The following is a 63,667-nucleotide window of genomic DNA, read 5'->3' on the forward strand; positions in this document are numbered from 1 at the left end:
GCAGAGGGTCACTCTGGTCCACCTTGTGAGACGTGTGACTGAAGGTGACAGATAAGAGCAGAGCACTCTTTTAATCCGTAAGACAGGACCCTGAGAAAACTTCACAGGAATCAGTTCTTCACTACATTGCTGCTCCTTGCGTTCACAGGGCAGCAGAAATGCTCGGGCCCAGGTGAGAACGCCCGCGGAAGGGGCTGCCAGACACCGCTCCGGCTGATGCTCCGCAAGGACGCGCATCGTGTTCTGCCGGCGCTGCTCAGAGGGAACACTGAACATCCGCACGGAAAACCTGCACTGGGCTCGAGCAGCGTCTGTGTCGTGGGAACCAAGAGCCACGTCTCATCGCCGACCTCGTGTGTTCACACGACTGACCCAGTGATCGATACAGACTTATCTGCATTACAAGCACAGCTGAGCAAGGCCATGGGTGCTGCTTAAGAACCTTTTTAAAATGACCTTTCAGACAATAAAGACTGATTTCTCTCAATTTGTATTACATAAAAGCTAAAGAATTATTTAATTTCTATTAAGAAAGATGCCTAATTTTCTTTTGGCTATTAAAAATTGTATTAACCTCCAAAAATAAGAGAGTAACACACTTTTTCCTGTTAGGCTGATGTGAAGAAAATTCCTCTCTCATCCTGGTACTGTCAAACAGGATGAACATTTACAGAGAATGAGAGTGGGGAGTGATGAAAAAGTCAACAGGTTTTGCAGTCAGTTTGTATAAATTAAGATAAACGTGATATTGAAGCAAACCCAAACGTTTCTAACGTTCTGTAGAATCTCCTGCTGCTGTACAATAAGATATACTCTCAGACTATGACAACATTAGTCCGTGTCTTTGTAAGGCACAGACTTTTTCCTACCATTATCTTGCATAGGTACCACATTTATATATAGCCAGGTAACTGCTCACCTAAGGTGTATTTCAAAACATACCGTATCCTGCTTGGGAACTTGTGCCGAAATGGAAAGTAGTTGTTCTGTATCCAGGAATTTTGAGATAACTGTAAAACAAAAGTAAACAGATCAGAAATTGAATGGAAATTGTAACAAAATCTATTTTTTTTAATGAACACAATTACTTGGTGAAACTTTTGCTCATCTTTTTCATTCATTCTATCTTCACAAATTATTTACCAGGGGAAAAACAGGTTAAAAATTGCTGCTATCTAAATTATGTTGTCATAACTATACAGACTGTACCGAAGCATGCAGTGATTATTTTACAGGTGGACATATATCAATTCAGCAATATTCTTTGAGTCTGATTGAATCACACGTCTCTTGTGATAAAGATCAAGATTACACGATCCAGCTCCAGGTGCACTGACTCACACTCTGCTATTGTGTTTTGTTGAGTTTGTCTGGACCACTATGAAACAACAGGAAAAAATATCCATACACAACAAGTATAACATCAGTGGTGCCTTTATTTGTCTTTAATGTATACATAATGCACACTCGAATACTTCCAACTAGTCATAGAGGTAGAGACAAACTCCAATTCTTTGAAAAAGGTATTGGCTGACTTCTACCCATTTTATCTGAGAAACTCACTTTTCTTAGCAAAATCCTTGAGAAACATATCACTATCATAATAAAGATTATTTCCACTATGTGTCACCTGACAAATCGTTACAATTCAAACATACTGAGTCACATTGCATACTTCCACAGATTAGAAAAAAAAGTGTTTTAAAATAAATTTAATACGATGCATTAAAAATAAACTACCTAGTTGAATACACTCAGAAAACCAAAGAGTAAATATCAAATGAGGTTTCCAGGTAAGACTATCCTACAGATTTGAGGCGCGCTTTAGGGACACCCAGCGCCTCTGTTCACTGTATATTATATGAACTACAGCAGTTGAGACCCTGGGATGTGTAACATGCAAAAGCCATGAACATTAAAGTAATATTTATAAATCACAAGCATGTTATTTGGCTCCTCTATTGACTGAAAGTGACAGGAGTGAAGCATCTGAACGTGGTCTGTCCCACATTCATTCTTCACCACTCTGCAGCTGTTCTAGCAGGAGCTTCACACAGGTTTTCCCCATTTAAGAGCTTAGATGCCAAAATATCCCAATAAGAACCATAATGCTTCTTTACGTCTAGAATTGTCTTAAATATACGTCCTTCTATACCTGTTTCAGAGACTGCAACACTGCTTTGTGTATTAGCACGTAACATACGCCACTAAAGCTGTTTCAATTAACCGACTAGACAGAGTTTTCCTCTGGAATTTAACCCACGCATTAGAACCCCTGCAGACCAGAGCCCGGCTCCACCGGGCCACAGCTCCTCAGGGTCCGCCGCAGCCTGGCGGTTCCTCACGTCCCAGCGGCGCCGCCCCGGCCGCTGGTTCTGAGCCGCATGGCTGCAGCCCCGGACACGGCCCTGGGACCGCCCGCGGCACAGACCCCAGCCCAGCGCCACGGGCGGGACCGCGGGCGCGAGTCCAGCGCTGCTGCTGCCTGAACCCCAGGGCCTGCAGCCAACTGCCCACGCGCACCCAGGTCCGGGGCTGGCGTTGGACCTTCTTCTCCGCTCTGACGAACCCAAGAGTATGGCCAGAACAACAAAACCGAACGCAATGTCCTTCTTCCACCTTCCTTCCTTTCCTACGGTCACAAACCATACGGCTGACCTCGCCAAACAAGCTGTCTCAACAAAACCGAACAGAAACACCTTTGGAATGAAGCACATACCTGGGCATGACCATGTTCTCAGAAGGTAAGAGAATGGGTGTCGATTCCCCCCCAGAAAGCGAGTCGTGTCCATACCATTTACATCAGTTCTGACAACTGGGGGCTCAGGGGCTGCTTCCCGGGTGAGGGGGCACCGTTCCCGAGGGCTCGGCCCCACCGCCCGGTAATACCGCCCGGTAATACTGCCTGGCCACACTGCCCAGTAATACCACCCGGTAATACCGCCCGGTAATACCGCCTGGCCACACTGCCCAGTAATACCACCCGGTAATACCGCCCGGTAATACCGCCTGGTAATACCGCCCAGTAATACTGCCCGGTAATACCGCCTGGCCACACTGCCCAGTAAATACTGCCCGGTAATACCGCCTGGCCACACTGCCCAGTAATACCACCCGGCAACACCGCCCGGCATCTCAGCGCCGCTGCCACGGGAACAAAACACCCCACGAGGAGCGACCGAGGGCTCAGCCGCAGCTCCACTCTGGTTTTGAACGTTCCCCAGCACAGGCTGATGTCCCCACTGTAACACACAGAGGTGAGGGGGAACCTCCCCCTCCCACATTCAAAACTCCATTTAGAATATAAAGAGATTTTACCAAGAACGTATCAAATATTGACACAATCGGATCAGACAGCACATGTATACCACACTGTAACCTGAAATGGGACTTTCAAAGCTGCTGCTGTGCTGTCCCGTTGCTGACGCTGTGTGAGCTGACACAGGCAGGCGGCAGAACAACCAGAGGCCACAGGTGCAACACAAAGAGCAAATGTATTGTTGCTCACTGCTGCCGGGGGATTCCCAAACACACCTCAGCTCACACCAGTGCGGCCGCAGGCTGCGGAATTCGGGAGCGTTCAGAGACTGGGGCAGTTCCCTTGGGGTGCAGCCTCCGTATCAACATCTTGCCATAACTGGTCATTTTGTTTTCCTGGACATCCAGGTTTAGAAAACCAATGTTTCCACAGTGCTTCTCATCACCTTCGGTTAGGAAAGCCAGACCTTCCGTTACCTTTTCTAAGCACAAACAATTATATTTTAATACACACCAAAGCCATTTGTGTCAAAGCTATAACAACATCTTTAGGCCACGACATCTGATAGAGTGCACACACTGAAACTATGGAATTATACAGAGAAAGCACAGCCCTGACATTTACAAGTGTTCAGATGCTTTTATGCCAAGGGTGTTTTTGCAGGTTATATTCACCTTGTGTGAACAAGTGACAATGACTCACAAGCTTTGCTTTGGAGATACATCTCATCAAATACCAGCCCTGCCCGAAGCCATTCAGACAAAAGCCGCGGGCCCATGTGGGCTGTGCGTGTGTGTGCTCGGGGAGCCAAAGGGAGATCAGACACCCCAGGAGCCACCCTGCAGCCCTGGCCGCGCCAACTGCGAGTCTCTGGTCACTTCCCATGGGTTCTTCACCCTTTCCATTTCACAGGGAAGCTGTCAGGTACTCAGCGAGGAAACACGGACGTCCCCGGCAGCGAGTCACTGTGATGACAGCCTCTGGGTTCAGCCGTGTTTAAAAAAGCAGGAAGGAAACAGAGCTGGAGTCTTCATAAGGAGAAAGTGCAACTGAGCGTCAGCTACTGCATCCTCCTGAACTTCTCAATGTGCTTCCAAACTGGCAATTATGCAAACAGTTCAATTATGACAGTGCCAGAAATTATCAAAACAATGCAAATAGTGTTATCAGAAAGGTCCAGTCAATTGGTTCCCATTTTTTCCCCATAATTGCCCAGCAAAATGTCAAGACAATCTGAATCTACCCTTCAGCTTCCTCACCAGGGCCCGATTGCTGGAGCAGAGGTCAGTGGTGCTGTGCTGGTTCCACAGGAGACCCTGTCTCGATCCGTGTTTGTAGACAAGGACGCCGCAGAAATGGGTTGGAACAGACGGGTGTCAGGCCGGAGGAGACAGTCGGGCTCTGTGTAGTGCCCGTAAGTGTGGGATCCCGTGGAGCCAGCGGAGGTGCTCGGTGCCCAGTTGGAATATCTTGACACTGTTAAAAACTGTCAGATGGCTGCTCTGTCTAGTTTGTAATTTCTGTAAATGCAGTAATGCTGAGGGGTTTGGGGTTTGATAAAGAAGACACGACCGCCTGCTCTCCTCACCTTGCATTTGGTGCGGGTAGCTGACGCAGAGCCGTGCCCTGCGGCAGGATGAGTGCGGGCAGTCACACAGAGCCGTGCCCTGCGGCAGGACGAGTGCGGGCAGTCACATAGAGCCGTGCCCTGCGGCAGGACGAGTGCGGGCAGTCACACAGAGCCGTGCCCTGCGGCAGGACGAGTGCGGGCAGTCACACAGAGCCGTGCCCTGCGGCAGGACGAGTCCGGGCAGTCACACAGAGCCGTGCCCTGCGGCAGGACGAGTGCAGGCAGTCACACAGAGCCGTGTCCTGCGGCAGGACGAGTCCGGGCAGTCACACAGAGCCGTGCCCTGCGGCAGGATGAGTGCGGGCAGTCACACAGAGCCGTGTCCTGCGGCAGGATGAGTGCGGGCAGGCACGCAGAGCCGTGCCCTGCGGCAGGACGAGTGCGGGCAGTCACGCAGAGCCGTGTCCTGCGGCAGGATGAGTGCAGGCAGGCACACAGAGCCGTGCCCTGCGGCAGGATGAGTGCGGGCAGTCACGCAGAGCCGTGTCCTGCGGCAGGATGAGTGCGGGCAGTCACGCAGAGCCGTGTCCTGCGGCAGGATGAGTGCGGGCAGTCACGCAGAGCCGTGCCCTGCGGCAGGACGAGTGCGGGCAGTCACGCAGAGCCGTGCCCTGCGGCAGGATGAGTGCGGGCAGTCACGCAGAGCCGTGCCCTGCGGCAGGACGAGTGCAGGCAGTCACACAAAGCCGTGCCCTGCGGCAGGACGAGTGCAGGCAGTCACACAGAGCCGTGCCCTGCGGCAGGACGAGTGCAGGCAGTCACACAGAGCCGTGCCCTGCGGCAGGATGAGTGCAGGCAGTCACACAGAGCCGTGCCCTGCGGCAGGATGAGTGCAGGCAGTCACACAGAGCCGTGCCCTGCGGCAGGATGAGTGCGGGCAGTCACACAGAGCCGTGCCCTGCGGCAGGATGAGTGCAGGCAGTCACACAGAGCCGTGCCCTGCGGCAGGATGAGTGCAGGCAGGCACACAGAGCCGTGCCCTGCGGCAGGATGAGTGCGGGCAGTCACACAGAGCCGTGCCCTGCGGCAGGATGAGTGCAGGCAGGCACACAGAGCCGTGCCCTGCGGCAGGATGAGTGCAGGCAGTCACACAGAGCCGTGCCCTGCGGCAGGATGAGTGCGGGCAGTCACACAGAGCCGTGCCCTGCGGCAGGATGAGTGCGGGCAGTCACACAGAGCCGTGCCCTGCGGCAGGATGAGTGCGGGCAGTCACACAGAGCCGTGCCCTGCGGCAGGATGAGTCCGGGCAGTCACACAGCGCCGTGCCCTCCTCCAGGGCCTGAAACGCTCGGTACACCAGGGAGTCCGCAGGCTCCTCCTTGGTCCAGTCCTGCAAGTCACAGAGACACGGGCGCAGAGTTGTCAGCAGACATGGACACGGGACGGCCCTCCTGCCTCCCCCGGGACAGGCTCTGCTGCCAGGCCTGGGCAGACACTGCCCTGTCACCCTACGGGTCCCCAAAGGCACCGCAGGAGGGACCTTGCTCCACAGCCACCCTGCACCCCAGGGCCCCCCAGCTCAGCACACAGCTCCAGGAGCTCGCATGAAGCCCAGAGACCATCGCCCCTCTGGGGAAAGCGCAGCCCAAAGCTCCCCCGTGCGACTGCCCTGCTACAGGCACTCAGCAGCAGGGGCTGTGTCACCTCCTGCTTCGAGGACAGCTCAAAGCTGCCAGCATCACCCTCAGCCTGGATGGCAGAGCTGACCTCAGCGACACTGCACCAGGACGAGCTTGAGCTGCATCTCCTGAGGGCAAAGAGAGCAAAGCACCCCTTGAACTGCAGGGCTGAGAGGTGGGAGAGGAGTATGGGCAGGGGGACACACAGGGGTTTGCATCTGGGTGTTGAGGACAAACCCTTCCTTGGGGGATCTTTAGAAAGAGTTTGTCCATCTTGGTACACCTCGGCCCCAAGGGGCTGGAATGAGGGCACCCAGGCGTCCCTGTCCCTGCACGGCTCGTGCTCCTACCCTCTGTGTGACTCTGGAGAGCCGCAGCATGGTGCCCATGATCTCTCTATCCACGTGGGCGAGCAGCTGCTCCCTGGGGGCACGCAGAGCGATGCCGCCGTACACGCACATCAGAGCAGCACGAGTGGCCCGAGGTCCCTCTGTGCCCTGCGGCGGCTGTGCCTGTGACAACAGAGATGTCCCCAGACGTCAGCCCCGGTCCTGCCCGCACCCTCACCAGCTCCTTCCTTCCCTGGGCACCTCCCGGCAGCTCCTCGAGCTGTGAGCTCCGGGGCCGGAGCTGTTCCCGTCCTGCAGCCGGGGCTCTGGGGCTCTGGCACGGGATGGGGAGCAGGGAGCAGCCAGCATCGCACACACTGCTGGCGGATTTACCGCTGCCCTTCCCAACACAGCTCAGGGGCCCCAATGCCGGGACACCCCTCTGAAACACAGGTCTTGGGCAGCTCTTACAAGAGGGCTGATATAAACACAGCTGCCACAGTTTGGCTACAGAAGGTGTAGAAGGGAAAATAAGGTCAACAAAAGGAAAGCCAAAGAGCGAAACCCTGGATCCTTTACCTTCCAGCCCGTGGAAGTCTCATAAAACCTGTCTCTGGTGAAAGCGGTCACTGTGTCCTAGACCAGGTTGAAGTGGGTCTCAGCAGCACGGGACACCACAGAAATCATCCTCTGCATCCACAGGGAAATGGGGAGTGGGCTTCAGCCCGGGCACTCAGCTGTGGCCAGTGACAATGGCCAGGCAGGACGATGCAATAAGGGGGAAACAGCAGCGATGGGCACATCAGGGAGGTCTGGAGCAGGGCCAGGACCAGCCCTCCCTCTGCCCCAGGAACAGGTAGAGGATGCTCAGGACATGAGCATCACCTCACCTGGGCCTCAGAGAGCTCCACAGAGTCTGTGTCCTGGAGGAACCTCAGCACCTGCCCTTGGACATGGCTGAGGTCCCGGAACCTGCCAGCGCTGTCCCGAGAGCCTTGTAGAGGAAAAGCTGAAAGAGAAGAGGCTGAGCCCGAGATGCGGCCACAGCCCGACCTGTCAGGAGAGGGCCGGCCCAGGACTGACCCGATTTCCCCAGGGGCAGGCGGGACTGCCCGCAGCGCCAGGCCGGGCAGCACAGGGGAAGCGCAGCTTGGGGGTGAAGCAGTGAAAACTGCCGGTGTGGGCAGAGTCCCGGTGTGGGGCAGGAGACAAACCTCCCAGGAGCCGGGGGCAGAGCTGCCCAGCTGCCGGCTCAGCTGCCGGCTCAGGCCCACGCTCCAGGTCTCGTCCTCAATGGGCTCCAGGGACACTTACAGGAACTGGGGGGAAGAGCAGAGGAAGCGGGTGTCCCCCTGCCCTTGGCCAGGGCCCTTCCCACACCCACGTGTCCTGGGATGCTGCTGGGGAGAGCTGCTGCAATGGCAGCGTCTGCCCTGCCAAGCCCAGCCCTCTTTTCACCAGCTCCCCACAACCCTGTCTGCTCCCTCTGCTCCCCGTCCGTTTGTGACACCCCGAGGATGCTGCACCTTAAGCACGTGCTGCTCCCACTCTGCAGAGTCCAGGGAGCTCTCGGCTCTTCCTAGAAAGCAAGAGGAAGCAAAAGCTCTGCTGCTGCTCAAGCTCACACCAAAGAAGAGCCCGGTGGTCTCCTCTGCGGTCAGACCTCCCGAAAGTCCCAGGCCATCAGGCCGGAAAGGGCCCACAAGCGCCTGTGCCAAAGCCCTCGCAATGCCACAGACACAGGAGGGAACCCAGGGGCATTTGTCAGAGCCACTGCATTCATGCTGGGGAAGGACACTCTGACCATCGCCGATCCCCACTGTGTGACCACTGGGAAGCTGCATTTTCCTGCCCTCCCTCCCCTCCAGCCTCTCCCCCTACGCATACTTTATCCGCCAGGTGCTGCAGCAGGAGGGGGTCTCGGTGGCCCACGCTGTCCCCAAGGCCCCGCGGGTCCAGCCCTGCAGGGCCTGCAGCAGCTGCAAGGCAGCGACTGCGCGGCCGCTGCTGGTGCGAGGAGCCGCCGCCAGCCCCTGGGCGAGGGCAGCAGAGACGGGTCACCCTGCCGGCAGAGCCACCCACGCCCGCCCCGAGGCAGGACCGGGATCCCCGCGGGGCTCGGGCGAGCTCGGGAGCGATGCCAGAAAAGCTCTTTCTTTCCCCAGGGCCCCGCTACTCACCAGCGGTCGAGCCAGCCTGCCTGCAGACCCCGGGATCCGGCCGCAGCGAGCGCTCCGCAGGCTCCCGGCCCTCACCCCCCGTTAACACGGGGTATCCACCGGGACACGGACGCGCCTGCGGACACAGCAATTGACGATTGAAGGGCCCGGCGCGTTCTGATTGGTGGCTTTCCACGCCGCTGCGGCGTCTCATTGGCTGCTCCTCCCCGAGCAGGAGCTCCCCAGAGCTGCGCGCACAGAGCACGCGTGGGGTCTGAAAGAGCCTTTTCCACAGACGTCTCAGGCATTGAGCTTGGCGTGGTGCACGCGGCCTCCTGACCCTCGGGGGTGACCAACCAGACCCCCACCTCCGGGACGGTCCACGCACGCTGCCCAGTCTCTGCTCCCCCTGCAGCCCCCACTGCCCTCCCGCCCCTGCAAAACCAGCCCAACTGCCTTCTGCTTTTTGCCCCAAGACAGCTCCCTTAGTGCCCATTTCTGAGCCTAGAACCCAGCTGCCGAGCCTGTTCTCCAGTCCCCAAAATGCAGGATTTGGCCTCTGTTTCTGAGCCCAAAGCGACACAACTCAGCCTGTTTCCGAGCCCCCAAATTCAGCCGCAGGAGCGTGTTTTTCAAGCCTCGGGAAGGGAAAGCTTCGTCTCCATTTGTGGCCCCAAACAGCTGCTTTCTGGCCCGTTTGCAGCGCCCGTGTGTGATGCTGAGGGACGGGGGAGCTCAGCCCCCCGCAGCCCTGCAGCCCCACCCGCCCGCTGCCGCAGGAGCCCCCCGGACCGGCCCCGCCCGACCCGCAGCGACAGCGGCAGGAGCTGCCCGGCCGCAGCGAGGGGCAGCGGGGACGGGGTGGGGCTGCTCCTGCTCCCCCCGCCCGGACACGAGCTCGGCCCCGGCGCTGCTTAAGAAACTCTACGTTTAAAAGCCAAGGGGCTGTTTTTAAAGAGTCTGTTAGTTTACCGATTTAACGGGATGAGAAGTAGAAAGGTGCACGGGAAGGTTGGGTGGGACGTGCGGGGGTGCCCTGCAGCGGGGCATTCACCTGGGACAAGGCGCAGCACAGCGGAGAACGCGCTCCGGAGAATCGGCCCACGGCAGAGACTCCCCAGCGATGCCCCCGCGCGTCCTGCGGAGCGAGAGAGAGAGAGAGAGAGAGAAGGAGCCGCGGAGGGGCTCTGTCTGCTTCGGGTAGAGAGCAACGAACCGCCGCCGCCATCCCTGTCAGGCCTTTTCTCCCGCAACAGAGAAACAACGAAACAGAAAAACCACCAGTTCTGTTTTTCACCATTACAAGGTCCCCCGGGGGGGTGCACCGTTCCCGGAGGCACTGCAATACCGGGACGATGCGCGGAGCGGAGGGAGCAAGCTCCGGATCCAACTCCCAGGCCCAAAAATCCGTTTAATATAAAGTCCTCTCATCGAGGACGTATCAGATATTAAACTGATAAGAACAGATACTACACTTGATCTTAGCCAAAAGGCCGAGAAGCGATACTCGCCCGCCCGCGCCGCCACGCCCCGCCCGCGCCCCACACGCTCTCACCTCACGGTCACGCTCCTCGCGCCCGCACCCGCCTCCCGCCTCTTTCCCCGCTCCGCTCCGCTCCCCTCGCCCCCTCCCTCCCGCGGGCTCCGCGGCCGCTCACCCCCCGAGCCCCGGACACCCCCGCGCCGGGGCCTCCCGGCGGCCCGCGCGAGCCCTCGGCTGCGCTATTTGCGTAGCCACGCCTCCATTCGCTTTCGCCCCGCCCCTCGTTCCCTGCGCCCCGCCCCTTCTCGTTCCTCTCCGCCCGCTGCTCGGCGCCACGCGCATCGCAATTCGCGTTCTCCCTGCCCAACCGCCTCCCTGCCCAGCCCCACACGATTCGCATCTTCGGCACGACCGTTCCTGCTGTTCGATTCCGCTCGGCCTCACTCATTTCTGCAGCGTTTCTGCGTCCAGTTCGAGTTCGTCCTTTTTCTTGCCGGTAATGTTTCTCATTCCCGGCGGTCCGTTCGACCGCCGATCTTCTGATTTGCATGTCCCCGCCCTCAGTGGCCCCACGGAGCCTGGCCACAGAGCGCCACTGCGCATGCGCGGCTTCGGCGGGGCAGCGCCGCGGACCCGCCAGCGGGCGGCAGCAGCGCGCACCCGCCGGGACGCGCTTGGGGCTTCTTCCCACCCTCGGCTTTGGGGGGCGGCTGCGGGGGCTGTTTGTTCCCCCCGGCCCGTTGCAGACCCAGATCCAGGGTGCTGGGGCTACTCCTGCGCTCTGGCGGAGGCTCCGCGCTGTGTGCGCGGCCCCGCATGACGAGTCCCCATTTCGCAGGATCACAGAGGGGCTGGGGTTGGAAGGGACCTCCAGAGATCACCTAGTCTGACCCACCTAGAGCAGATTGCACAGGAGCGGGACGTTTGGGGGGAACCGGCCCCAAATCGCAGTGAGAAAAGCGGGAAAAGGAGACGTGGCAGCTTTTCAAATGCTTTGATATCTTTTTTTGCTTTTTTCTTCAGAAGCATATTGAGCCAGGTAGAGTTGGTAAATCCTTTCTATAAACAGGGTGTCTTTGCATTTAAAAACCTTATACACCACTGATGCCTCTTCATACATCTGTAGATGTATTTAGGGGATATATTGGTGCTCTTTCTGCCACACTGGCCCTCCTCAGGATGGACCCGAGCGGGGCTGCGCAGCCAAGGCAGGGTGGGCGAGTGCCTGCAGGGTGCTGACCCAAGCGGGGCTGCGCAGCCAAGGCGGGGTGGGCGAGTGCCCGCAGGGTGCTGACCCGAGCGGGGCTGCGCAGCCAAGGCAGGATGGGCGAGTGTCCGCAGGGTGCTGACCTGAGCGGGGCTGCGCAGCCAAGGCGGGTTGGGCGAGTGCCCACAGGGTGCTGACCCGAGCGGGGCTGCGCAGCCAAGGCAGGGTGGGCGAGTGCCCGCAGGGTGCTGACCCGAGCGGGGCTGCGCAGCCAAGGCGGGGTGGGCGAGTGCCCGCAGGCACCGTGATGCCACCAAAGAGCCTGCAGGGACCCAAAGGCAGGCAGGGTAATAGCGGAGGAACTGGAAGGAAACGGGTTTCTGAGGGAACCGGGTGGGAGTAAAAAGCTCATGAGAGGTCCAGAGGCAAATGGATGTGTCCTGAGGAGAGCAAATCCAAAGTGAAGACCAGCAGCAGCAACATAAAGGTAAATTGGGATTTAATTCTGATCGTGTACTTAAAAGAGTCTCTCAGGCCTATGAATGACTGGTCCTTTTCAGGAAGAACACACGTTTTTACTTCAAATACTGAAGACTGCACTGAACAGAAAGTGGATTGAGTCCCAGGACCACCTGCCATCCACACACGAAACAACACATCGATTCCCATCGTGTCCCATTCATTAGATTTCAACGGGCACCCAGGTGCTCAAAAGTTAATTACACCGACAGCACGTATTACTGAAAATTTAGTTAAACAAATAAAGGGCTATTTTCAACGTGCCTATAAAATTAGAACAAAGAAACAGAAGTGGAACACTTGACCCTAAAGAAAGTAACAGGCAGCTCTTAATTTATCATAGACTAAAGTTGATTCTTTCACTTGAAACATTTGTAGCTATCAACAGACCAATTCCGGAACAGGGCATGCTCTGTTAACTGCGATTTTCCATCAGCTGCTCTGCACTGGCAGCACATTTGCCTTTTCTCCAGGTCTGGTGTGGAATATCTGTAGTGTCCTTGAACTCACACACATTTCTCCCCAACGTCCCAGCCCCATACGTGCGATTACCTGAGCAGCACGTGGAATCGACCGCGCAGGAGTTTCTTCACCTGACGCAGGATGCGGCACCGGCAAAAGAGGAGGCAAATTGGGAGCTGATTTTGGCTCTGCCTGCTGCGCGCCCCAGTCCGGGCTTTCGACAACGCTGTAAATGAATTGCTGGCAAAAAATTGAGTATTAGGATTAAACACCATAGTTGTACATTGTATAAATGCTGCTCTCGGCAGCGGACACAGAAGAGCTGCGCGCACAGAGCACGCGTGGGGTCTGAAAGAGCCTTTTCCAGAGACGTCTCAGACACTGAGCTTGGCGTGGTGCACGCGGCCTCCTGACCCTCGGGGGTGACCAACCAGACCCCCACCTCCGGGACGGTCCACGCACGCTGCCCAGTCCCTGCTCCCCCTGCAGCCCCCACTGCCCTCCCGCCCCTGCAAAACCAGCCCAACTGCCTTCTGCTTTTTGCCCCAAGACAGCTGCCTTAGTGCCCATTTCTGAGCCTAGAACCCAGCTGCTGAGCCTGTTCTCCAGTCCCCAAAATGCAGGATTTGGCCTCTATTTCTGAGCCCAAAGCGACGCAACTCAGCCTGTTTCCGAGCCCCCAAATTCAGCCGCAGGAGCGTGTTTTTCAAGCCTCGGGAAGGGAAAGCTTCGTCTCCATTTGTGGCCCCAAACAGCTGCTTTCTGGCCCATTTGCAGCGCCCGTGTGTGATGCTGAGGGACGGGGGGAGCTCAGCCCCCCGCAGCCCTGCAGCCCCACCCGCCCGCTGCCGCAGGAGCCCCCCGGACCGGCCCCGCCCGACCCGCAGCGACAGCGGCAGGAGCTGCCCGGCCGCAGCGAGGGGCAGCGGGGACGGGATGGGGCTGCTCCTGCTCCCCCCGCCCGGACACGAGCTCGGCTCTAGAAGCCCCGACAACCCCGGGGCGGCGCTCGTCCCCGCGCCGCTCCCGCCGCGCCACTCCCGCCCCAGGGGCCGGCTCGCTGCCCCACTCGCTCGCCGCTCCGCTGGGCTCGGCCCGCACCCGCCGCGCCCCGCACCCGCCGCGCCCCGCACCCGCCGCGCCGCCATGCTGCTCCTGGCACGGCGCACGCGCCGGACGCCCACGGCGCTGCGCGTGTCGAGAAGAGACTCGTGTGCGTGTCCAGAAGAGACTCGTGTGCGCGGCACCAGTTTCCAGTGTAACGCAAAGTGTCCCAGAGCCGCACAGCGACATCGGGTCCGGCCACACGCAGGGCAGCCGGCGCGCGCCGGTCGGCTGTTCCCGCCGCCCCTCCCCACGCTGCCCCAGCACCCCCCTTCTCGGGGCGGACCTGAACGACGCCTGCGCAGCCGGCCAAGCGCGGCCGGGGCGGAAGAGCGGACCTGAGTGAGGACTGCCGCTCCCCTCGGAGGCCGAGCCCCCCAACCTCCGCCGCTCCTCGCTGCGGTCCAGTCGACGTGGAGAAAGGCGGAGTTGGGGGGCGGGTTTGCAGTTATTCGGGTAAATCATCGGCGGGTGTTTGCGACAACGGGGCTCCGAAGGCTCTTCTTTTAATCACCAGCTCGTTATACCGAAAGGACACCAGTGCGGGCACAGTCCCCCCCAAATACAGCTCAGCGCAAGCCGGGGCTGCGGAGCGGGGGGGCTGTCGGAGCTTTAATCCTCTGGTTTCGGGGGCGCTTTTTCCGTTTGGGGCATTTTCCCCGGCGCGCTGGGAAGCGGCAATTTTGCACCTCAGCGCAGTGCCCGCAGGTTAGAAAACCCCAAACTGCAGAGGAGTTGATTAATGAAAGGGCTCCGTGACACTGCTTGGAGCTAAAGGTGCTGAAAAAAAAAACCAGAACAACCGAAAAAACAGCCACGGCCACCCTCCCCTCCCCCTTTTTTAATTTGGACTTTCCGCCTTTTAAGTGAAATTAAAAATATTGGTGTTTTCAGCAGTGCAGGTGGGGAGGAAACGGCTCCAAAAACATCCCTAGAACCACCCGCATTTAACCCAAATTTGCCTGGGAGGGAGGGGGGAGAATAAATGCATTCCAGTGTCACTAGGCTGTCCAGTTCCCTCTCCCACCAGCCTTTTCCCCTCTTGCCCCCGTTTGCTGGGATAAAATGTCATCATTTAATTTCTTCCATTTCATTGCTTCCCGCGCTCTGAAAAGAGGCTTTTTCTCCCCAAACCAAAGCTGAGCAGGATGCTTCTCCCCTACCTAAACTCCCACCCTGCTACCACCCACCCCCGCCCCACCCCCAAAAAACCACAACAGGTGCGTCCGAGCGTTTATTTTAGCTGAAAATTGGCTTTGAAAATTAAGCTTTGAAAATTGCCTGTAGGGGCGGCCGGCAGCGTGGAAGTGACTCCGGCACTTCTAACTGTTAGACTGTATTTGAAGGAACTGGAGAACTCATCGCTTAGGAGAATATTAAGGTAGCGACCTTTAAAGAACATCCAGCCTCGTAACCGTCGAATCTTTGTACTCGGCAATCATACCCTATTCTTAAATTGGCATAGATTTACGACATAGTCTTTTAAAACAGGTAACTGAGAGGCAACTGAGAAACATGAGAACGTAACTCAGCATTGCTTAAACAGATCGCTTGTGTTGGTAACGACGATGCCATTTTTCTGTCACTCTAAGGCATGTCTGAGCAACTGGCCAGGGGCGGACCCGTGGAGGGGCACCCCCGGTCCGGCCCGGCGCTGCTTAAGAAACGGTACATTGAAAAGCCGAGTCTGTTAGTTTGCAGATTGTACGGGATGAGAAGTAGAAAGGCGCACGGGGGGGTTGGGTGGGACGTGCGGGGGTGCCCTGCAGCGGGGCATTCACCTGGGACAAGGCGCAGCCCAGCGGAGCCGCGGAGGGGCTCTGTCTGCTTCGGGTAGAGAGCAACGAACCGCCGCCGCCATCCCTGTCAGGCCTTTTCTCCCGCAACAGAGAAACAACGAAACAGAAAAACCACCAGTTCTGTTTTTCACCATTACAAGGTCCCCCGGGGGGGTGCACCGTTCCCGGAGGCACTGCAATACCGGGACGATGCGCGGAGCGGAGGGAGCAAGCTCCGGATCCAACTCCCAGGCCCAAAAATCCGTTTAATATAAAGTCCTCTCATCGAGGACGTATCAGATATTAAACTGATAAGAACAGATACTACACTTGATCTTAGCCAAAAGGCCGAGAAGCGATACTCGCCCGCCCGCGCCGCCACGCCCCGCCCGCGCCCCACACGCTCTCACCTCACGGTCACGCTCCTCGCGCCCGCACCCGCCTCCCGCCTCTTTCCCCGCTCCGCTCCGCTCCCCTCGCCCCCTCCCTCCCGCGGGCTCCGCGGCCGCTCACCCCCCGAGCCCCGGACACCCCCGCGCCGGGGCCTCCCGGCGGCCCGCGCGAGCCCTCGGCTGCGCTATTTGCGTAGCCACGCCTCCATTCGCTTTCGCCCCGCCCCTCGTTCCCTGCGCCCCGCCCCTTCTCGTTCCTCTCCGCCCGCTGCTCGGCGCCACGCGCATCGCAATTCGCGTTCTGCCCGCCCACCCGCCTCCCTGCCCAGCCCCACACGATTCGCATCTTCGGCACGACTGTTCCTGCTGTTCCATTCCGCTCGGCCTCACTAATTTCTGCAGCGTTTCTGTGTCCAGTTCGAGTTCTTCCTTTTTCTTGCCGGTAATGTTTCTCATTCCCGGCGGTCCGTTCGACCGCCGATCTTCTGATTTGCATGTCCCCGCCCACAGTGGCCCCACGGAGCCTGGTCACAGACCGCCACTGCGCATGCGCGGCTTCGGCGGGGCAGCGCCGCGGACCCGCCAGCGGGCGGCAGCAGCGCGCACCCGCCGGGACGCGCTTGGGGCTTCTTCCCACCCTCGGCTTTGGGGGGCGGCTGCGGGGGCTGTTTGTTCCCCCCGGCCCGTTGCAGACCCAGATCCAGGGTGCTGGGGCTACTCCTGCGCTCTGGCGGAGGCTCCGCGCTGTGTGCGCGGCCCCGCATGACGAGTCCCCCTTTGGGGCTGATTCACCCGTAATGGGGGTGAGAAAAGTGGGAGAAGGGGAAGTGGCAGCTTTTGTAAGGGTTTTTATATCTTCTTTTCTTAGAATTATATTAAGTCAGCTTGATTTTTAAAATAATTTCCTTTAAGAGCGTTTCTTTGCATTTAAAAACTTTTATGTTAACAACATTTATTCTTATGTATCTTACTATATCTATATATTTATTTAGGGAATATATTTGTTGTCTATATATTACAGAGTCCTACTTTAATATATATCTCTTTAGACATCTACACATTCACTTAGATATTTATTTAGACTGAGATATCTGTTTACACTTATAGAGAAGATATATATACATAAGTATATATAGTTATATATAAATATAGATTAGAACTGATAATTAGGAGCAAGGTTTGGAGCTGCTGCCCCAGCGCAACACCCAGGGCTGACACCCAGGTGCACCAAACCCCACTAATACTGGGCCCAGCCGCAGCTCACCCGCAAGTCCTGGTGTCAGCAGACGGTCGGGCTGTGGGACGCCGGGAATCCCCCCAGGAGCCAAACCTTTTGAGTCTCTCTGTTGCGTTTTGGGGCCGCACGGCTTCACTAGGGGCTGGCACCGCTGGGCCGTGGAGGTTTGTCTGGTGCCTGCTGGGTGCAGCCCAGAATTCGTGTTCCATGAAGTTCATTTCAGTCTCAGCCCTGAACGAGGGGCTCGGGCTGCGGGCCAGTGGTTGGAGCAGCTTCGGGTACCCGCCTGTCCCAGCCCCACGTCCCAGCCCCACGTCCCAGCCCCACGTCCCCCAGCACCTCGAGATTGTGCCAATGGGCAAGTGGATTTCAACAGTGCCGGCAGCAAGACCAAAATCACCTTCCCCAGCTGCCCCCCCAGGGAACGGCTCCGGCTGTTGCTGCGGGTGGGCGAGGGGCCAGCTCTGCTCACCCTGTGTCCCTAAATGGCCCAAACCTCACCCCGAACCCCCCAAAACCAGACTCTTCCACCAAAGCCCCACTCAGACACCAGCCCTAACCCTCCCACTGCAGCCCCGTTTGCTTTCCCTTTTATTTTTTAGCAAAATTAATCAAATTTCATCCTCTTGTTCCTCACCAGGTTTTCACAGACTGAAAATTCCCCTTCAATGCCATTTTTTGCAGCTCTGCCTTGAAATGGGAAAAGCCCAAAGGAATATCTTGTTTTCCACCACAGCTTCGCAGTGCTCATCCCAGGTCCCTTTTCCAAAGCAAAACTCGGCTTGAATGCACATTTTTTCACACATTTAATTATTATTCTTTAAAGAGGAAAAAAAATTGAGAGAAAATTCCACACAGACCCAGAGCAGAGCAGGACTTTGAATGCTGGGGAGAGGGGCTGCACTCAAGGGCTATTTTTTTGGCCAATTTAATGGTTTTTTGCTCATTTTTTCCCATCCCCATCACACCGCGTTTCTCCACAAGAAAATACTTCTGATGGGAGAACAGGTAGATTTGTTTCACTGGCTGTTTATCAATAGAAACAAGACCTGGAAAAACAGGGAGAACACCCCCCCCCCCCCCCCCCCCCCAAACCAAACAACAACAACAACAACAAATTCAAAACCACTCAATTTGAGGGAAAAAAGGGGGGGGGGGGGGGGCTTTGCTGCTGCTGGTGGGCATCTTGTAGGAAGGTTTTGCAAGTCACTGCTTAGGATTTGCGGAGAAAGTGGGGGAAAATGGGAGAAAACCACTTCTTGCGCCTACTGGGATTGCTTGGGCTGGGACCCCCATGGTTTTGCGATCGATGCCGGGGTGCAAATGGGGAGATGGGCCACAGGTGGGATTTTCTACCCCATTTCACCACCTACAAGTGACCAAAGGGAAACAAATAAAACCAGCATGTCGAGGCAGCAGAAGGTTGTTATTAGTGTTAACCCACACAATAAAGCACCGTTGCCAGGCAGGTCTCTGTCTCTTACAGCCCAAGCCCCGCTGGCTCTGCTGCCAGACTTGCTTCCTCTTGTCCACAAAGACTTTTGGCATCAGCCCGAGGAAAAGGAGAAACCACCAGCAAAAGCAACAGAAAGGGCAGCTGCTCTCATCTTCAGGGCCCTAATTTTAAACAAAGTCCCTGACAAGCCCGCAGATCGCCACTAAACCCAAATCACAGCCTGGCTTGGTTGTGGAACGAGTCATTTTCCCGCTTGACTCACAGTGAGGTGGATCATGAGCGAAGTCACCCTCAAAACTCAAGAGCTCATTACAGCACGAGGTCCCGTGAGTCTCCCAAGTGTAAATCGAAGTGCTTCTTCACAGCACCCTGCTTCAACAAAGAAGTTCCTAATGTTCTGTTTCTTCTGCTTTTCCTCTGAAAAAGCTTGATAAAGGTTTAATTTGAAAGTCCAGGAAAAAAAATACAACCTCAACAACAAAAACACCTTCCTGCATAGCTCAGCAGGCCCGGAGCCAGCTCTCTAGAGCTGGGGTGGAAATTCAGTCTCTTCTCATTTGAAGGCACCGTATGAGATTCACATCAGAGGTTTGGACGGTGGATCGCTTAGCATGGAGGGCGCAGAGCCTCCATTCCTCCAACAGAGCCAGCAGATGCGCCTCGCACCCGTCCCGCAGAGCCAGCACGGCTGCCCCGTGGACCCGAAAGCCCTTCAGGGTGTCGGAGAACAGCTGCACCAGCCCGTGACAGAAGGCTGCAGGAAGTAATTTAAGAGGCTTTTTCCGCGAGCAACGGAGCTTCTTCCACAGCCCTGGTGAGCGGGGACAACGCAGGCGCGTCCTGGGAGGACTCAGCACCACAGGAGGAGCCTTTTCAGAGCGTCTCCTACCGGCCACCCGCTCCACCCGCGCCATCTCGCTGCTGTTCCCGCCAACCTCGCGCCTCGCCTCCTTTAAACACCTAGGGCGCTCTGATTGGCTGCTTCCCCCCCACCGCCGCGTCCTATTGGCTGCTCCTCCCCACACAGCCCCCACTAATGTTCTCAGCACCGGACCTGAGTGAGGACTGCGCAGCCGGCCAAATGGGTGCGAGCCCGCGGAGTGCGGACCTGAGTGAGGACTGCGGTTCCCCCCAGAGACCGGCCCCCCAGCCTCCCCCGCTGCTCGCTCTGGCCCATTTGAAGAGGAGAACGGCGGGGTTGGCGGTGGGTTTGCAGTTATTCGGGTAAATAATTGGAGGGTGTTTGTGGGCTCCGAAGGTTCTTTTTTAATCACCAGCTTGTTATACCAAAAGGACACCAATGTGGGCGTATTTTGCCCCAAAGTACAGCTCCAGCGCAAATGGGGTCCGTTGGGGGAGAGGGGGCGGTGTCGTAGCTTTTAATCCTCTGGTTTGGGGGAGGTTTGTCCCATTTGGGGCATTTTCCCCAGTGTGCTGGGAAACGGGGATTTTCCACCTCAACGCAGTGCCTGCAAGGGGGAAAAAATCCCTCCCAGTGTCACCAGTCTGCCCAGTTCCCTCCCCCAACAGACCTTTCCCTCTTTTTATCCCAGTTTGCTGGGATAAAGTTTCATAATTTCACTTCTTCCATTTCATAACTTCCCTCACAAATAGGCAGGTTAGATGAATAATTAAACCAGTGAAGTTCCACACCCGATGACACAGAGATGCCAAATTTATACAAATTTATACATCTACAGAAAGAAAATTTCTCACGTACGAGGATCAGATAATTTTCCCTACAAAATACAGGAACTGCTTCCCAAACTGCTCATTTCGTTTCCAAAACAAGAAACCCCTCCATAAATAAGGACTGCATTTGCAAAAATCCTTTCTAGCATCTGCCTTTCAAATGTCACAAACATTCCCATACACACACACCCCTTCCTAACTTGGACCGCTTGCCGCCCTCTTGGAAAGAAAACCCAGCTATATGGACCACAAATGCTTGAGTAGATACTGGCACCTAATTTTCAAGGAGGACCCTGTCTTAAGTCATGCCTTTCCTTCAGCACATCTTATTAGGTAGCTGAGGCTGTTTCCCTATTAATATAGTGGCTGCTATAAATCATATTCTTATCATCCAAACTGCCGTTGTGATTCTGCTGAACTGACGCCAAAAGTAACACAGCCCGTCAGGGTCCGGCCTCACAACCCCGGGAACGGGAACGGCCCCGGGAGTCCCGCAGAGCTGCCCTTGTGACTCCGCTGTCTCATCACCATGGACACCACAAACACCACGCTCCTCCGCACCACAGCCCGGATCACAGCCTGATCACAGCCTGGGTCACAGCCCAGATCACAGCCTGGGTCACAGCCCGGCTACAGCAAACGCCATCCTGACCACAGACCGGCTCTGGCAAATGCCACCCTGACCACAGCCCGGCTCTGGCAAACGCTGCCTTCACCACAGCCCGGCTACAGCAAACGCCACCCCCACAGCAGCCCAGCTCCAGCAAACGCCATCCTGACCACAGCCCGGCTCCGGCAAACGCCATCCTGACCACAGCCCAGCTCCAGCAAAAGCCACCCTGACCACAGCCTGGCTCCGGCAAACGCCACCCTGACCACAGCCCAGCTCCAGCAAACGCCATCCTGACCACAGCCCGGCTCCGGCAAACGCCATCCTGACCACAGCCCGGCTCTGGCAAACGCCACCCTGACCACAGCCCGGCTCTGGCAAACGCTGCCTTCACCACAGCCCGGCTCCGGCAAACGCCACCCTGACCACAGCCCGGCTCTGGCAAACGCTGCCTTCACCACAGCCCGGCTACAGCAAACGCCACCCCCACAGCAGCCCAGCTCCAGCAAACGCCACCCTGACCACAGTCTGGCTCCGGCAAACGCCACCCTGACCACAGCCCAGCTCCAGCAAACGCCAGCCTGACCACAGCCCGGCTCCAGCAAACGCCATCCTGACCACAGCCCGGCTCCGGCAAACGCCATCCTGACCACAGCCTGGCTACAGCAAACGCCATCCTGACCACAGCCCGGCTCCGGCAAACACCACCGCGTCAGCCGGGAACAGCGAGGCAGAAGCAGCTCTTTGGAACGTCTGTGAAGACCACAGGAGCCAGAAAGGTCAGAGCTTGTTTTGGATTTGGTTTTGTTTTAAGAACACCACATTTCGTATAGTACCAGCTTTAGCAAGGCCTGGTTTTCCCAACTCTGCATTTGCCTTTCCTCCAAAACTACACAATTACTGCTAACACAGTTCTCGTGCCCGTCTGTCATGGCGCCCGCGTAGCTCTGCACAGCCGTAGATCTGCATGGCTGTAGCTCTGTGCGGCTGTAGCTCTGCATGGGTGTAGCTCTGCACGGCTGTAGCTCTGCGCGGCTGTAGCTCTGCGCGGCTGTAGCTCTGCACGGCTGTAGCTCGGCATGGCTGTAGCTCTGCGCGGCTGTAGCTCTGCATGGGTGTAGCTCGGCATGGCTGTAGCTCTGCGCGGCTGTAGCTCTGTGCGGCTGTAGCTCTGCGCGACTGTAGCTCTGCGCGGCTGTCTCCCAGAGCACCGCTGCACGGGTTTCTGTGCAGATTCTTGTCTCCTCGCACCCACCCCACTGGTGAAGCAGCTACCACACTCCCAGCTTGGAATCTGTTCTGCGATTACTACGACAGGCGATTTTAGTATATTTATTCTAGTTTGTTCACCTATCTACTTGAATTCAGAATATTTTCTTTAAAAAGGGTCACCAGTTGTATTAGGATACAGTACATTTTAGTTATAAATGTTCGTTAAAACCGTTAGACTTATCAAACTTCTCTCCAGTTTTAAATCCCCGATTGCACTGTTTCTCTTTTGAATAAGTAGTTTAGAAATTCAGCATTCAAATTCACTCCTTTAGTTTCTGATTATGTCTACAAGAATCGGTAATACGGGTGCACTTTCCTTCCTTCAGAATCTGTTGTGGACTTTGTGCCTCTTATGTTGCAGGTGTCTCAGCAGTTTTAAAACATAATGTTGCATGTTAAAACATCTTGAATCCTCTTCTGAAATGACTTCTTTAAAAAACAGTAAAATCTCAATATAGGATTGTAGGCATAATGTGGATAGATCCAAGGGAATCCTCTGTGACCAGCTTTCCAGCCAGGTGCCTACACCTGGAGAGAAGCCTCTCATTCTGCCTTAATTAGCTGTTCTTATTAAAGCACTGTTATCTCTGCAGCAAGAGAGGACCCAGAGAGAACAGCTTCTAACAGCACAGGAAACCCAGAGGTCGGCTTGGATGCCGATGTGCTCCCATAGAGCCATGACATCTTTGTCACCACGGAGTAAAACACTTTGCCTCAATCTGCCAAAACACCAAAGCAAATTTCAGGTCTCTCACCTTCAACAAAACCAACACATAGCACAGATGAACCATCCCAGACCACTGATCTCAGACAGGAAACCCGGGTGGTCTCAGCAGACGTGTCGCTGTGCACCCGCAGTGCTTGGTATGTGTCCCCCACCCGCAGTGCTTGGTGCATGTCCCCCACCCGCAGTGCTCAGTACATCCCCCACTCGCAGTGCTTGGTATGTGTCCCCCACCCGCAGTGCTCGGTACATCCCCCACCCGCAGTGCTCGGTGCGTGTCCCCCACCCGCAGTGCTCGGTACATCCCCCACCCGCAGTGCTCAGTGCGTGTCCCCCACTCGCAGTGCTCAGTACATCCCCCACCCTCAGTGCTTGGCGCGTGTCCCCCACTCGCAGTGCTCGGTACATCCCCCACCCGCAGTGCTGAGTACATCCCCCACCTGCAGTGCTTGGCGCGTGTCCCCCACCCGCAGTGCTCGGTACATCCCCCACCCGCAGTGCTCAGTACATCCCCCACCCGCAGTGCTTGGCGCGTGTCCCCCACCCGCAGTGCTCAGTACATCCCTCACCCGCAGTGCTCGGTGCGTGTCCCCCACCCGCAGTGCTCGGTACGTCCCCCACCCGCAGTGCTCGGTACATCCCCCACCCGCAGTGCTCGGTGCGTGTCCCCCACCCGCAGTGCTCGGTACGTCCCCCACCCGCAGTGCTCGGTGCGTGTCCCCCACCCGCAGTGCTCGGTGCGTGTCCCACACCCGCAGTGCTCGGTACATCCCCCACCCGCAGTGCTTGGCGCGTGTCCCCCACCCGCAGTGCTCAGTACATCCCCCACCCGCAGTGCTCGGTACATCCCACACCCGCAGTGCTCGGTGCGTGTCCCCCACCCGCAGTGCTCGGTACATCCCACACCCGCAGTGCTCGGTGCGTGTCCCCCACCCGCAGTGCTCGGTACATCCCTCACCCGCAGTGCTCGGTACGTACCCCACCCGCAGTGCTCGGTACGTGTCCCCCACCCGCAGTGCTCGGTACATCCCCCACCCGCAGTGCTCGGTACATCCCCCACCCGCAGTGCTTGGTACGTGTCCCCCACCCGCAGTGCTCGGTACGTGTCCCCCACCCGCAGTGCTCGGTACATCCCCCACCCGCAGTGCTCGGTACGTCCCCCACCCACAGTGCTCGGTGCGTGTCCCCCACCCGCAGTGCTCGGTGCGTGTCCCCCACCCGCAGTGCTCGGTACATCCCCCACCCGCAGTGCTCGGTACGTGTCCCCCACCCGCAGTGCTCGGTGCATGTCCCACACCCGCAGTGCTCGGTACGTGTCCCACACGCGCAGTGCTCGGTGCGTGTCCCCCACCCGCAGTGCTCGGTGCGTGTCCCACACCCGCAGTGCTCGGTACGTCCCCCACCCGCAGTGCTCGGTGCGTGTCCCACACCCGCAGTGCTCGGTACGTGTCCCCCACCCGCAGTGCTCGGTACGTGTCCCCCACCCGCAGTGCTCGGTACGTCCCCCACCCGCCGTCTCCGGAGGAGGAATCGCGGTTCTGGGCAACCGGGAGGATCACACCCGCGTGGCGCTTTCCTTATGCCATCAGATCCAGGGCACACATTCCACGGCCACATCGAAGGGGATGTCTCTTCAGCCATTATCCCCTTTATCGTCATTCTTTCACTTTACCTGTGTTCTTAAATATTTAGTTTCCTGTGTCATATCTCAAGTGACACTGTAGTTAGGATTATGTCCAAGAAGATACCGGTTTCTGTTTCCTCAGGCAGTGGAAGGACACAAAGGTGCTCACTGCACAAAGTAAATCCCTCGACTGATCGCTGAAGCCCTGGGTTAAAGGTGGCTGCCATGTTTCCTTTTCTGCTCCTGTTTTGTAGGACCACGCTGACGTACCTTTCTCACTCCAGGAAAAGGATGCAGCTGTTTCTTCAAATATGAATACAAATACAGGAATCTAACCCTGATGGATGGGGCGTAAGGTATACTGCTAATACTTCCTACAGCTTCCAGTGCGGCATGATGGCTCAGCACTCGCATTGTAGAATGTTCCAGGCGTGTCTCCATTAGCACTTCCATGCTTACCTGCTTCATGGACAAGATCTACGGCCTACGGAGAGACAGTTCACAATGCACAGCCACAATAATTCACCAGTGGCACTTGACTACATACTCTGAGCTACAGAAACGAGGTTATGTGACAAAAGAGAAATATTAAAAATGTGTGTATTTTTAGATTAGCAGAACTACTTCTCAGGTAACTAGGAAAGTAAAAAAGCAGATACACATATGTACACATGTGCTTCAACTCAAGACTTGGGCCTGACATGGGAAGTTTTAGGTCAAACGTTGGGCTGCCAGAATAAGCAGCTGAAAGCATAAGAACATAAGAGGGCACGATGGGGGAAAAAAGTAACGGTCACACGTGTCACACAGATGCTCACTTAGAATTTGTGGGTTTTAATTCTGTTACAGTTTGGCAGAGCTTGACACGTCCAGTGTGGAATATGGCAGCCAAGACCAAGTCGATGAAACAAGACACGAGTGCTGGGAAAAATAAGCAAGGAGTAACAACCAAGAATGGAGATGTATCCCAAGAAATAAGTGACATGGAAGCACTTGTCAATGAGCGGAAATTGTACCTGCAGAGGGAATACAAGACTCTCACTGACCATGTGAACGCATACATGGGAACAGTGGAGCACTTCCTGCAGGAGAATAAATTCCTAGAAAAGGAGGCCAAACAGAATGAGGAAGAGAGCAACGCTTATCTCTCCTACATAACAAAACACAGCCAAAAGTGCCAGAACATGATAATAACATTAAATGATCAGAATCACACTGATCTGTCTCAAGTCCAGAAGGAGAAAGAGGAGCTAATCTCACAGTATATGGAAAAAGAGAAGGAGGTGAGGAGCCGTCTGGCGAATGTGGAGACAAAGTACTCTGTTATGAGCAAGGAGGTTGAAGACCTGCAGCCTTTCAAAGCTCCATCTCTTCAGCTGGAACAGAGGAAAAGGATTAAAGAGCTGGAGAAGGAACTGTTGGTCACAAAGGTACGGTATGCGGATCAAATGCACACAATCAAGAGCAGATTTCTGAAGGCCAAGGCTGACTGCGAGATGGACTTTCAACAGAAGATGCAGTTTCTCACCAACAGAGCAGAAGAAGCAGCAATGCTGTCTCTAATTCAGCATATCCAACAGGTGAAAGCAGAGAATTGCCGTCTGCGCCAGGAGCTGCTCAGCCTCATCCAGTATTCAACAATCCTCAAGGAAACCAAAGTTCAGCTGCTAGACCAGCAGGAGCAGCTGCTCCGGGAGCAGCAGTACCTGGAGGACGTGGCGCAGGCGCGGCGCTGGCTGCACGGGGCGCACGGCGCGGACGGCGCCTCCCGCCGCCCCCGCCTCCCCCGCAGCTCCTGCAGCCCCCGCCGCTCCTCCAGGTGCGCCCGGTAACCCGAAAACCGCGTCTCCACCCCTCGCTCCTGCCAACAGACCAGTAGCTGTGACGGCGCTGTCAGCTGCTGCCGTCAGTCAGGGACCAGTGCACACAAGTGAATGTTCTGTCCGCGGTGAGGGGATTGACTCACACAGCTCACGCTCAGTGTGCAGCCCAGGCAGAGATCTTAAAAGTAACCTCGGCTTTATTACATCTGTATTAGGACATCTGAAACTGCAATCTCTTCACATCCCAAAATAAACAACAACGTTTTCTCTTTGAGATCAGACTTTGATGTTTGTATTCTTAGTGAGGCAATCTCCATGTTACTTTTCACTGCAAACTACATCTGCTGACACCGTAGTGTGCACCCATGTAGGCCAACATTTCAGCAACATGGATTTTCCCAAATCTTCTGTGTGTCAGACTTTGATTTATCTTACCTTCTGCTGGTTTCCAAAGGACAGAAAACAAATATGCAGCCAAATCCTCTAAATAATATAAGCAGTTGGAGTATTTGACCCTTGGTCATAAATATCAATAAAATATATCCACTGAATATATTCATATACATTTTTACTTCTCATTCTTTTCTCGCTTTACTGTTTCACTTGAGAAGCAAGAGGTGAAGAGTTCTGTCACTGCAGCCACAATCTCTTTGAGTTGAACACTTGCATTTCGATCACGTCATCAGCAATGACACCAGAGGTCACCCTTGCTCTGAAGTGTCAGCATTCATGCAGGGCTATTTTACACCGAGCACAGCTCAGCTGAGACTGGAACAAACGCTGAAGGTCAATCGGAGCATGGCCACTCTCCATGGCTTTTGAGTATCCTCAGTAACAGACTCCACAGCCTCCCTGTGCAGTTTGTTCCGATGTTTGGCCACACTCACAGTAAAAAAAAAAAAAAAAGTATTTTCTTACATTGAAATGGAATTTCAATTTCCAAACAGTCTGGCTCCATCTTCTTCCTGCTCCGTCTAATCTTTAAGCACATTAGTGAGAGCCCCCGAGCCTTGTCCAGGCTAAGCACCAGCTCTCATCCTGTCGCTGCACCGCGGATGCCCCCTGGTCTGGACACGATCCTGCGTGTCCGTGTCCGTCCTGCCCCGGGGAGCCCACGCCGCACGAGCTGCCCGGGCGCGGGGTCTCGGCGCCGATCGAAGGGAAGGAGTGGCTGGCGCCGCGGCCGAGGCCCCCCCGTGCAGCCCGGGCGGTGTTTGCCACCCTCGCTGCCCCCGCGCCGCTGGCGCGCAGCCCGCTGGCGTCCGCTGGGACCTGCAGCTCCTTCCCCGACCTTGCGGCGGGGCCGCTGCCAGCCCGGCCGCTGCACGGGCTGTTCCTCCCCAGGGGCAGGACCGCGCATTTTCCGGTGGTGTTCGCAGGGTTTCTGTTGCCCATCAGGGACCCTCTGAACAGCAGCAGAAGAAACTGCTGTATTAACCACACTGCTCCTTGTTCTATACCATCTGCACACTTGCCAAGGCTGCACTCCAGCCTGCTATCCCGCTGATTAACGAAGAAGCTGAACAGCCCTGGCACCCGAACTGACCCTGGGGTGCCACTCGTGAGGGACCTCCAGCTGGACCCCACGGCACCAGTGACAAACGCTGGTTTTTCAGTCTGTCTCCAGGCTCTTCACCAGTCTGTACTTTCTCCCTCGGACAACAAGGATGTTGTAGGAGTCAGCGCCTGCCGGAATACAGGGCTGGCAAGGAAAGGTTTGCATTGTGGGCATTAGCAACAGGAGTTGCTAGACTTAAAAAAAAAGAGTCGTTTTTCTGTTTGTTTTCCCGGCGCACTCGGATGGCACCGGGTGCTGAGGGCGCCGTCTGGCATCCTGCGCCATCTGACATCCTGCGCCGACCGACATCCTGCGCCGACTGACATCCTGCGCCGTCTGACATCCTGCGCCGACTGCCATCCTGCGCCGACTGCCATCCTGCGCCGACTGACATCCTGCACCATCTGGCATCCTGCGTCGACTGACATCCTGCGCCAACTGACATCCTGTGCCGTCTGGCATCCTGCGCCGACTGCCATCCTGCGTCGACTGACATCCTGCGCCGTCTGGCATCCTGCGCCGACTGCCATCCTGCGCCGACTGACATCCTGCGCCATCTGACATCCTGCGCCGACTGCCATCCTGCGTCGTCTGACATCCTGCGCCGACTGGCATCCTGCGCCGTCTGACATCCTGCGCCGTCTGACATCCTGCGCCGACTGCCATCCTGCGTCGTCTGACATCCTGCGCCGACTGGCATCCTGCGCCGACTGACATCCTGCGCCGACTGACATCCTGCGCCGTCTGACATCCTGCGCCGACTGACATCCTGCGCCGTCTGGCATCCTGCGCCGTCTGGCATCCTGCGCCGACTGACATCCTGCGCCGTCTGGCATCCTGCGCCGTCTGACATCCTGCGCCGTCTGGCATCCTGCGCCGACTGACATCCTGCGCCATCTGGCATCCTGCGCCGTCTGGCATCCTGCGCCGACTGACATCCTGCGCCGTCTGGCATCCTGCGCCGTCTGGCATCCTGCGCTGTCTGGCATCCTGCGCCGACTGACATCCTGCGCCGTCTGGCATCCTGCGCCGTCTGGCATCCTGCGCTGTCTGACATCCTGCGCCGTCTGACATCCTGCGCCGTCTGGCATCCTGCGCTGTCTGGCATCCTGCGCTGTCTGACATCCTGCGCCGTCTGGCATCCTGCGCCGTCTGGCATCCTGCGCTGTCTGGCATCCTGCGCCGACAGCAGCGCACGTCGGTTCGTCAGGCGGAGGCACCGGACACGCTGTGCCGGAGAAGTTCCACCTCTCGCTGCGCCGCTGCCGGGAGCGGAGAGCGGCCCCGCGGGCCCCAGCACCGCCCGCTCCGCCAGCGAGCGCGGAACGGAGGCACGACGGACGGACGGACGGACGGACGGACCAGCCGAGCCCACGCCGTCGCACACCGGGCTGTGCGCATGCGCCGTGCCGCGCGGCCGTTTCCATAGCAGCAGACGCCAACAGGGCGCGGGGCCTGGCGGGCCGGGCCGTGCGGTGCGGGGCCGTGCGGTGCGGGGCCGTGCGGGCCCTGGCGGGCCGGGCCGTGCGGTGCGGGCCCTGGCCGGGCCGTGCGGTGCGGTGCGGGCCGTGCGGAGCCTGCCCGGAGCCCGCCATGGGCGAGCCGGAGGTGGAGGCGCTGGTTTGCCAGAAGTACGAGATCAAGCGGCGGCTGGGCAGGGGGGTGAGTCCCCGGCGGGCCCGTGCGGGAGGGCTGCGAGCTCACCGGGCTGGAGGAAAACTGCGCTTTGGGGTGTTTATGATGCTGGATAGGGGGGAAAATGTCATGAGTCGTAGCCTGATAACTTTCTGTGATTTCATAGAGTTGTTTCACAATCAAATTTCAGAGGAAAACGAGTGTTACGTTGTAGTATGTGAAACTGAAAATACCTTCAATTCCCCATCTATTTTTTTTTCCTGCGAATTACAGGAGAACCGCCACACAAAGCACTGACCTCGCATGTACACCTGGTTTGTAGTGAAGTTAATCCCAGTTCCAAAGTGTATTCTGTATGTGCCTGCCAAATACTTCCACATGTACTATAACCCCATTACTTCAAGTGTTATGCCACATCAAGTATATTTTTCCACCTAAAATTACATATTTTTGCAGGTGAGGCCACGTTACTTTCTAAGCCCCTTCTCCCCAGGCAGAGTCTAAACCCTCGGGGTTGTCCGCGGTTCTGTTTGGCAGCTGTTTGCCAGCGTTTGCTTGTGTTGATACGGGTAGTTAAGAACTTCATGTGCGAGGGACACGTGAGAGAGGCTCATTTCCTTCTTCATCCTCTAGGACAACGTTTGTTTTCCTTGTTTTGAAATCACACTGGTCTTTGTTACGGCTGTAGCTCACTCCAAGTTTGCCCCTGACCTGACCTGCCATCCTGCTACTTGTTTTCGGCTTTCTCCCTCTGACCGAATACAGTACGTTACATCTCTAAAGTGCTTGGTTCTTCAATCAGAATGGCGTTAATGTTTCACCTGAGAAATCAAAGTGTTTGAGAGTTCTCTCTGGAGACCGTTTTACCACCACATTCAGTCTGTAATAGTGGCTGCAGGCCCGTCACCTGGTCATCCCTGACATTACCAAAACTGCTGGTTGAGCTCCTGACTCCAGCAGGTCCAGTCTCCTAAATATCAGTGTTTCTGCCTCTTGTACGCAGAAAGTTCTGGGTGTATCTTGCATGTACACAGCTGACGTACTTACCTGAGCACTTAAAAAACTGTTGGAGTCTCTGAAACATGTGAGAACTGCCCAAAAAATAGACCTGAGAAGTACAGCAGTAAAGGAAATACGCTATTCCTCTACAGGGAGGCAATTCAAAGAGTTGGGTTTGGGCTTCTGTTGTTTGGGGCTTTTTTTGTCTTGTTTTGGTTTTGTTTTTGTTTAATTAAAAGCCCTGATGTCTGTTAAGGGCACAAGAACTTCTACTCGTGCTCTCCCTATTGTGGATGGCTGTGATTCTTGCCAATGGTGATTACTCAGTCTCCCTTGTGGTACAGATACAGTTTTCTTATTTATAAGGTAGGTACATAGATTTGAATCTTAACTTTCCACATTCTAGGATACTCCTTATATCTGCACAATTGGGTTATTTCTCACCCAGAAATGCAGTTAATGTTTAAACATTAACATCTCTGATTAACCACCTGTTTTAAACATCTCTGTTTGTCCAGAGAGGTGGTGGATGAGCCATCCCTGAGACAGCCCGGGCCAGGCCGGACGGGCTCTGAGCAGCCTGAGCTGTGAAGTGTCCCTGCTCGTAGCAGGGGGGGCGCTGGGGGGCTGGGAATGTCCCAACCCAAACCACCTGTGATTCTATGAAGTGCTCATCCAAAGTAAAACGTTTGAAATATGTGATACTAAGTGATGTTCATTGTTAAGTACTCAGACAGCAGCATTGAGGCAGACTTCCCAAGAACATGCGTGTCCTGGGGTGTGGATTCAGATCCTTTGCTGTGCATCGGGAAGCACAGAGTATAAAGCATCTCAGATAAGGGCCATAACAGTACATTGTTGGTCTCTTTCCTTTTTTCCCAAGTAACAAGTGATAGGACGAGGGGAAGTGGCCTCAGGTTGTGCCAGTGGAGATTTAGATTGGATGTTAGGAACAGTTCCTTCCCCGAAGGGCTGTCAGGCCCTGGAACAGGCTGCCCAGGGAACTGGTTGAGTCACCATCCCTGGAGGTGCTTACAAGACGCGTAGATGTGGCGCTTAGGGACATGGTTTAGTGGTGGAGTTGGCAGTGTCGGGTTTACAGTTGGATTCAATGATCTTAAGGGTCTTTTCCAGCTCAAATGATTCTATGATTCTGTGATACTGTCACTACGGGCCTCGGCAAAAGTCTCCAGCCTTGCACGAGCCCCCTTTGCTGAAAGGCCGCACTGAGGTGTCCCCGGAGCTCTCCCCAGGCTGACCCCCCAGTGCCTCAGCCTTTCTCCCCAGAGCTGCTCCGCCCTGGGCCCATTCCCGTGTCCCTCCTCCGTCCCGCTCCAACAGCTCCATGTCTGGCTGGTGCTGGGCCCCAGGGCTGGACGCAGAGCTCAGGGGTCCCGGCAGAGCAGAGGGAACAGTCCCGTCCCTCCAGCGCTGGACACGCTGCTCCCGCTCAGCCCAGGCTGCGGTTCGGCTCTGTCTGCCAGCGCACATCGCCGGCTCCTGTCCAGCTCTTCACCCCCAGCACCCCAAGTGCTTCTCCTGGGGCTGCTCTGCATCTCTGCACCCCAGCTGGATTGGGACCGGGGGTGCCCCGGCACAGCTGCAGGACCTGAGCCTTGCTGATCTTCATGAGCATGCACATCTGTTTCTGGCTGCTTTGGGGGCCAGGATGCTTGGCCGTGTGGACCTTTGGTTGGACTCTGTCTTGATGTTCTTAGTCCTTGACTCAACCAAGTATTGCTCGCTGACCTGATCTCTCTTTGCTCTAGCTAGTGGTGATTGCATCTTCCTTCAGTACATTCTGCTTCCACAGTGAAGGTCTGAACCTGTTCATCTGTCTCTTTGTCTCCCTAGGCTTATGGCATTGTATGGAAAGCCATTGACCGCAGGACAGGGGAAATAGTTGCTGTTAAGAAGATTTTTGATGCTTTCAGGAACAGAACAGATGCTCAGGTAAGAAATCGTTCTAACATGTCCTGGAAGATGTGGTGGGAATTCATAGATATTTTCAGGATTTACGTCTCTGAAAGATGTTAGTTATTTGACAGTTATGCATGTAATTATACGGTCTACACATATATTAGGAGAGAACAGAGCAATGAATGTCAAGCTTCGTATATCATGGCATCTATAAAATACTGTAATGTTGCTGAGAAACAAGTCCCTTCATCGGCGCACACAGTTTGATTCCTGCTGTCACGCTGCGGTGTCAGGGCACAGAGCACACGTGTCACTTCACTTTTCAGTGAGCTGCTGCGGTGTCTGAGCACTGAGCACACGTGTCACTTCACTTTTCAGTGAGCTGCTGCGGTGTCAGGGCACAGAGCACATGTGTCACTTCACTTTTCAGTGAGCTGCTGCGGTGTCTGAGCACTGAGCACACGTGTCACTTCACTTTTCAGTGAGCTGCTGCAGTGTCTGAGCACTGAGCACACGTGTCACTTCACTTTTCAGTGAGCTGCTGCAGTGTCTGAGCACTGAGCACACGTGTCACTTCACTTTTCAGTGAGCTGCTGCGGTGTCAGAGCACAGAGCACACGTGTCACTTCACTTTTCAGTGAGCTGCTGCGGTGTCTGAGCACTGAGCACACGTGTCACTTCACTTTTCAGTGAGCTGCTGCAGTGTCAGAGCACAGAGCACATGTGTCGCTTTCCAGTGATCTGCACAGAGCACAGGTGTCACTTTCCAGTGATCTGCACTGGCACACGTGTCACTTTCCAGTGGGCTGCACAGAGCACAGGTGTCACTTTCCAGTGGGCTGCTGCCTTTCCCAGCCTGCCTGCCCTGTCAGGTTTCCTCTGCCTTAGAGATCAGAATGGGTTTCACCGCCACGTTGCAGTCCACACTCTGTTCTATCATTTTGCTGAGGTGATCATAAACTTGTGTCTGTTTGTTTATTTCCAGAGAACGTTTCGAGAGATTATGCTCCTGCAGGTAATGTCCATTTTCCCACCTCCTCTCTGATTTGCAATTATCTCTGAAGCGCAATGATCAGTGCCAACGACCCTGTGCGTGTGTGTTCTGCGCCACCTTGGCGGACGGTCTGTCCCTGGCGGGGCAGGAACAGCCGAACGGGATGAGGAGCTGGTGTTACTTTATTGGGACAGGCCTGGTTCTTCCACCGTTTCTAGCAGTGTCTGCTCTAGGATCGCCACAGACACTCGCACTTTCCGTCTTGTCTTACGGTTTTGTGGGCAGAAAGTGTTTTCTTGGGTTTAAACGCAGCGACTGAGAGGGGGGCCGGGCTGTGGAAGAGATTTACACACCAAAAGGTTTTTCCTCCCCTCAAACAGACACTCTCTGGTTCATTGCGGTTTTTAATCATGAATGTTGATGGCAACTTTGTGTATTTTCACTGCCACAATAATTCTTTGCCTTCAGTAGGAAATACAATGTACCCAAATTGACTGGATTTTATCCACAAATGCTCTAGAGGGGTTTTCAGAACTAATGTCTCAGGCAGTAGGCATTTTTTTTTCATACTGTAGAACAAGCTTAAATCCTTTTTATTTATTCCAGTAGAAACCTAGCAAAGGAAATAGCATGTTAATATTTGTTCTAGCCAGTAATACAAAATGAAGTAGGTTCCTGTCCTCTTTCACAGTTCCCAAGCAAGACACCTGATTTTGACAGCTGGGTCTCTTCCCTCTGCAGGAATTCGGAGAACATCCCAATATCATCAAGCTGCTCGACGTCATCCGGGCGCAGAACGACAGGGACATCTACCTGGTGTTCGAGTCCATGGGTGAGCCTGCGCCGCGTCAGCCCCTCGCGTGAGCTGTCCTGGCTCCCTGCCCTGGCGGCCGCGCGTTGGTGCCTTACGTGAGTGCTCATGTTCAGCAGACGTGTAAATAGGAGCAGAACACGTGGGGTTCTGATTAGGTGGGAATAGCAATGAAACTTTAAAGAGAGTAATAATTATATGAGAACTGTTTGGTTGAGATCAAGGAAAGACAACAGTGAGCAACAAATGGGAGGCTCATAGAGACAGAGAGTTGCAAATGGAAAAGACTGTGTGACTTTATTGTAACAGAAGTATGCAATAATAGAAGGGCTGCTGCAGCATGAGCTGCACGTCAGGCTGGTAACACAGAGAGATTGCAGCACTGTTAGTGATTGCAGTGTGAACTGCTGAGGATGCAAGACTGCAGTTTGGACAATGGCTTGTTCTGGCCTTGCTTTGAGGAACCTGCATTCACAACCTGGTAATCCCCTGCTGTTGTCAGCGTGTTACTGATGTAATGTATTACAGAGACGGATTTACATGCTGTGATTAAGAAGGGGAACTTGCTGAAAGATATCCACAAGTGTTACATTCTCTACCAGCTCCTGAAGGCAACTAAGTTCATCCACTCAGGAAATGTTATCCACAGGGATCAGAAGGTATATTTCAGTCACAGTCTTTATCTTTCACTCAGGTTTTCTGCTAAACACTAAATGGAGAAGTATGAAAAGAATGAAACTAGTAAAAGAACCTTGATGGTAATCTGCCATTCAGAGGGTAAAGAGCTGGTCTGTTTTCCCCTGTCCAATCCAGCCGTCGAACGTGCTGCTGGACGCGGAGTGCGCCGTGAAGCTCTGTGACTTCGGGCTGGCTCGCGCGCTGCGCGGGGACGAGGGCGGCGGCGCGGTGCTGAGCGAGTACGTGGCCACGCGCTGGTACCGCGCGCCCGAGGTGCTGCTGTCCTCGCGCAGGTGACTGCGGGGGGGCGCTCCGGGTCTCCACCGGGGAATCCGTTGTCTGCAAGTCTGGAACATTTAAAAGTCAGTTCTGCAACACAAAAACGTCTCATTACATGTTTATTTCCTTTCTGGCTCCTTACACTGTCCATTTGCATACATTATCAATCAGCTCATCTATTTGTCACCCTTTCTTTCACTACAGTTATTCTCTCTACCCTTAAATTCGCATCTTTATGGAATTTGGTTGAGTGCCTTAGTCGTCTTCTCCAAATTTAAGGAGAGTTTTTTGATAGACCTTCAGAAAATATTCTGAAATAAACTGTTAAATCAGCTGCATCTTAGTTAGGCTTAGTCCTTTTTTCAGTTAAATACACGAGATCTTATTGATCATAAATGAAATTAAGTAAGGTTTGGTTAGTATCCCGGGTTTGAAATGTGGCTGTTTTGCAGGTTGTCATTTACCCACTGTTTGGCATTTACTTTGCGCAGGTAATTGCACCTACTTTGTCTCTGCATTGTGCCCTGAGAAGCCAGTTGTTTCCAAAGGGCAACTTGTGTCGTCACTCTTGGTCATATGAAAAGTATATATTACTTTGTCTTGTCATTTACCTGTAACACATTTCCTCTTATGGTTTCCTACTGTGGAGTTTCAGTAGGATAAATCTCCTTTCTTGCCAGTTTCATTATTCCCAAGCCTCATTCACTTCATAGTTAAAACCCGCGAGCATCCTTATTCAGGGAGTCATCAGGCTAGTTTTTCTGGCAAAATAAGCTAATGCAGACGATGTGAATACTGGGTACAGGAAAGTGTTTGCTTGATTCAGTCCCAACTCTGTATTGTTATTCGTAGTTACACCAAAGGCGTGGACATGTGGAGCATCGGCTGCATTCTGGGGGAGCTGCTGCTGGGGAAGCCGCTTTTTCCCGGCACGTCCACAGTGAACCAAATAGAGCGGATCCTGAGGGTCATTCCCGCCCCGTCCCCAGAAGGTGGGAGAGGGGCCCTTCCGCGGGGTGTCAGAGACGGGCTGGGGGCGCAAAGCAGCCCCGCTGGGCCGGGGGTCTCTGCCCTTCCATGGGGGTGTCAGAGGTGGGGCTGGGGGCGGAACGCAGCCCCTGGGCCGGGGGTCTCTGCCCTTCCATGGGGGTGTCAGAGGTGGGACTGGGCGCGGAACGTGGCCCCCCTGGGCCGGGGGTCTCTGCCCTTCCATGGGGGTGTCAGAGACGGGCTGGGGGCGGAACGCAGCCCCTGGGCCGGGGGTCTCTGCCCCTCCATGGGGGTGTCAGAGACGGGCTGGGGGCGGAACGCAGCCCCTGGGCCGGGGGTCTCTGCCCTTCCATGGGGGTGTCAGAGATGGGCTGGGGGTGGAACGCGGCCCCCCTAGGCCGGGGGTCTCTGCCCTTCCATGGGGGTGTCAGAGACGGGCTGGGGGCGGAACGCAGCCCCTGGGCCGGGGGTCTCTGCCCTTCCATGGGGGTGTCAGAGATGGGCTGGGGGTGGAACGCGGCCCCCCTGGGCCGGGGGTCTCCTGCGGGTCCCTGTAACATCTCTCAGAGAAGTTAAAGTCTGAGTTGTGAAATGTCAGTGCTAGAGGAAAGTGAACCCACGCTTGATTAGATGGGCAACAAGAACCAGGCCGTCAAGGCATTTCTGAGATTTCTAAGAGCACATCAGTTTAAAACAGAGCATCATACTTCAGGGGGAAGTGCACAATGAAGGTAAATTGGACTTTTTTGTGGTTTTTTGGTCTGGAAATGTAAACACAGAGGTGAAAGCTGGACTAAACACGTGTTAAATCCAAAAGGGATTGTTATCATTATTATTATTGTCTTCTGTAGTTTCCAGTCTAACAACCCACGCACTTTTACAACAGGTTGGTGTGTTCTAACTGAGCTAGCAAATAGTTTTTAGAAAAATAACTACCTGCAGTTTAAGGACGTTGCAGTTTGGAGGATTCCACTCAAGCTTACGTTTATTAATAGTTTTTATTAGAGATTGGGTTGGCGTGAATGAAATCTGAATGAAAATGTGCGTGTGTAAACACCGACACAGGTGCCAGAAGAACAGGCAGCGCCAATAACAGAACTGCTGCTCTGTTCTCAGCAAGAGAATCGAGGAACCCGTCGATAATGGGGTAACCAGGTCTGCATTCCGAGACTAACGCGGCGTTAGCAGAGGGTCCCGTGTCCCGCCACGGGACAGCGGCTGCAAAGCTGCGGTGAATCGCAGGCGTAGACAAGACACTGTTCAAAACATCACTGCAAACAAGGAAAACCAGCCTGTGAGCAGCAGCTCTGCGTAGGATTGATGGGGATCGGAGAAACAAGATCCATTCCATAGCAACTGTTGACTCTTTGAGAGTGTGACAGGTCTGTCCAGAAAACAGGTCATTGTCACCAACCAAGAGGAGCCCCTGAGGATGTGACGAGATCAATAGCTGGTGTCCCTTGTTCTTTGTGTCTCACACTAGTGATCCTGGCCACATCATCTGGCCTCAGGTAACTTGGTGCTTCTGCATGTGTGAGTGTAAGAGTGCAAGTCTATGACGTCTGCGATAGAGCCAATAGGAACTGAGAAAGTCAGCTTAGGAAATTCTAAGTCATTATTCCATCTGGCTCTATAAGATCTCCTATTGAGTTTTATTAGGATAATTTCCTGTGTTAATATCAAATATTTGCTTTCCTTCATATACCGTGTAGGTCTGGTAATCCTGATCTTAACAGTATCTTTTCATTATTGCAGATATTTTGGCTATGCAGTCAGATTACAGGGCCTCGATTATTAACTGCCTGAGCTGCGGGTAAGCCCTGTGTGTTCGGTGTCTCGGAGGTCAACAGTTTACTGTGTGATGGTGACAAAATGTTCCCCTGGAGTTCACCTTTGGCGTCCACGGGTGGAAGTGATTTCTGCTCTCTGCACGTTCACCCCCCGGGGAAGAGATGTGAACTTGAAAGAACAGAAAAAAGATAAGAAGAGCAATGACATAATGTGGGAATAACAAAACTAAATTAGGTTGGGCCTGCGTTCCAGGCTATTGTCATGTGTACTTTCTCAGGATCAGAACATGTTCCTGTTGTGTCATTTGGGCACCTGATGTCATTGGTTCAGCCTGACAGCCTCATTCCAGCTGCTTAACAACGCTCACTGTGATGGGCTTTCTCCATATACCCCTCATGGTTCTTTTGGATCCCCCAGTTGTGTGCACACACTACCACATGATCCTGCATTTGTTACGAACCTGCTTAGTAAACATTAGTAAAGTTAATGCTTTTACACTGTCTTGTGGCCATAGCAAATTACGCAGCAGTCTCTAAGCATTCTCTGCTCGTATCTGTCGTGACACTAGTGGCATCTGTTCCCACGGGGGAGTCGCAATAGGCGCAGCCCCGCTGTGTGTGGTCCGAGTTCTCTAAATGTTTACTGCTGTGTTTTTATGGGTTTAGATTAGGGTGGCTCAAACCATAGGCTTTAGCAGGTCCCTTGCTGTTCACATGAACACCGTACGTGTTTTCGTGCTGTCTTCTGACATCTTCTTCAGTTGGCATCCTGGGGCATTATCCCCTTTCACTCAGGAGTGCCAGGATTCCAGTATTGGTCTGTGCCAGGCAGCTGAGGAGCCAAGACCCTTCTGTCCCTGCCGGTCCGACCGTCAGCACAGCGCGTTTGACCTTTTCTAGGGGAGTGACGGCCACGGTAGCCCAGAGGAGTTTCCCTGGTGCCACTGGAGAATGCAGCTTCTCGTGCTCTTGCTGTGCGCCTGTACCGGGTTCGGTTAGAGGGAGTTAGGTCCCTTCACAGGGCCCGTACGCTGCTGTTGGATGCCAGCGGCACAGCGGTGCAGGCACAGCGGTGCAGGCGCGGCGGAGCTGCTCGCGGGGCGTGCAGGGCGGCCGTCGGGGCTGTCCCCGCTCCCCGCTGGGGCTGGCGAGGGACCCGAGGGAGTCCGTGCAGCGCACCGTCACGCTCCGCAGTACAGCCGGGTGGGGACGAACTTCTCCCGAGTGGGTGTTGCTTGGACGCCGCTGAGCACTGGGCTGCTGGGGGTAAACCGTTGCTTTTGCACATATATATTTTTTTTTCCTCCATTTTTCATTTTTTTTTCCCTGTCCACTTATTGAACCGTCTGTATTAACCCTGAGGTTTTCTTGCTTTTGCCCTTCCAGTTCTCTCCCCCATCCTACTGAGGGGAGAGAGTGAGTGACAGGATGGGGTCTCAGCTGGGGTCAACCCACCAGAGTCCTTTTCGGCACCCAGCAAGGGGACAGGGGGGCTGGACACCACAATAGGTTTGATTGGAGTGTGCTAGACAGGAATTCATACTCGTTACTCCTGTTCTCTGACTTCTAGGCAGCGAGTAACATTGGAGGAGATTTTGCCATCCTCTACTCCACTGCCTGCCTTGGATCTTCTGAAGAAACTTCTAGTATTTAACCCTGATAAACGACTCACGGCAGAGGAGGCTCTGCAGCATCCGTATGTGAAAAGGTGAGCACAATACCAGCGTCCGGTTTCTCCGATGTCTTCTGAGATGTTACAGACCTGCTCTTGGCACAATTTCTCTTTATAAGCCTGACAGAAAAAAAAAAGGCAAAGCTAATTCTTGATTTCCTCTAACCCCTTTTTTACACCAGAGGTCACGCTAGATGATTTGACAATCATTTTAAACACAACATTAATCTGTAGTGCTGTTTTCAGTCTCAGTGAATTGCATTGTGTGTTATCACCCTCTCAGGTTTCACTGTCCCGCCAGGGAGCCCTCTCTGGATCATGATGTGGTTCTTCCTGTAGCTGATGATGTCCAGCTGTCCGTGGCAGAATATCGAAATAAATTATATGAGGTACTTTCTCTTATCCTGTTTTCCAAAATCCTGATCCTCCAGGTAACCTGCCATTCTTGCACACACTTACTGAATTCTGTCATTTTCTTCTATTTGCATTCCCCTAGGCTTCCCATCCCCCTCTTACAGGTACATCTTGGTGCCTCTATCAGTCAGTTCCACACTGTGGTAATTGTTGAGATGTCTTTGTATCCCCGCTGGGAGAAGGCTGCACAGCGTGATGTCTCAGGCAGACTGTTGGAGGGAAACGTGTTATGCTGAATCCAACAGTCCGAGAGAGGTGACGCTGCTGCCGCTCCTGTCCCCGGGTCCAGCCGGGAGCACGATGTGTGTGTTCCATCGGCACGCAGGGAACATGCTCACTGTGTACGTACGTGTGTACGTGGCTGGGCACGTGGACCACAGCAGGCACTCGGAGCACTCACACGGGCACAGGCAGCAGCGGCGGCCTCATCCTGCTCCCTTCGCTGGCTGAGCAGGGGGCAGTGCGCGCAGGGGCTGTGCGCGTACCCGCAGGGTGGGTCCCGCAGGGCTGGTCTCGGGCGCCCGGCCTGCCGGGCCGCGGGCTGAGCCGGTGTCCTCACAACCCTGGGATACACAACCCCAGGGCCGCGGCCCCGCTCCGGTTGCTGTACAGGCCACCGCGGACGCGTGCAGGCAAACGGCTGGCCAGGGCTTTCCGGACCCGTAGCCAACTCTGCCCGTCCCACTCGCACCACCAGAGTGACACGGGTGCCCTCACAGACCCCCTCAGCCCCTCTCCCTGGGCACTGACCTGTTCCCCGGGTACCAGTCCGACCTGCTCTTTGCCGGCGCTCTGCGGCTGCCTGGGCACACCGGCCCTCTGACCCGTGGCCCGGCCGCGGTGCTGGCGCTCACACCTGCGGACACACGTGCAGACAAAACAGCCAGCCTCCCTTATGGGAGACAGACAGGAGTTCAGTAGGATAGATCAGACTGCATTGATTGGGTGCAGGGCATGGGCAGACAATTGGCCAGCCAGCTATTTACACAGCTGACCGCTTTTATTCCTCTTACTCTCTATTTCCCACTCTCGTTCCTCCCCAAATCACATAAACCCCTTTCTTTTCCTGCTTTTGGTTCCTACCCTAAACATCACGTAAGTCCTGTGTTATCCCAGTGGCTTTTCCCTGCATCCCATAATGTGTCTAGCCCCAGGCAGCATCCTCCACCTCCCTGCCCCCCGCCACCCCCGCCTCCCTTCGTCTAAAAGGTGATCCAAAGAAATCCTGATGATTCTTTGTGATGAGTTTCAGAGCTGGACGGTGGGGCTGATGTCTGTGCTGGGACACCCCTGGGAAGTTGTTGAGAAGCCCTTGGTTTGGTTTCCAGCCGCCACAGCGTCCTGTGCCCCCTCAGCCTTGCTGGGCTGGCGGCTCCTGGGCCGGGGTGGCCCCACAGAGCGCTGTTTGGGGTCCCCATCCTGCCGGTGTCGTTCTGAGCTGCACTGGGTTGTGCACACAAGTTGTTGTCACCCAACCCAACCCGCTGAGGGTTTTTGCTGGAGCGCAGTCCAGCGCCATCGCGTGCTGCACCGCACTCACGGAGCTATCGCATTTTGGAGTAACTGTTGAACAGGGGAGGGAGAGCAAGTGAAGCATCAGTGTAGCTGAAGTGCTAAAAATAAGGGACAGTGATGTTTTAGGAGCCATAATCTGAATGCATTAACACGGGGAAATAGTAGGACTTGAAACATCAGGATACAGTGCAATAATCAAGCAAATAAATTAAAAGGAGCTTATGCAAAATGTTTAGTTGTAGAGGGAAAAGGAAAGATTGTGCTTTTGATGCCATTTAGTATATGCAGAAAGATCAAAAGGAAAATCATAGAATCACAGAATGTCCTGAGTTGGAAGGAACCCACAAGGATCACTGAGCCCAGCTCCCGTCCCTGCGCAGGACACCCCACGGTTCACACCACGGAAGATACAGAGCTGGACCCTCCCTGTGGACAGTGGGACTGACCGCAGCCTCAGCAGGTTTGCAGAGGCGCACCCGAGGGGCACAGGGCCGTGCAGAGGGACAGGAGGCCAGCCAGAGGGACAGGATGCCGTCCAGAGGGTCCTGGGTGCCATCCAGAGGGACAGGAGGCCACCCAGAGGGACAGGAGGCCATCCAGAGGGTCCTGGGTGCCACCCAGAGGGACCTGGGCAAGCTCAACAAGTGGGCTGGTGTGAACCTCATAAGGTTACACGACGCCAAGTGAACGCTCCAACAAGGAAATATGAGGAGCAGCAAAAATGGCAGTAAATCAAACCTTCAGAAGGAGAAATTGGTTTTGGCTTAGTTTGGGTTTTTTCCCCCTTCCAACAGTGAAAGGAATCATGTAAATGCCATGTTTCGAGGCAAAGGAGCTGCAATGTAAATGCAGTAAAAGAGGCGCTGGCAAGAATGACCGTGGGAAGAGAAGGTTGAAAAGGAAGCTTAGAGATCAGAAAATCCAAGGCTGAGAAAGACTGGTAAGGGCGCCCACCTTCCCCGACAGAGAGGAGAAGTGTTCTTGCTTCTATTAACAGCAATTAAAATCGAAGAATGAAAAATAAAATTGAATTTAAAAAACTTGAACCTACTTAAAATTTCTTTTAAGGTCTTTAATAGAAGGAAACAGACAAACAACCATGATAGAGCAGATCAGTCCGTGAAGTGGGTACTTGCGCAGGTAGAAAAGGTGTTCTACATGTCAGTAGTCTGGTCTCAGATAACCTAGGAACAAGGGTAGGAAGCAAGTGAATAGTTTGAATGATGTCACTGATGGGGTGTCCGGTTCGGGACCGCTGTGGTTACAGACCGTGCACCAACACCCAGGACCTCAGCAAGGCTTCTGTTGCGGATAATGGCACGGAGAGGTTGATGAGAGATAATTGTGAACTAACTGGAGTGAGTGTTGTTTGACTATTAAAAAATAAGCTTTGTGAAGTTCTAGAAGGAGATGGTAAGAAACAACATGGTGTTAACCTTTTGGGCTTATAGATTCTGTCTTTTCCAAGGCTCATGCACATTTTATTTAGCAGTGTTCTCCCTCAGGATATATGGAAATTGCTTGTTCATCCCATCTTTTTTCTTAATGCTTCAGCCTATTCTTTCTTTCCATTGATAATATTATTTCTGTTTTCTTTCCAACCCTATATTAATTTTAAAATGACACTTTTTACCTATTCTGTGAAACACACGGCAGTTACTTGCAAGTGCTTCTCTTGGGCTGCGTGTTGCGTTGGCTGCGGTGCAGCTGTTACATCTGACCGCGTCCTCCTTCCCGCAGGTGATCCTGGAGAGGAAATCCCGCAGCCGCCCGGAGGAGCGCGCGCCCGGAGGAAACGCCCGCCCGGGCCAGCGCGAACGCAGACCGCGCGCTCCCGGTGCCGGCTCCGCGCCCGAGCCCGGTCCCGGCTCTGTGCCTGTGCCCGGTCCCGGCTCTGTGCCTGTGCCCGCTCCCGGCTCTGTGCCTGTGCCCGGTCCCGGCTCCGCGCCCGAGCCCGCGCCAGCGCCGCCGCCGCCGCCCGTGCGCGCCGGGGCCGCCGCCCGGCCGGGGCCGCCCGGCCCGGGGGAGGGGGCGGCAGGAGCGCGGTGCCGGAGACCGGAGGTCGGCGTGGCGCGCAGTCCCGTCGCGCGCGCTGCTGCTGGCGGTACGTACCGCCTCCCGCGGCAGGATGTGACCGCGCGGGGCTGAGCGCGGGGGAGAAGGAGGAGACTGAGCGGGGAAGAGGAGTCAGGGGAGTTTACACGGCAAAACGAGAAGGTGAAAGTGCGGGAGGAACAAAACACTGTTAGATGAGTTTTGAGCATATGACATTCTCTTTAGCCTTTTCCTGCCCCCGTTTTGACTCTGTGCTCCTTTCTGTTTTCTCTTTGCTGTTATCTTTTCCCAGGCCCTTTTGAGCTGTTTCGTTTGCCACTACATTGATTGTATTCCCATAGGGTGAGATGGAGCGAGGTGGCAGGGCCGACTCGGTTTATGTTCTGTCCCTGCCCCGGTCAGGGTGTTCTGCGTCCTCACGATTTTCCTGCTTTCCCTCGTGCAGGTAATGTAAATTCTGGTGCTGTGATCAGGAACGGTTCTGCACCACCTTCTCAACAGACCGGAATCTCCAACAACAGGAGACGGGAGAGACAAATCACACGGACAAGCGCCAATGCTCGGCTGCCTCCTGCAGGTGTTCAGAACCTTCCTAACGTGAGTAGCAGCGCTACCAGAAAACAACACCCTTAGCGTTCCAGGGACCAAAATGATATAGACATGGAATACCTTAACTTGCAACGTGAAGATACTTAATGAGAGGCAAGGTCTACTGCTCTGTGAGTGACTAAATTAATAGATTTTTATCAGTTAAAATTACTTACGACAAAGATAGGCTGCAATTTTGTTGTGTGTACGTGGTGTCAGTCAAATGGTACCAGTAACCTAGTTTGATAAGGCACTTGGGCTTGGACAGAGCATGTTCCCTTTACTAGAGAGCAGAACAGTGTGCTAACTGAAGAGTTTTTGCTAGTAGGGGAAGTAACGAGACATAACTTGCCTCTAACACGGGGTAAATTCATGTAGAAACTTGCAGTCTTCAGTCTCACTATACCTGCATTTCAGGTATTTTGGCTACTCCTGAAGTTTGCATTAAGCTCTGTGCACAAGGCAGTGTTGGGAGGAAGAACATCTACAGTAACCACCAGGAAATGCCAAGGGCACGGACGTGCCTTAAACCGCACATCTCCCGCATGCGTGATGCTGATCTTCAGCTGGCCTGCGCTTACAAACACTGGCTTTCCTGGGGGATTTTAAGTGTAACCCCAGTCTTTCAAATCATGCGATCATCTGGGACTTGAGCAGCACGAGTATTTTTGCGCCTCTGGGTTCATGCAGGAGTTCCGTGAATTACTGTTGAATTTAAGAATGGCAATTAGGTGCTTTAGAGAGCATGAAGGAAAACAGCCCTTTTGTAAATCTAGGCTAATTTGGGGCTCCATTCTGCTTCTGATTTTATCACTTCAGACAAGTGAGGATTTGAACACCATTTCAGATGATCACACTGTTCATATTGTCAGCAGCACCCAAAACTCCCTTTGACTTCGAGAATCACGGGTCAGTTCTTTTACATCATCCTCAATGGTGGTGTGTCCTGTCCAAAGGCAGCGAATTCCTTTTTAGCCAGATTGAGACTGTTGGGTATTCCAAACTCAGCTGGAGGTTGGCTCTAGCTCTTCTGGAACCAGCCTAATGGATTGCTGCTGCTCGTTCAGGTTTTGTGGAGGTTTTAGTCCTCTCCTCTCTGCTCCTTCCTCTTCCCTGTTCCTGCCTGAACTTCCTTGTAGAAGTTGGTATCCTCATGGGACTCTTCAATGACTTCCTTGCCCCTGCTTTTTCACAGAATGTCACAGAATCCACCCTCACGGGTGTCAAGCTGCTTATTGCTGTAGCTGTTCCAGCTGTTGTGGTTGACACGGAAATACATCTACGTAACTGCCGAAAGGAGACAGGATTGCCACAACTTTGAATATGTCCACGTGCACACTTGCAACCCGTCTTTCAGCCCCCCTGCTTCGGAATCTCAATCAAAATGTTCTGAGAGTGAGAGGAACCATTTATTCCACGAGTGTGGAGCAAGTATGGAAACATTTATTCCACAACATGAGGTTGTGGAGATGCTGCATGTGCAGCTGTACATACGAACAATGCATTTTGAGGAATCTTTAGGTAGTTGTGCCCAACTTTCTGTTACTGGAAGAGCATAATGGGGAGAAGATCACCCTGCACGTGCCCCGTGCTCTGTATTTGCCCCGTGAGAGGCCAGTGCTGGCGAGCGCCAGACAGGACGTTGTGGCACAAGGGCACCAGCATTCTGGCTGATCTTGCGTTAAGTGGACGTCGACGTGTCCGTCGTCGTTCGGCCCGAGCGGGAGCTGAGGAGCTCTGCCGTCCCAGCTGCCCCGCGCTCAGCCTGCGGCCCGTGGTCGTGTCCTGCCGCGAGCTCCCGTCCTCAGCCGTCTGACCGGGAGGGTCCTGCGGCGGCGGGCGCGACGCGGCCAGCGCCACAGCAGCGAATGGAACCTGGTGCCTTCCAGATAACTGTAGAGGTTCACAAAGCACGCGCTGCAGTGCACCCGTGCTCCTCTTGAGCCGCACATTCAGATGTATTGCGGTGTATCATGTATCGTAATGTGCTGATGTATTATTAACATTTCCTCACCTGGGCTGATGAACACAGTACACGTGCAGCTTCCAACTCAAAGTCACCAAGCCCTTGTCTGGCAGAGGCAGGAGGACACACTGGGGGACGATGATGATGATGATCTGTCTTTAGAACATTTATTTAGAGCATTCACTGTTGTTGAAAACACGATCCTGGCCAAACAGACTTTCACTCCAGTGCCACTAGTTCGTTCTCGATACGCTCATCCTGAACACCTCCTCTCTCACATGATTCTCGCCATCCCATTCTTGATCTTACCAAACAGTGTGGTTTGCTTATTTATGTAACATTCGTGATCTGTCCTACTCCTGAGCTGAAGCAAAATATGTTGTTCCTTGTTTGTATTTTAGAAAACTGGCTGCAAGTTACTATTGTGGCTTTTCTTTCTTGCACAGAATCTGAGAAATGCTCAGTGTCACAACAAAGATGTTTGTCCCATTCTGAAGCCCAGTAAAAAGATGTTCCAGATTACTGCGAATATGGGAGCTGCTGGTGACCCGAAAGCGTCAATGGGCAGTTACTCCCAGGCCTATGGAACCATAAGTGAATCTGCACTGCAGAGTCTCCCGGTACTGAAGTCGTCCCACAGCCAGGGGCAGTGATCATGGCCGCGCTCCGACGAGGTGAGTACAGCGCGTCCCGTCGGTCCCTAACCGAGCCGGTGACTCAAACGAGAGCAAAACGTGACAGGCATTTACCGGCCCAGCTGAAGGGACAAGCTTCATCCATTGCAGGAACAATGTGCCACTTTCCTCGGGAGAAACCAACAGCAGAGAAAACCTGAGCCCTTTGCCTTGCAGTCTTACCTGACAAGGGCAGCGCACTGTTTGCCCCCACACCGTGATAGAAGTGAATACTGGCAGTTCATATTCCTCCTCTGAATTATTGCAAAAAAATACAGCAACCTGCAATCTTCCGATACTCGAGAGTATTTACACATGTTCAGACTGTTCAGGGCCTTTAGACATACAAAGACATATTCAGGGCCCACATGAACCTCATGGGGTTCAGCAAGGGCAAGGCCCAGGTTGCAGGTGTGCGGGGGCACCCCCGGTCCCAATCCAGCTGGGGTGCAGGATGCAGAGCAGCCCCAGCAGAAGGACTTGGGTTCTTCGGCAGCTCCGGCTGCGCTGCCTGAAGGCAGGTTGATTTATTTTTGATTTTGAGCAGAACAGGTAATTAAGTGTTCCCTCAGGACCAGGACGACTGAACTCCTCACAGATAATCCTAAAGCCCCTCATTTTGTTTTCCGCTAATGACTCTTCTGGTGTAAATGAATATAATCAATAGTGACTTATTTTCATTGAAATCAAGTAGAAAAGCATTATAAATGTAGATAGGTTCTGCTACAATATTTAATAGCTCACCTACCATGTGATATTGTAAATACTGTAATAACAAACACTTTATTTTGCAGTACAGAAAATCTTTGTCTTTCAGTCGATGTTTGATGTGTGTGAAAGGGGGAAAATACAGGGGCATCTCTTTCAATTAATAATACTTTTTTATTTCCTTTCAGAAAGCAGTGCTCCAAGGGATACTGTCGCCGAAACACCATGAAGTTGTTATCAGGCAACAGTGGGACTGCAGTGAACTTCAAAACTATATTTCTGACTTAATGCTGATTTTTGATATATTAACTTGAAGTTCTTGTAAGAAGTTTCTGTCCCTGAAATTCTGCTTCAGCTCTGATAAATGGTGGTTGCTGCAGAGCGTTGGCACTGCGTTGCAGACGGGATCCAGGCGCCGAGTTCCAGCACGTGGAACATCCACGTTACCGTCCCGTACCTGTGCGCCAGGGGCCAGCTAAGGGACAAACAGCCCGTCCACTGCGACCGGGTGCCGCTGGGGCGCCGGAATGCGCCTCGCAGGAAGCCCCGGTTTGTCCTTCACAAACGGGCATTTCCTGTGCGTCTGAGGTACAGGCGCACGAAGCGGCAGTGACGGGTGAACACGCCGTGTGGCGCTTGTGAGTCCCACACCGGTTCTCACATGCGGAACAGGCGCCCGCGGTGTAATTCGCACTGTAATTCGCTCTGTGCCGTCGCTGAAACCGAACACCCGGCGATTCAACACAGCGCAGCCCCGGGACCGCTCTGGACCCGAGAGGCCATGGGCTGAAACACCCGCTCTGCTCTCGAACGGCTTTACCGGGTGAATCCGCTGTTCTGCGGTGTTTGTGTACACCTACGTGATCCGGTGATCAGACCCCTACAGGAGATGAGCCACGCTAGTTCTGGTCCAAAACTCACCCTTACGCTGTGCTGAGCACGACAAAGTGCCCAAGATCTGAAATACAGCAGAATCCTGAGGCTGATGCGATCTGTTACTGTAGAGACCTTTAAGCTGCTCACTTGTCTGACAGGGGGTGATGCTGGGGCAGGTGGGTGTGCAGAGGCTGGGGAGCTATGGAGTCCTGCACGTGGGAATTACATATATATAATGATATATATCTAGATATCCTGTCTTCTCTAGAGTAAAACAATCTCTATCTGTATCATCTGGCAGAGAACAGCTGTATTGATCTGATTCATTACTAAGAGCAAACAAAATGAGTACAGCATTCATTTATGAATTTGTACAGATGTAACAGATTATGTGTTGTATCTGAAATTGTGTATACTTATACAATATGGAATAAGCATAAGAAATTAATTTCAGCTTTTTTTTGCAATTTTGTCTGCGTCTTCCCTTCTTTTTTCTTCTTTTTCCTCTATCTCTATGTTTACTTCATATTCAAATGATCATTCCTCTTGATTCCTGCAGATTTTTACCACCGTCTGTATCCATATGGAGGTCAGCTTTTGCTTTGGTTTTCAGATCAGTCTATTTATCCGCACATTCATTTCCCAAGGTTTTCAACAAATAGAAAACCATCATTGTTACGGATATGTAGATTATGTGAAGCCTGCTAAGTGATTTAGAGCTGGCACCCAAAAACAAACGTAAAGCTTTGAAGAGCCGCTGCAGTTACCGTCAGGCCCGGTGTGGCCTCCTGCCCCTCCAGGCCTGGTGTGCTGAGCAAACAGCGTCACAGCGCGTCACCGCGACACCGGGGAGTGGGAATCACAGCTGGGTCGAGTGGGGACACTGTACTCTCATCTGACCATTGGAGTGGGAATCACAGCTGGGTCGTGTGGGGACACTGTGCTCTCATCTGACCGGGGAGTGGGAATCACAGCTGGGTCGTGTGGGGACACTGTGCTCTCATCTGACCGGGGAGTGGGAATCACAGCTGGGTCGTGTGGGGACACTGTGCTCTCATCTGACCATTGGAGTGGGAATCACAGCTGAGTCGTGTGGGGACACTGTGCTCTCATCTGACCATTGGAGTGGGAATCACAGCTGGGTCGAGTGGGGACACTGTGCTCTCATCTGACCATTGGAGTGGGAATCACAGCTGAGTCGAGTGGGGACACTGTGCTCTCATCTGACCGGGGAGTGGGAATCACAGCTGAGTCGAGTGGGGACACTGTGCTCTCATCTGACCGGGGAGTGGGAATCACAGCTGAGTCGAGTGGGGACACTGTGCTCTCATCTGACCGGGGAGTGGGAATCACAGCTGAGTCGAGTGGGGACACTGTGCTCTCATCTGACCGGGGAGTGGGAATCACAGCTGGGTCGTGTGGGGACACTGTGCTCTCATCTGACCATTGGAGTGGGAATCACAGCTGAGTCGAGTGGGGACACTGTGCTCTCATCTGACCGGGGAGTGGGAATCACAGCTGGGTCGTGTGGGGACACTGTGCTCTCATCTGACCATTGGAGTGGGAATCACAGCTGGGTCGTGTGGGGACACTCTGCCCCTCATCTGACCAGAGCGTGCAAATCAGAAACACAACCACCCCCGGTGTGGCAGCCGCGCTGGGCGCCAGCAGAGCCGGTCCCGCAGAGCCGGTCCCGCAGAGCCGGTCCCGCGGGGACGCGCCGGCAGCTGCCACGAATGCTGTGCACGGTTCCGAGGGCTCCCGTCGCTGCCTCTGCCCGCCGGACGCGGACACGCAGGCCAGCCTGGACTGCTCAGAGCTGCCTGGTTAAACCTGGTACCAAACCACCACAAGAAAACCGTTCTGAGCTTGAAAATCCCAGCAGCCTTCCTGCCCTGTCTTCGCATGGGAAGATGTGCTAACGAATGGATGCCGCCTCCTGCCTACGGCCACTTAATGAGGTACAGCGCCAAGGAAGTTACCGCTTGGCTAAGACAGCATTTTAGATGCTTAATTAAACTGCAGCTGGGCTGGAAAGGGTCCTAAACCGAGGCCTTTTTCCCCAGCTGGGCTGGAAAGGGTCCTAAACCGAGGCCTTTGTCCGCTGATGGCGCCTGAGCCGCCGTTCCAGCCCAGCCCTGAGGCCTCCATTGCTCATGGGGAAACAAACCCGCAGCAAAACGGAGCCCGCAGGCCGGGAACTGGTAAATATGAAGCTGACCTGTTCTGCTGGACAGGACCGTAACCACAGATACGGGCAGAAAGTTGTTCAGATGGTTTTTCTCCTGTAAACCTTCAAAATGTGCCTCCCATATTGAGTTCGTCATTAGATACATGAGAAGATGGCAGTACCTGCGAAACGATTGGGTTTTATCACTTTTCCCAGCTAACGCGTATGCCTGTGTGTATTTTCCCTTCCTGGACTGAGCTCAAGTATTGAATTTTCTATTTTTTATCCTTTCATTCTGAAAGTGGAATTATTTTGTCTGCTGAAAACATTCCCTGAGCATAACACAAAGAGACTCTATTTATTTGTTTTAAGCATCTTGGTAATCTAATACTTTATTTGAAACACACTGTGATAAGGTTGCCTGGTACCTCATGGCTTTACTGGGTGAATGGTGCCATAGGGTCTAATGCTGAACACGTTTCCGCTCACCAACCACGCAGAGAATTTGCCTGCGGTGCTTACAGCCACTGCAAACCAGTTACTGCTCGTTCCCCTTTGACAGTCAGTGATTAGATGGAATTAAATAGTGTTTCTATGATCATTTTTTGGTCTTGAAGGTCCCCAGGATTTTGGGCATGAATTTTCCCATCTTCTTGTCTTTGGCATCTGTGTCATACTCCTCCTCACTCTGACTTGTGTGTTCATCCTTTTTGCAGAAGACCTCGAATCTGCTGTAGACTCGCTTCTCCTTGCGCATGTTCTCCATCTTCCTCAGGAGGGTGTCTCTGTCCTCCGACGGCTGCCGCTGCAGGTTTCGCTTCTGGCTCCCGAAACTCTCGGACCTGTGGATGCTGCAGCTCTTCTCCTTCTCGCCCTTCCTCTCCAGGCTGGTGGTTGATCTGGAGAGGTCGGGGTTGCTGGTGGACGGCAGCTGCTTGGCCAGCTCGGCTCTGTTCTTCTGGCTGTTGGCGGAGATCTGCTCCAGAATCACCTTGGTGTCGTCACGGAGGTTGCTGCTGTACAGGATGTTGGCCGTGGACGAGGGGAACCTGCCCTGCGCCGCCTGGCTGCCTTTGGGAGCCCCTGCTGCTGAAAACTTGGGGGCCTTTTCTTCCTCCATCGTTTCCTGACCGTCCCCTATGGAAGAGCGCTTGAGAACCACAGCCGGCTTCTCAGATTTCCCGCTCTCAGAAGGGGGCTCCTCCTCCAACTTCTTTTCACCTTTTGGGTTCAAAAGCTGCTTCAGCCGCAGCGACCCTTTTCTTAAAAATTCCATTGGATTTTGCTCTTGTTTTGAACAGTCTTCCTCGGATTTATTGAGAGAGCTGTCGGATCCCTGGCTCATAGATACATTCTCAAGAACTGATGTGGTACTTGTCCTGATCTGTGGTTTCTTCAGTTCTGTATTGACTAGTTTTTGAGTGTCTTCCTTGAACGTCACTCTTTCCTTCTTCTCTGGAAGAGTCAGTTTCTGAGTCTCTCCTACAAATATTAGACTCTCCTTCTCGGGAAGACCAGGTTTACTCTCAATGGGGTAAAACCGCGATGATAGTTTGTCCACTTTAGTGCCGATGTGTGCTAGGGGATCTTTACTCAACGTGTCGACGAGCTGGGGGCTTGACGAGGCCATTCCGAACGCCCTGTCGACCTCTCCGTGCACTTTGTAGGTGCTGCAGGAGTCCTTGGCGTCCAGCACCCTGCTCTCCAGAATCTTGTACTGCACGGACTTGGTGCATTTCTTCTCCGCGCCCTGGGACTCCTCCTGCAGAAAGCTGGAGACGGCTTTGGTGTGAGTGACCGTAGCTCGCTCTGGGTCTTTGCCCACAGCTTTGTACTTCTCTAGAAGTTCTGCCACTTTAGATGAGGTGGCTGTCTTTATAGTTTCATTGTCTTTTGTCAGCTCACTGGCCATTTGTTCTTTTTGGATCATCTGGACCTTTTCTATTGTGGTGTTAGGCTGGTCTAACTTGGCAGCACTGAAAATCAGAGAGGACCTGAGCCTTGAGCTCCGCTGGATCAAAGGATTTATTCTGGTCCTAAACGCGTCTTGTTTCATTAGAGGAGTTTCGTCACCTATTCTGTCAGGTTCTGCAAATTCTTTGGCACTTTCAATTCCCAGTGACTTGCTATTGAAAGACATCGGAGACTTGAATGCTGGGATGAGGTCGGTGTGGTGCTTCGTGAGGCTGTCCCCAAGAACATCATTATATGCCTCTGATTCCATGGGCATTGGGAGACCTTCTTCTGGTTCGGACTGGTATGCACTCAGGTATGAGGAAATCCTCCAGTTACGTAAACCTGTTCTGTTTTCCTGGGTGTTCTTGTCTTCATCTTGGTCCTCATCTTTGTCTTGTAAGAACAGGCGTTGTTCCAGGCTTTGCTTCTGTGTAGGAGAAGTCTGGCAAATAAATTTCTGTCCTATATTCTGTCGCCTTAACATCGTTCCCATGGGGCCGTTGCCTGCCGGGTTCAGCTGATCGGAGCCGTGTCTTACTTCCCTGGAAGAATTTGAAGGTACGTAATCCAGCCTCAAGGGGAAACCCTCCTGTGGGAAACCAGACTCGAGCTCAGGGTACCGGGGTCCCTCTCCATAGTCCTCCAGTTCATTGAATCCTGGCCGACCGCCTCGGATCCTCTCAAAGAGTCCCTGAGGTCTCCCAGAAAGATGGGGATGCTCGAACTGGTACTGGTAGAACTGGTCCTTCTGAAAATGACTGGACTGGATTTTAAATTCGTCCATGTTGTTCATGAACATCTGCCTGGCGTACTGCTTGGAAGAGGCAAAGTTCTCGAATGTTCCCTCTGCAAAACTGTGTCTCTTAAAAGCATCCAACTCCAGCTGCTTGGAGCGGAGAAAACCCCGGACAGGGTCGATCTGGGAGTTCTCCATCTCCACCTTTTTGTACATGCGCATGGCCGAGCCCTCCACGGTGTGGCGCAGCATGTCGTCCCGACGGAAGTTGGACAGGAAGTACCTGTCCTGATCAACCCTGTCCATGAAGGAGGGGAAGAGAGCGTCATCCCTCTGGAACATCAGGGGCGCCTTCTTGGGGAAGAAAGGCAGGTTATTGCCAAAGGGCGCCATGGCGAACGCGTTCTCGGCCTTTGCCAAGACGTTGGCTGGAGGGACGAGCGGCTCGGACTGCGCGAACAGGATGCGGAACTCCTCGTCGAAGCTGGCCACCAGCTCCCCCTGGAAGATGTGCGCGATGCTCCTGTGGATCTTCTCGAAGGACCACATGAAGCTGCAGGGGGAAACAGCAACGGCCGGGCATTAGCACCAAGTAACTCGATTGTTCCACTTCACATTAAACCCTCTGCTTGCCTGAAGAAAATTGTCCTGATATTATTTACCGGTCAGGAGGACATTCATTACACATCGTTGTTCTCAAGCCTCAGTTACTAATTGATTTGGCATCACGTCTTTGCAGAGGATTTTACGAGGGAATAAGTGACTTCTAAGGAGGCCAGTCAGTAGTAACAACGGCAAGAGAGCAAGCTGATGATAATCCTTACATGAAGCAGATGTTCCTGCAATTACTTTGGGTTGTAATTGGTTTTTGTAACTGAAATGTTGTGCCCATCTTTTTAAAAAGAGCAAAACGACCAACTAGGGAGCTACAGCAAGTCAGCGTTCGCGTGGCCCGAGTGAACACTGAAGTGAAGCTTCCTGGCAGCCGCTTCATGCACGGGGAGAACAGAGACAGCAGGGAGCAGCCAGCAGGGCTTCGCCAGGGGAACCGCGCCCGGCGCCGCCCGCCCGCCTTCCGCAGGGACAGCGCGGGGCAGCGAGGCCGGGGCGCCCTGACCTCAGCGAGGGTTTCCACGGGGCCTTCACATAAATACTGCAGTCAGAGCGGAACCTGTGGACTCAAGGAGTGCCACACGGTAAACAGGAAACTGGCTGGGCTGTTGGACTTAATGAGCGGTGGTCAGTGACCTGGAGTCTGACGGGTGCACAGTGGTGAGTGGGGTTCCTGGGGAGTCAGGGCTTGGGGAAACGGTCAGCACTGCCACTAATCACCCGGACAACAGGACAGCGTGCACCGCAGCAGCCTTCGGACGGCACCGCGATGCGGGGTGGCGCAGTTGGTGTGCAGTCAGGGGACATCGACATGCCGGGAAAATATTCTGACAGCAATCTCATGAGATTCAGGACCAGAACCAATGGGCACAAACTGAAATATGGGAGTTTCTGTTTGGACAGAAGGAAACACGTTTTCACTGTGCGGGTGCCTGAGCACTGAACAGGCTGCTCGGGGACTGTGCAGTCTCCGTCTGCTGGAGCAGGGCTTGGACCACATGCCCACCGGAGACCCTTTCAGCCGCTCTGTGATTCCGTGCAGGAAGGAGAAGACATTCAGCGCCACAGCGTTTTCCTTCCCAAGAAGAAGAGGCATTTTTCTTCCCTCTGCCTTTATCAAAACACAGAATCACAGAATCCCAGAGTGTCAGGGGCTGAAGGGCCCTGGAAAGCTCATCCAGTGCAATCCCCCCATGGAGCAGGAACACCCAGATGAGGTTACACAGGAAGGTGTCCAGGGGGTTGGAATGTCTGCACAGAAGGAGACTCCACAACCCCCTGGGCAGCCTGGGCCAGGCTCTGACACCATCACCCCAACAAGTTGCTTCTCCTCTTCCAGTGGAACCTCCTGTGTTCCAGTTTGCACCCATTGCCCCTTGTCCTGTCCCTGGTTGTCACCAGCAGAGCCTGGCTCCATCCTCCTGACACTGCCCCTTTCCATCTTGATCCCAGGAATGAGTCCCCCCTCAGTGTCCTCTTGTCCAGCTCCAGAGCCCCAGCTCCCTCAGCCTTTCCTCACACGGGAGATGCTCCACTCCCTGCAGCATCTTGGTGGCTGCGCTGGACTCTCTGCAGCAGTTCCCTGTCCTACTGGAGCTGAGGGGCCACAGCTGGACACAAGATTCCAGGTGTGGTCTCCCCAGGGCAGAGCAGAGGGGAAGGCCAGTTTTCTCACATTTGTCCTTCTGATTCTTTCTCAGATCTTGCTGAGAGTTGTGAGCAAACATCTTTGTGGGGCTTATCTGCCTGCTGGAGTTAACACCTTATAATTACTCTGCCTTTTTTACAGATCATCTGCACTGTTGCTGTGAAGGAAGCTTGACCAGGTGTCTGGGCTTGAGGCCTTGTTTAGCTGTGTATCTACCTCAGTTGCGAAACGTGCATTGTTCTGAAAACTGCTGCTCAGCATCCTTCAGTGAGAGGAGCTTTTGTCACTGATGTTGACTGGGAAGTGCCCGAGCACGGCTCTATCAGTTAACCAGCCTGTGTGCCACTGAAACCGGACAGGTAACACTGCAGGGCTTCTCACCTGTAGTTGCCGCTCAGCACCACCATGCAGTCCACCAGGAGGAACTTCTCTTTCACGTGGCCTTTGAAGGACATCCCCGTGCGGCAGTAGTACGTTGGGCCAGAAACTGTCCTCACCCTCAGGAACTGCAAACCAGACAAGGCACGGACTCAGCTGGACGCTGGTACTTCCCTCCCCTGCCCCTCGTCCTTCCCCTCGCTCTTTTAGCTTCCACATCCTGCTGCTCCGGTGACTGTCTGCATACCCTGGGCAGATAAACCCCTTTACAGCGTGTCCTGAGCCTTCAGCCCGGTTTTGTTGAGCCGGCTCTCTAGCTTTCCTCACTCTCGTCTCTCACGAGGCTCTGGCCCACTTTCCTCTCTCGCAGGTGCCATAGCAGCCCCCTGTGCCCCTGTATCCCTTGGGACGGGGGCCAGGGGCAGGGCGGGGGGTTGCTTTGCTCACCTCCACATAGTTCAGATTGACTCTGCATTTAGCAGCTGTATCGAGGAAGAGCTGCGAGTTCATTTCATCCAGCAAGATGTACACGGGCACCCTGCGGGCAGCAGCATCCAGCACCTCGAACAGCAGGTCCACGTCGGTGAAAATGTCCATCACTATGGCCACCACCTGGGGAAAAAAGGCAAGAGAGACACCGGCGACGTGAGCCCGCGTGTGCCCGCGTGTGCCCGCCCTCGCCGGCACCTCACCCTGCAGCTGCACTGCCGCCATCGCAATTTCCTTGGTAAACAGGAGCCTTCCCAATCGAAGGTTCCTATAAACACTGTGGACTGGAAAAAGAATTGCTATCTACACTTCCCTGCCACTGAGCGCTCCCTTAGTGTTGAATCCAACAAGCAGGTATGTTTTTGGCCATGAGAGCACCACTGGGGGTTGCGTTGAGGTGCTGGGTCACTACCCGCTCGCCCTCTCCAACACACCCAGGCCATTTTAACGTCCTGGCCGACGTGCAGGCAGCCACTATGTAGCTGCACCCACATGCTGATAATATGGGGAGCAGCTTCAAAGCTCTCTCTCCCTGTCCTTCACAACTACTATTTTATCGGAGAGTACAAATACCTGATGGAAGGGTGTAAGGAAGATGGAGCCAAACTCTTCTCAGCGGTACCCAGTGAAAGGACAAGACACAAGACACAAATTGAAATATAGGAAATTCCAGTCAAACATAAGAAAAACCTCTTATACAGTGAGTGTAACTGAACACTGGAACAGGTTGCCCACACAGGCTGTGGAGTCTCCATCCTTGAGGATACGGAGGACATGTCCTAAGTGACCTCCTCTACTGCACCCCGCTTTGAGCAGGGGCTGGACCGGACTGGCTGCAGAAACCCCTTTCAGGCTCAGCTGTTCTGTGACCTGCTGGTGCATTTCAGCCTGGCCTTACACACTTGTGCATGCAACCAGAGAGCAGAGGCAAGCTGTGATGTGTAAATGGCAGTTTTAGAATCATCCTTCCCCTCTCGGGTCCTGGGAGCAAAATGAATGGAATTAGCAGGGGACCTGGTGCATTCTGACTCATCTTTCACACACAAACAAGGCTCTGCAGTGTCTTACCTGCTGCGCTGCTCGAATCATCCTGCGAGCCTCCTCCTTGATGCTGGGATTGTCCGGGGGCGGTGGTTGCACCAGGGTTGTCACCTCTGTCCCCCTGAACCCAAAGACCATTGGCCAGCCCAGGTCAAGCTCAGGAACAGCGAGGTCTGAGTTCATGGGCCAGTAAGTCCCAGAGGACCCATCCATGTCATTGTCGCCACTGGTGTCTGTGCTGCCCTCCTGGTTGGCGTACTGGGGTTTCTGGAGGTTCTGTATGATGTGATCCACCTCTGAGCCGCACAGGAAATCGGGGGCTGCTTCCTCGGCCAGGAAGCGCTGGTAACTTTCTTTGCCCTCCTCGGTAAGCACATCCAGAGCCAGGCGGTAATACTCCTTGTAGTGGGGGGGCAGATAGTTCGGGTCAAGGGGGTTGTCCCCCTGTGAGGAGCTTTGAGACCGACGAGCCATGAGGGGATGGGGAGCTGTAAGGAAAGAACAGTCGACAGTGAGAGCAGGTTCCCTGCAGCGACACATCCATGGTCAACAGTGGGACAGCGGGGGGTCGCGATGGCAACACCAGACCGGGGGACAGTCAAAGCACAGAGTCATGTTGGAGAAAGGTCACTCTGAGCACATGGGGAACCTGAAATTAGGAAAAGGTGGTAATCACTTAAAGCATTAACAGTTGAACGGTTTTTGGCAGAATAAGGATCTAACGAAAGTCAGCATCAGGAACCGAAGTGGCCGTGCTCGATGCCCACAGTGACATTACAGGAGCGAAAGTCGGCACCAGGAGCCGGCGCGGCCGCGCTCGACGCCCACAGCGACGTTACAAGAGCGCAGGGGACGGAGCGGCTGGCACTGCCCCGGCACGTCTGCTCCCATGGGGCAGGACTGCCGGGCACGCGGGGACCTCCAGCACGCACCATCGCTCTCGTTAACTGCTCTACGTATAAGCTAGAATCGTTTCCAGATACAGCCTGAGCGGACTTTCTTACCTGACTACCTGCATAGCATCGTCAGTACGGTGTCACTCCTGCTTCGAAATAACTCCTAGTAGAGCTGCCAGGGGTTTATTGTCACCCCACAATCAAAACTCTCGACAAACGGTCATGCAGACAGCAAGCTGCTCATGGTGCTCACTCAGAATAGCAATGATGGGAGCCAGCTACAGAAACAAAAATCAAAGCAGCAGCAGAACCTTATGACACTGACTGGACAATCAAAATGTCACAGGGAATATAACAGTGATGAAGTGGTGAAACAACCTCAATTTTATATTTTATCGACTAATATAAGTGTTTCATTGCTGTTTTAAATCTAGGAGAACACAGACCTCTCAAGTGCCAGCTTATTAGGTAAGAAACAGAAAATAACGCCTCTACACAGATTCAGAGGGAACCTAAAACCTGAATATGTTGTGAATATGAAAGTCTCACTCCTCACATCTTGGAAAAGCCTATTAAAAATCTGAGCTGTGACCCTTTAGCCTGGAGAAGACGCCGACAAACCGAGCAGGGACAGCTGCCCGTTTCCTCCTGCGCTCGGGACCTGACAGTGCCGAGATCAAACCAGCAGGCTCAGACCCAACGCCACGAAGTACCTCTGGTTGCACTCACTCTGCAGAGCTCCCGCAGGACGTTGGGGACGTTGCAGGTGTGTCCCCGCAGGACAGACACACAGCGCCTTGTCGAACACCCGAACACCGCCCCATGGCTTCTGGGGGTCCGGGAAGGGGGGAGCGCTACGAGGGGGGCTCTGTTCAGTAAGAGGAGTCGCTTTAGTTCCCTAATAATTTGTGATAACCAACAGATTAATGAATAAGCAGGAAAAATGGTACCAGTGAAGAAATACATTTGATGCAAAAGCAAAATGAGACTCGTGGTTTTCTCAAAGCCACTGAGAAGAACCAAAGTCCTGGAGGGACCCCAGGGTGACCGAGCACTGTGGCCACGGGTGAGGTGGGACAGCCCGGCCCGGGGGGTCACTGCTCTGCCGGGGACGCTCCAGGGGCACCGGGACCGGCGGATACCGCCCGGGGCGCTGGGACCCGCGGACACCGCACGGGGCGCCGGGACCGGCGGACACCGCCCGGGGCGCTGGGACCCGCGGACACCGCCCGGGGCACCGGGACCCGCGGAAACCGCCCGGGGCACCGGGACCCCCCGGGGCGCCGGGACCGGCGGACACCGCCCGGGGCGCCGCGGACACGAACAACAACGGCCCCTCAGGGACGCGGCCCCGCCCCCGCCATCCGCTGTGCGGGTGGCGGCTCGGCCGGGGGTTGGTCTGCCCGCCCCCGGCCCGGGGCGTCTGTCGGGCCACCGGCCCGGGGACCGCTCGGCTCGGCCCAGCTCCCCCGGCGCCGCCTGAGGAGCCTGGACCGGCGCCGGGCCCGGGCCAGGTGCTCCCGGAGCCACCGGGGGCGGGGCGGCCTCGCCACCGTCACCTGCCAGAACAGGTCCCGGGGCTGCCGCGAACACCTGAGCTGGATCTCAGCAGAGCTCGGGCCGCCGGCGCTGCAGGTGCGCGTGGTCACCCGCCCGCGCACGGAACCGCGCGGGACGTGACCGTCACCCGCCCGCGCAGGGAACCGCGCGGGACGCGCATTGTCACCCGCCCGCGCAGGGAATCGCGCGGGACGTGACCGTCACCCGCCCGCGCACGGAGCCGCGCGGGATGTGACCGTCACCCGCCCGCGCACGGAGCCGCGCGGGAGGCGCCGTGGCAGCCCGGGCGGGTTGGTGTGAGCGGGCGGGCAGCTCCGCGGCTGCCGGGCAGGCTCTGCTCGTTAACCCTCCTCACTTCCTGCAGGTGCTCTTAATTCCTTCCAAAATAGACGCAGAAATCTGAGAACAGTGAAATAAAGAGCGGAACAAGTGCCCAACACGAGCAGCTACAAGAAGGGTGTTTGATCGTTACACTGTTTCCAAGGAAAGGCACGAAAACTGTAAAAAAGTATCCTTTTCCCCTAAGAAGACCCTAGATTAGGCTGAGCCTAAGTGGAAGGAAATGATCTACAGTTTGCTCACTTTTAAAATGTAACTGCCATGTGCTCTGATTCCCCTGAACAGATCCTCGTTTTTATCTCAGAAATGAAGCTCCGGAAGGATTTGGAGATGTCGCAGCTTTGTCTGGATTCGCAGCAGCCGTTGTCACCCGAGCGGACGCTGCGGCCATGAGAACCCCACGGAGTGTCCCCCGGAGCTCGGTGTCCCCGGCAGTGCCGGAGCAGCAGCCCCAGCGCTGGGCAGAAATCCCGTGTCTGCGGGGAGGCCGACACGCGTGACACTCGTCACAGCTGCGTGGGCAGCACAGGTAACACGAGCAGCAATTCCAACCGCCTACGCAGACTGCGCTGTGTGCGCGCTGGAGAGCGTCTGCAGGGAGGAGAGAAGCTCAACAGGAGCCGGCGATGTGCGCTGGCAGAGCCGAACCGCAGCCTGGGCTGAGCGGGAGCAGCATGTCCAGCGCTGGAGGGACGGGACTGTCCCCTCTGCTCTGCCGGGACCCCTGAGCTCTGCGTCCAGCCCTGGGGCCCAGCACCAGCCAGACACGGAGCTGTTGGAGCGGGACGGAGGAGGGACACGGGAATGGGCCCAGGGCGGAGCAGCTCTGGGGAGAAAGGCTGAGGCACTGGGGGGTCAGCCTGGAGAAGGCTCAGCAGAGGCTTTCAATACTTAACTAACATTTTAACTAATAGCCTTCTAAGGTCATGCCCCAGTGGATGAGGGGAAGGCAACAGATGTAGCTTCTCTGGATTTCAGTAAGGCTAATTTAGATACTGTCCCTCACAGCATCCTCTGGAGTTGTCCGGCTGTGGGATGAGCAGTGCATGGCGCTCTGGGTGGACAGCAGGGCTCGAAGGGCCACAGTGAAAGGGGCTACATCTGCCTGGTGACCAGTCACCAGCCGTGTTCGTGGGGCTCAGTCCCAGTCCCAGTGCTGCTCAGTATCTTATCAACGACCTGGATGCAGGAGCTGAATGCGCCATTAGCAGGTTTGCTGACAACACTGAACTGGGAGGGGGTGCTGACTCTCCCAAGGGACAGAGGCCTGCAGGGGGATCTGGAGAGATCGAACACTGGGTGATCATCAGTGGCATGAAATTGCAGCAGCACAAATGCCAGATGCTGCACGTGGGACAGAGTAGCTGGCGAACAGCGCTGCAGACGGGTCCGGGTGCTGGTGGCTGCAGACAGGTCCGGGTGCTGGTGGCAGCGGCTCCAGAGGAGCCTGCACTGAGCTAGAGCTGGGCTCGCCTGGGCTGGGTTTGGTTCGGGTTTTGTTGTTGTTGATTTTGTTTGTTTGTTTTCCCTTTGTTTTTTTGTTTTGCTTTGTTTTGGGTTTTGTGTGTGGTTTTGTTTGGGGATTGTTTATTGTGGATTTACAGCCCTGAGGAACAGCTGTTTGCAGCTGGCCGGGTCTGAGATGCTGGTGCAAATGGGATGTTGTTGAGCTGCCCACTGCACGGCTGCGTCTCTATTCACCATTTGATACGTAATTCCCCTACAAATCAGCTGAAAATTACAGCACCCCATTTATGGTTAGTAGTTGTTTGCCACTCTGAGGTTTCTAAGATGTAATTGTATTTTTAAACTACTGTCTCTTAACATTTATGTTATCTGGTTTTGATCCATTCAGATGTGCCAGTTACCACAGTGAAATGCCGAATTTTGTGAGTACCAATTCAGATGTGCCAGTTACCACAGTGAAATGCCGAATTTTTTGAGTACCAACTCACGCTCCTTAGAGAAGATGCGATATATGACTAAACATGCCGTGTTGCCCTGTTATGTTTGACTAGAACTGTGTGTTCTGTGTATTCTGTAGGGTACTCAGAACGTGTAATGCCAGGGGGTGAAGGTGAGAACCTTCTAATTCTCTCTTAAACCTCCAACAGCTGTTATGCAGGAGGCCTGGAAGAGCAAGACGAGGGAAATATTTGGCAGAAGCAGCAAGGCTTGGGCGAGAGCCCCATGACGTGCACAGCCATGTGCCCCGCGTGCCCCGCGCGCCCCGCGCGCCCCGTGTGCTCCCAGGAGCGGCCACCGCCGGCGCTCACCAGACAGCGTCGCGCTGCTCTCCTGCCTGGCTCCGCTCCCCGGAACACACCGAAGCCCCTGCCGGGTTCGCTCAGCTCAGGCGCGTCGGGCATAGGCGATCTGTGAGCATTCCCGCTGGACGCTCCTGGATCACGGTGGCATCTGAAACAGCAGAGCAGCTGCACGCAGGGGTTGCTCCCCGCTGGAAATTCACCTGCAAACCTGTTTTCTGCAGCTTCATTCACCCCAGAAAAAGACAGACGTCTTAGTTTTAGAAATGCAAACCACTGTAACTGGCAAAGTAACTAGATCACAAACTGAAAATGTACCTAATGTACATGGAAGCCTGTAATTGCTGGTTAATACAGAATTTTACTAATACATATGCCTGTTTATTTTAATTGCTAGTCCCAGTTTACACATTTTTATGACACAAGCTGTGGGGAAAACGAAAGAAGCTGGTGAAAAATGAAGATGCTAAAAAGAATACTATGTGGCAGCACCCCTCGGCCCTTCGGGGTCCATGTCAAGGGTAATAAGATATTCTGTAGCCCAGGTATAATTCAGGAGCTGAACTGTATGAGATCACGTAAATGCAGATCTGCCATTGTGCGCGGCCATATGACACATGATTAGCACAAACGGAACCCCTGAACATCCTCCCGTCCATTTACAAGCACTGAGAAGCAGGACCCTGAGGGCTCTCGGTGCACAAGCCCCAGAGCCATAAACCTCCGATGTACCAGCAGAAGGGAACGGGAACGCTCAGACGCATCACCCGCGCCGCTCACACCCGCAGAGCTGCCGCGTTATGGGGAAGCACCCCGGGGGACAGCCCTGCGTCCGACAGACAGCCAGGACTCCTACAGCATCCTGCCCGTACGGCCTGGGAAAAACACTAATTGTTTTAGGCTTGATTTCATGAGCAGAACACACCAGTGTGGGACCTGGGAAGTTCTCTGGGTACACTGGGTATACTGGCATAGGCCACTACTCATCGTGTTGTTAGAGGAAGCTGAAAGAAAAATTCCACGATCAGGTAGCAAGGAAAATTCCCACTTTCTCCGCATCAACCAGCCCTTGAG

At 54.5% G+C, this 63,667-nt stretch overlaps 4 protein-coding genes and 1 long non-coding RNA gene across 5 annotated transcripts; 2 read left to right on the top strand and 3 right to left on the bottom strand.

The window, feature by feature from the left end:
• Positions 1-6,192: 6,192 nt before the first annotated feature.
• On the bottom strand, positions 6,193-7,556 carry LOC308037418. Its single transcript, XR_013921796.1, has 3 exons — positions 7,417-7,556; positions 6,859-7,020; positions 6,193-6,219 (listed from the first exon to the last, which is right to left on the bottom strand). It is a non-coding gene; the product is annotated as an uncharacterized lncRNA (long non-coding RNA).
• Positions 7,557-19,176: 11,620 nt separating this feature from the next.
• On the bottom strand, positions 19,177-19,548 carry LOC308037568 (histone H3-like; the record flags this gene model as incomplete). Its single annotated transcript, XM_080339411.1, has 1 exon — positions 19,177-19,548. One exon carries the CDS (start codon positions 19,546-19,548, stop codon positions 19,177-19,179), a length of 372 nt encoding a protein of 123 aa, XP_080195537.1.
• Positions 19,549-25,437: 5,889 nt separating this feature from the next.
• CCDC166 (coiled-coil domain containing 166) lies at positions 25,438-26,388 on the top strand (the record flags this gene model as incomplete). Its single annotated transcript, XM_080339412.1, has 1 exon — positions 25,438-26,388. One exon carries the CDS (start codon positions 25,438-25,440, stop codon positions 26,386-26,388), a length of 951 nt encoding a protein of 316 aa, XP_080195538.1.
• A 3,142-nt stretch (positions 26,389-29,530) lies between these two features.
• On the top strand, positions 29,531-47,895 carry MAPK15 (mitogen-activated protein kinase 15; the record flags this gene model as incomplete). The annotated part of the gene is made up of 14 exons (XM_080339413.1): positions 29,531-29,599; positions 32,426-32,524; positions 33,477-33,506; positions 34,227-34,317; positions 34,825-34,955; positions 35,110-35,267; positions 36,106-36,245; positions 37,999-38,056; positions 39,604-39,741; positions 39,989-40,136; positions 43,375-43,495; positions 44,135-44,286; positions 46,690-46,917; positions 47,814-47,895. The coding sequence occupies 13 exons, from the start codon at positions 29,531-29,533 to the stop codon at positions 46,894-46,896; spliced, it is 1,542 nt and encodes a 513-aa protein (XP_080195539.1). The 3' UTR covers positions 46,897-46,917; positions 47,814-47,895.
• A 3,374-nt stretch (positions 47,896-51,269) lies between these two features.
• On the bottom strand, positions 51,270-58,005 carry FAM83H (family with sequence similarity 83 member H; the record flags this gene model as incomplete). The annotated part of the gene is made up of 4 exons (XM_080339595.1): positions 51,270-53,916; positions 56,005-56,129; positions 56,449-56,613; positions 57,559-58,005. 4 exons carry the CDS (start codon positions 58,003-58,005, stop codon positions 51,270-51,272), a joined length of 3,384 nt encoding a protein of 1,127 aa, XP_080195721.1.
• Between the last annotated feature and the right edge of the window lie 5,662 nt (positions 58,006-63,667).

Source organism: Nesoenas mayeri (assembly GCF_963082525.1).
Source record: "Nesoenas mayeri genome assembly, chromosome: 2".
Taxonomy (NCBI): Eukaryota; Metazoa; Chordata; class Aves; order Columbiformes; family Columbidae; genus Nesoenas; species Nesoenas mayeri.